This window comes from Acipenser ruthenus, chromosome 12 (genome assembly GCF_902713425.1).
Source record: "Acipenser ruthenus chromosome 12, fAciRut3.2 maternal haplotype, whole genome shotgun sequence".
Lineage (NCBI taxonomy): Eukaryota > Metazoa > Chordata > Actinopteri > Acipenseriformes > Acipenseridae > Acipenser > Acipenser ruthenus.
Genome location: NC_081200.1, coordinates 32934736 through 33006824, shown reverse-complemented (window position 1 = coordinate 33006824; position 72089 = coordinate 32934736). Strand labels below are relative to the sequence as shown.

At 38.3% G+C, this 72089-nt stretch overlaps 1 protein-coding gene across 2 annotated transcripts; it reads left to right on the top strand.

The window, feature by feature from the left end:
* The first annotated feature begins 31690 nt into the window (after positions 1-31690).
* On the top strand, positions 31691-70121 carry LOC117416702 (BMP/retinoic acid-inducible neural-specific protein 3-like). 2 transcript variants are annotated; one of them, XM_059034884.1, is made up of 9 exons: positions 31691-32047; positions 36723-36823; positions 37614-37905; positions 44378-44568; positions 47775-47965; positions 57377-57482; positions 64206-64442; positions 66615-66837; positions 68567-70121. In XM_059034884.1, the coding sequence occupies exons 3-9, from the start codon at positions 37661-37663 to the stop codon at positions 69681-69683; spliced, it is 2310 nt and encodes a 769-aa protein (XP_058890867.1). In that variant the 5' UTR covers positions 31691-32047; positions 36723-36823; positions 37614-37660; the 3' UTR covers positions 69684-70121. The 2 variants fall into 2 exon arrangements, with proteins under 2 accessions (XP_058890867.1, XP_058890866.1); XM_059034883.1 differs by having other exon boundaries at positions 31691-32446.
* Positions 70122-72089: the final 1968 nt, after the last annotated feature.

The following is a 72089-nucleotide window of genomic DNA, read 5'->3' as shown; positions in this document are numbered from 1 at the left end:
GGTATGGTGATCTCTCTCTGGTTGGTACCTGTAATCTACTGCAACTCCCTCAGTAAGCTCCCTACACTGCAGACATACCATGCTTCCCATGGCTCCCCAGTCTACTGGCTGTTTACACTTGAGGCAGGTTGCTCTTATTATTTCCTTTCCATTTAAATTAACCACTGGCTCTCCTGAACTAACCTCAGTATAAACACAACATCTTCCAGGGGAGCAAACTGTACAAACTCTCTTTTTAAATGGACCCTGTCTTAGCTGGCACTTGTCACAACAACAATCTTGGTGTCTTGGAGAAGCTTGTTTATTTTTGGAATTTATCACTCTCAAACCAAATCTTGCGGAATCCCCTGCAGGACAGTTATGGAAAGTCCTGTACTTATCCATCTCAGTCTGCTCACATAAATACACTAATCTGGGCACACCATGGGCCATTTTAATGTCTCTAATATAATATGGACTTTCCTCCATATCTGCCACTTTCCACTCCTCTGTGCTGGAGTCTAGTATAAACAAGATAACAAGATAACATATTCAAAACATGTTGTATAGCGAAAACATTTCTAATCCCTCGAGAATGATTGTTGTTTTTGGAGCAAAATAACTTAAACCAGTATGTTTGAAAGGTCATCCGTTTACTGTGTGTTTTCTTTAATGTGCATATAGTTAATTTTGGTAATTTTTATGTTTTGTTTGCTTTGTATTTCAACTCTCCATATTTTGATATACAGTACATTTGTACAGTTACAGTTTCTATTAGTAAATTGCTATGTTGGTTAATTCAGTTAGCTTTAGTGAATAAACGTTTGGGCAAAATACAAATCTAATACCATAACTGTAAAAAGCAATGTAAATGCTTTGAACTTAATGTACTGTAGAGTGTTGTGAGCGTAAGTGCATTTTGAAAGTACAGTGTGTAGTTTTGAATGTAATGTGTTATGAATGTGACATGAGTGTTTTGAACATATGTTGAAAACACTTCACAGTGGGGTTTTTTGTGAGTGATTTGCATATAAAAAAAATGTAAAACATATTTTCTACTATTTTATTCTAAATTTCTATTTATATTAGTTTTCAGATATATTAGTTTTCATTTCTGATACATTCGTTTTGGGAAAACTTGATTGCATGTAAACGTACTGAACATTTAAAAGAAAATGCATAAAAAGAGTTAGATTTTACCTTGTTCTGTCCTTATATTTTCCTGATGAGTTAGAGTAATTTCCATCACAATTTCAGCGCAAATCAGGGCTCATATCTATCCAGTATTTTTGGATGCCAGCATCAACAGTCCACAAGGCAGAATCGCAGGAAGGTATATTATTATTAATTGTCAGGTTGCTGTTTTGTGACTGTGGCGAAAGGATTTCATCAGAAGCAGCATAATAAGAGCCACTGTGTTCGTCAGAGCCATTATCAGTGTAGGCTAGAGTATAAAGTTACGTTACTGTGCACTCGAAGCAGTTAGTGATGTGGCAGCACTGTTAACGAAGTAACTGCTTATACTAGGCAGTTTTGCAGTAGTTGCAACAATCTCAGCTTTACGTTTGCGCTTCTGAGTGCCGTTTAAATGTTTTTTCATGATTTTGTGCAAATCACTTGTCAACTGTAATTCTTCTTCACTTGCTCTCACCTGTGCCTGCAGCCCGCACGCATGCATGTGCGTCAAGCACTGCCAAGGCTGACAGTGACACAGTGATGCCACGTGCCTGTAAATGCCTAGAGTGCATAAGAAAAACATAAGCCATAATGACAGAATGTTTCTGTGACACTTAAAAAAGTATACATGTGGGTAATTTTACCAAAGTCATTGTATTTATCTTGCTCTTAATTGTATTATTACTTGTACAGTGATTCTTAAAATGTATTTTTGTTTACGACTGCAAGTCGCCCTGGATAAGAGCGTCTGCTAAGAAATAAATAATAATAATAATAATATACACCTTTCAAATAATACATATTTTAAAAAAAATGTATCATCACGTTCTTTAAATAAACATATTTTCTATGTATCGCAATGTGTGGATTAAAAAAAATATTTAGGTCGTTATGGGCCCCTTCTGAGTGTGGGCCCGGTGCTATTGGCGCCATTGTAAATCCGCCACTGGTCACCAGAGGACTAACTACTGTTATATTGTTAAAGGGATATTATTTTCCATATATTAAGAAAATAATTGTAGATCTGCAATTACTTTGATATTATTTTTACTACACATCAATATTATGGTCTTCAAGGTCTATATAAATATATATAATCCTTAAAAAAAATGCAACCTTGTAGATATAATAACCACATACTGGCACTGGACAGACAACTCATTTCAAGCAGGCCTACCAAAGGCTTTCACCTGGGAAAAACATTTGATCACAGTATACTTGGGCTAGAATACAACTTGCAGCCTGAAGGAGAACATCTTCAATTCCCAATTGCAATCCATAGACCCACCCAGCTCTGAAGATTGGCTCTGTTAATTGGCAGAGGGATTTGAAGATGCTGGCAATGGGATTTGAAGCTTTTCCCCTTTGAGCAACAAGTTAGATTCTAGCCCAGATATATTGTGATCAAACACAATGGCCCTCTGAAGGCTGTTGGTAGACCTGCATGAACTGCTTTCTGATGGGTCTCTTCCTCAAGCCTGGGGGACATGATCTGTCCCACATGTCAGTGTCTGATGCGTATATAATTTGAGCTTTACCCACATGGTCCACATAACTCTCAATCAAGCTGAGTTCTTGAGGTCCTGTCTCAGCATCTATTTTTTTTAGCCACTGATAAGCTTAAATGTCAGAGCCTTTATAGCATCAAAACCTCTTCTTTAATGTCACACACACACATTCTCAGTCGTGCTGTGCTCAGATTATGAAATACATCTTGTATATAGCCCACTGTATCACGACAGCCCTTTTATCCATAGTGTGGAGTGGATCAAGAGTCATCTCTAAATCAGATCAAAGTAAATGTCAGATGTGCAACAGAAAATAACCTAACCTGCCTTCCAGTCATGCTTCCTATATGTAAAATAACAACAGGGAGGAAATGAAAGAAGCAGATGCAGCTGCAATCATATCCCTAAATGAAGGGAATAAATTAGTGGAGGCCTAACTTATAATGTCACCTATACTACTACTACTACTACGACTACGACTACTACGACTACTATTAATAATAATAATAATAATAATAATAATAATGGTGGTTTTTCCATTGTAGGTAGGTATACATGTAAACTGTGAGGGGGTGCAAGTGCTACATTATTAAAGTGTAGCACTTCATTTACAGAAGAATAAATCTGAAAGATAAACCATGTTAACTTGATGGCTCAAACTTGAAACATCAAGAGCATTTTGAGCAAGAAACAGTAAATACAGTGGGGGGGGGGGGATTCATACTGGTTTGAGTCTACATTTTATTTACTGACTGTATTACCAATGGGACATTGTTTCTAGATAATTTAGCCCAACTACACATTAACTAACGTGATGCTTGCTAATAATCTGCACGACATGGAGACTGCTGGGACCCTTTTCATTTAAACCAGAACAATAAATGGAGTAGAATCACAGTATATGCAAATGCAGCAAAGATGACACAGAAGTTTGTAGATTTTTATTTGAATATGTTTTACTGTGACAATTGTAAATTGTTATTAATTTATAAATAGTTGTTAAAAGTGACCATTGATTTGATTTACCTTTGATTGATGTTTCAATGTCTTGCTCTCAAAATGCCTAGTATGAAAAATGTATTATTACTGTACTACAAATATACTCATCATCATATGTCATTCCAATATGAGACATATTCTGGTTTAACAATTTAGAAACAGAGTTACTCTTATTTTAGAATTCTCTCTCTCTCTCTCTCCATATATATATCTGAAACAAAAACACATTGGAAATGTCATGTTATGAAAAGTGCCCAGCCATTTAAAGTGGACATATCAAAAATACAAGCCAAGTTTCAAAAAACAATTGGCCAACACTAGGCAAATAGGTACAACTGTCAAAGCGGTGGGGGCCAAGGTTGCCCCAACTGTTTCTACTACCTTATTATTGTTTATTTCTTAGCAGACGCTCTTATCCAGGGCGACTTACAATTGTTACAAGATATCACATAATTTTTACATACAATTACATTATTTTTTACATACAATTACCCATTTATACAGTTGGGTGTTTACTGGAGCAATCTAGGTAAAGTACCTTGCTCAAGGGTACAGCAGCAGTGTCACCCACCAGGGATTGAACCCACAACCCTCCGGTCAAGAATCGAGAGCCCTAACCGCTACTCCACACTGCTGCCCCTACCTTGGCTTTTGTTTTTCAGGCACAATAAAAGCAGATGGAACTTGCATCAAAAACACAAGCCAAGTTAGTACAAACAATTGGGGCAACCTTGACCCCTACCGCTTTTACAGTTGTGCCTGTTTGATATCTCTACTTTAAATGGCTGGGCACTTTTGATAACTTGGCATTTTTTCACATTTCCAATGTGTTTTGGTTTCGGATATCACTTATTTTTTCACTTAATGGATAATAACACACACACATTATGGGAATAGCAAAATTCTTCAACTTATATTGAGGCAATGTATTGCTGTTTGGATAGGGTAAATTTAAATAGTAAGTCTGTTGAAAGGGTTAAAATCTGAATCTGTGTAGGGTAGTGGTTATGTAGTTGGAGTGAAATTGTGACTAGTTTGGGTTCAATATACACGTTAAAGTTATGTGTGCAAAAGTATGTATGTTGTGGTAAAGTGATAATTAGTAGAGCAGGTGAAGTGCAGGTGCAGTAATCCAATAAGAAAAGACAGACAACAAAGTACGGGTGAAATGGTTTCTGTTTTTATTTGTATCCAAATGGTCTGATGACCAAACAGTAAACAGTAGGAGGGCTGGTAATACACAGCGATGTGTATTCCGCAGTGGATAATGATGGGTTGCAGTCCCATAAATAATAACAAACAACAGTCCAGTACATATACACACAAGACACAAACACGGTCACCAGTCCAAAGAAAGTGCTGTAGTGCTCAAGGTGAAGTACAGTTTATTCGTGATACAAAATGCATGGTTGTCCGGGTTTAGTGCTGGCCATGGGCGATAGCTTCGGATCGTGTTAGCCATCTAGTCTAACAAACAAACAAACAGTGCATTTTAGACAGACAGACAAAACAAACAAAACACTCACGGTTGTAATCACAAATACAGGTCCTTTCAGTTCTTAGTGTAACCATCACAAGGAACAGATCACATCACTACATCCCCTTTATATACCGTCAACAATGACCCCTTGGTTAACGAGTACATCCACTCATCCAATCAGTGGATGCCACACCGTTATGTCACTGTTGTGTCGAAACGCGTAGTTCTACTACCTTTTTGTTTGCTCGGTTTAGTAAAAAACATGTTTTAACTAATACAATGAAGAAAATCTTTTTTAAAAGACTACAGTAAATCTTATCCTGATTTTGAGTGTGAGACCAATTGGTCTTTTGGACTTCAATCTATAAATCAAGGTTGGTGGAGCGATTTGAGAAGTGAGCGTGAGCCCAAACAGACTTTCTTTTGTTTTAATATATAAATATTTCTTGCAGGCAAATGTTACATTTTAAAAAAGAAATAAATAATTTAATATAAATGATATAGACGTCACAATAAGTGCGTTCCCTAGTATATTTCCATGTAAACAAGTTAATTGTCATTAAACTCGGATGTCCTGTAATATACATATGCGTGGATAAAACTCCCAGGGTCTTCAAAATTTTTATTTATTTATTTATTTATTTTTTTTTTTTTGCATGTGATGCGTGTGACTAGTCCATTTTAAAATATCAATAAATTGTTTAATATACAGTACATATGCGTGGATAAAAGTGCCCGTGGTCTGAAAAAATCTACAAAAAACATTGGGAGAGAAAGAAGTGGTAAGACATTTTTACCTTACTTTTGGCGACTTATTTCTCTTACTGTATGACAGGTTGTGACAGAGACAGAATGATTCTTGGTGATAAATCTCCCTTCCGACCTGTGAGGGCGCTGTGTAAAGGGAACAGAGTGCCCTGGACTGGATGGCCTGACAATTAATTCCCAGGGTTAGGTGGAAGTCGGCTATCTAGAAAGGGGGCACAGCTGCGGTACATTAAGTAATCGCTCCAGAAGGAACGTGATGTGGCAATCGCGGATTGCAGGAGAAACGGTTGCACTTGCTAACCAAGGGGGCATGACTGAAGGTACAAAAAGGGGATATGTCTAGGTGATCAGTTCCTTTGTAATGGTTAAGCTGAACCGGAAGGCATACTGTGGAATTATCGTGAGTGTTTTGTTTATTTCGTGTCTAAAATCTACTTGTTTGTTGTTATTAGACGGCTAACACGATCCAGAGCTGTCGCTAGAGGCCAGCACCAAACACGGACAACACTGCACCTTGTTCACGAATAAATTGTAAATAACCACAAGCACAATAATATTCACTCTGGACTTGTGAACGTGTGTCTTTGTGTGTGTTCTACTGTGTTTATTATTTACAAATTGTGTCTTATTATTTTGGGAAGCCAACCCATTGTTTATTGCCTGGGATTATTCTTTTAGGTCGCCAGACCAGGATTATAACAATAAAACCTGTTTGGATCTTGAACTTTGTTGTCTGTCTTCTGTTTCACAATCACATCATCACTACACCTGCATACTGTAAACCACTTTGCCACATAGGTATTGACTTTTTTTTTAACATTTCACCTAAGAGTGTTGGGAACCACAAATTAAAAGTGAAACAGTGCTTTTGGCTGATTTACTTTTACTGCGCCAGTACCCTAAAAGCCCATAAACTATCCTTGCTGTATAGAGAGTCTCTGGCAGGTCTCGCTGATAACTTGGCGCGAGGAACTACCGTTCCTCTCAATATATGTTAGCTTTAGACATTATTTAATTGATGTGCAAATTAAAATATGTTACTTAAAATTATTTCCTGATAATAGTTCTCTTTTAATAAATATAAAAACTGACAAGTAAAATATAACATTTAAGACATAACAAACAGCACCAGACATAACTTGATCATCAGTATTGATTATTATTCAAGAACAGTCCTTAAGTAAGACTAAAATGTACTGCTTGCCTGTTTTGTTTCCCAGGTTTTCAATGTGGAATAACTTTTTCTGTTTTCAGTTGTTTAAATGGTTTACTGAGCTGCATTCTTTATGGATAGTTTCAATTTTCAAATTTACAGAGCAAAGCCTTGATGTCTTGCAAACAAATAGGGGACATCAGTGATTTAATCAAAAGCCCTTCATGTGGAAACAACAAGACAAATTTAAAGCTTCAAACCTGAACTGAGTGCAAGAATGCACCCACATTCAAATTGGGCCCAGTGGGCAGATGTACTTGAAGGCTATCATGTAAATTAAACAGCCCACAGAATTGTATTCATAATGGTTCAGGCAGAAGGACTTATTTCTCAATTTAACTGCTTCATTTGTCTTCCTTAGTAGATCTTGGAGGTGCATTGTTTGAAAAAATGTGTTGTATATTAAACGAGGCCCCTAATTTATGTATCATCCTCTGTTTGTTTGTGTCTTGTTAGGTTATGTTTTTTTTCTTTCTGCAATCTAACAATGTACTCTGTGGGAGTAATGCTTTACAGTATAGTATGTTATGTACAGTTAATAAATAAGTACAAATTGCATATGGTTGACAAGCAGTTTTCTTTGGCACCCTTATTAAGACCTAAAACTGATCACCCTGAATAAAACTTAGGCAGCTCTTAATAAATTGTCAGCTTATTGGTAAGGACAACAAGCTGAATATGTTGCCACCTATTTTTGTAACGTGACACTTCCCAAAATGACTAAGATTCTGAAACAAAAGTATTTTTCTGGTTTGCAAATATAGCCTATTTGAAGATTAATGATGTGAGATTTTTTCAATTACAAAAGACTTTCGTCATTCTGAATTTAGGGAAAAAAATGTGCCTTGTATTAATGGCTGCCGGCTGCCTCGAGCACATCTGTACCTTTCCTGGGTCTATTCTGACAATCTTCTGTGCTGGGGAGATTAGGAAGGGCTTTTCAGTGATGCCTTAAGGATTTGAAGGCAACTAGAAGAGGACTGTGAAGTCATAAAGGACCAGTCATGACAAAATAAAAAGTAGTACAACTTGCTCCAATTAATAATTTAGTTGAATGGAATATTTGCTCTTATGAATACTGTTGTAAGGAGAATGTTGATAAAAACAGAGGCTTAGATTCATTCGTGGTTTCACTGGTTTTTTTTTGCCAGATCAACTTTTAAAATCCCTTGCAGCTTATCTTTAGCAGTACTGAAGAGAGAGAAAGTGCTTGCTTTTTCCATCGTGCCTAGATAATCTCAATGCTGGCTTCAGCTCAATCAACTGACAAAAGAAATCACAATTTTTCAGTACCAAATACTGGAGTATTTGCCAATGTAATATGCATATAGAAAGTATATCTCCCTTGTAGTCACAGATTCAAACTTAGCTTACTGAAGGTGAAATGTTCGGTATATCAATGGTGTGTGTGCTATAATCAATACAGTACAGATCCACTCTCTTATAGTCCATGTACCCATAGATGTAATACCATTTTTCTCTAAATGGTTGGTATTAGTAGTGGTGGATGATTTGCATATATAAATAAAATACATATAAACCATGGGACCTGAAAATATTTGTAGTCTATCAACACATTTTCTAAACTAATTGTTGACCTCTTATTTTTTCTATTATGAGGGTGGCAATGACTTTTTCTACTGTAGAAAATTAAAAATAAAAATAAAAAAAACATTATTTGCAACATTCACCCTATGAAATACTTAATTTACTATTTGCTTTAAGACTCATAAGAACCACATGGACTATCAACAGTAGTTCTTAGTGTAATTCTTCTTACTGTGATTACCTTGGTATTATTAAGTCTGTGACTACTGGCTTTGGTAGTACTGTAGTAGTATAGAAGTATCTTGGCAGTACGGTACTAAGTCATATCATTTTCGGGTATTTAGACAAGAAGCACAATCAAATGAGAAATCCTGTTCCAAATGTATTTTCTTCAGCAGTCATTGACAAATCAGTTGACCTGACCTGTGTGACATCAGTGCTGTCCAATACTAGAAATTCAAACAAGGTCCCCACGCACTCAATTGACCTCTTAATTCACAATAACTAGGTTTTGAACCAGCTTTGCAAAATCTAGAACCTGCGTGACTCACCTGAGCGCTGACTGGAAGATGTGCTGACTTGCACAGAATTATGCATGAAAGTTATGTATTGTGCACCAGCTATGAATTAAGGTTAGCAATTGAGCTGAAGGTGCACAAGCTTTAAAATGTTGATGTAAACATGATGCATATACAGTATAGCATGTGTAGGCAGATGCAGCCAGCGTAATGGTTTCTTTGGTTTCACAGATTGATTTCTCATCATGTATTTTACTCGACTGTAGCATGCTAATGTTTTGTTTCTCAGTTAGATAGTAGTCTTGTTTTGAAAATGATCTGAATGTTATGTAAGAATAAAACTGTTACTATAAGTAAAAGGGATTGCAAATATCCTACAAATGAAAGACTTAGGGCCTTGTTAACCCTTTTGCCAATTTTGATGCCAACTGTTAACTTTTTAAGTGCATACTGGTAATTTTGTACTATTGTGGTTTTGTATTGCATAATAATTCTTCTAAGCATCATTTACATTAACAACTCAGACTTAAGCTAAAATCAGATGAAAACCAATACTGTAAATGTGCCTCCATTAAGGTTGCCCGGGGGGAGGGGGGGGGGTTCTTTCGTAATTGTATTTAAATATAGATGCTTCGGAAATTGTATCCGGCGAAGGAGTAAATTACAAAATAAAAAGGTATTACTATCGTCAATGTGCAGACGAAATTTGAGAAAATGTCGAATGTCCCCACAAAGATAGTAACTCCTGAAGAAACGATGTTGTGGGGACGTCCCCCCTTTGTAAAACACGTTTAGAAGAACTAAATATGCCTTATAAAAAAAAAAGGAAAAAAAAGTGACAAAATATTTCATTTATTGTTGACTTTCACCCTGTGTGGAGTTTTGTCTGACTGGAGTTAAAAATAGTAAATAAAATATAGTGAGAGTCAATGTGAAGTACACACACATATAGGAATGCAAACGTGTGTGTGTGTGTGTGTGTGTGTGTAACTCATCTCTACACGTAGGAGAAGGAGGATGTCTCTCAGAGAAAATTAGAGGTAGTCTGTTTTTATTTGTTTCTTTAAAAACCGAATGTACATTTTCTTTAAAACGCAACACAAAAGATCAGTCTATTAATTTTCCTGAAAAACACTGTACAACTATTGTTTTTTTGTTTTTTTTTGTAAATTCAGATTGCATCTATCTGCGGACGCCCATGACTGTATATATTTTTTTAAGATACAGTACTTAATAGAAAATATTTTATTTTACGGTGTAAACAACTGAGTTAGTAGAACACAAACACAATACTAAATCTGCTTTCAATCCAGAACAAATTGTTAACTTGATTTGGCGGTGAAGCATAGCCAGTCATGCCCTCGTGCAAATGAAAATGAATGTTGCTATGAATGCTGTTGTGTTGTGGTTTGTTTAATCAGAGAAACAGAAAACATGTTTTGACTCAGATCCAGACAATGTCATATATTAAGATGTCTATACAACTATAGGGAATGATACTCTCAATATCTTAGTTTGCTACAACATGACGTATGAAGGAAGCTGTTCGACTGATCAGCCATTATGTAACACTATGCAAAAAACTTAAATTATTAGAGCTGGACCAGCTCTCTCAGTCTTAATCCAAACACATCCGATTGTTGTGTTTCTGGACTCCACCTGAGCTTATGTAAATCTCATTCCAAAAACTTCAAACCTTAATTCTAATAGAAGGGGGGGAAATTGTATTCAATTACATTTCCAAGTGACTGAATCCTGTCCTAAAACTAAACTACATTATCCAATTCTTCAGGGAGATGAGGGAATTGCACAATGGTGCCTCTAGGAAGAGCGAGAGAAAGAGAAAAAAAGCATCTGCGTGAAAGTGTTCGTATGAACTTTCAAAAGGAAACTGCGACTTTACCAGAGTACAAACAGTAAACCATGGATAAACATGTGTTAGATTGATTCATTAAAGGGCACAAATAACCCCATGTTAAAGACATTTACCAGGTCTGTATAGACATATGTCAGAGTCAGTTAAAGGACATTGTTTCCTAAATGACCTGCAATTAATACTGTACGCTGACATTATAACTTGACTGCCAGAGACACGGTTCAGAAAAATGTCTGAAAAGTCAATATGATTTAATTTTTCTAAAACGCTATGTCTTCTGCAACCCACGGGGCAGTTCGCATTAAATAGTTTAAGGGCATGAACGTGGTGAGTAAAAATCAATAAGGCTTAACTCCAAGTGTCAGTGCTTGATTAATAAGCTTAAACAATATTCTCAAAGTGAGTCGAAAGGACTATTCTCATTGTGTAATCAGATAAATGTCTAAAATGACATCCTGAATGGAAAGGCTAAACATACTACAGTAAACATGCTGTTTTTACTATGTTTCTACTTCATTATACATTGTAACTAATACCACACTCATTTGAATTCTCTTTTAATTAATCTTTTAATGTAAATCCAGTGATGAATAAAATCTGCTGACTAAGAAACTTTTTTTTTTATCAACACACACTGATCCAATACTCCTTGTTTCTGATTAATTAAAAACCTTTGTTCTCTGCAGGCTCTAAATGCATTACACAGCAAGTTCTAAGACATGTTTCCTGAGAGGAATGAGACCTCATGTCATTCAAATGGGATGTTTCTTTATCCAGCCTTAGGCTGTCATGCACCCAGCATGTGCTAATGAATTTGCTTACATTTAAGAAGACCTAAGGTTGGCAGGCAACAACAGTGACATTTTATTGTCCAGTGTTAGCTGAAAATGTGTCACGTACAAAGGAGTATTAGGGTAGGGTGAGTGGTCATGAATTGCACCAACCAATCAACTTTTGCTACACTTTACATAAAGTGTCTTTGTAATTACACAGATGGTAGTGTAGTTACAATGCAATTCCAAGTGAAAGTTTTAGGAAGTTAACATTTGTTTTGTAATTTGTGTATTTACAGTGTAATTACAATTACATTTGTTATGCCTTATACTGTACTTTTGGAATGAATTATTTGAATCCCTCCAGCAAGTTGTTTTTTGGATGCAACTTGTTTCCTCTGAGAGGGGTTTGTTTTCATAAATATGACAAAAAAACAGGAATTCCAGCTGTCCAGACAAAACCTGGGCAGCTCCCTGACCTTTAGATCCAGGCTCTTGTACAAGCCCTGGTGTTGTCTGTTAGAATTGTGCTGTAATGTGAAGTGACAGGAGCCATTGCAGAACACATTAAGCCTGTTTAAGGAGGTATTAGGGGCAATTTCGTAGATCACGTCTCTGCAATCAATTATTGGGTGAAAACGTAATGGTGTTTCAATTTGACAGCAGCTAGTAAATTCTCGACAGGTCGGATATAAGGTACTTAATTAAGAATTGACTTATTCTGTGATCTAAGTGACTTATGGGGAGGAAAGAATTAAGCTTGACAGGTATTTGAGAGGAGCATCAAACTGTGATGTGGAACTCTGTTCCTCAATAAACAGACCACCAGTTTTCTGCTTCACCTTCAGTAAGAGTTTAAAAGGATTGAACTTTAATATCAAACACATTCTCCCAACACAAGGTAACTAGCGTAGTTATAATTTACAGTTTTTATGGCGTTGGTGGGGAATATGCTCCACAGTGAAATATTGCACACGTTATTAGGCTTTCTATCCTGGTACAGAGCAGGATAAAAACGTTAAATTTAGGACCAGCACATGCCGCCTTCAATCTATTCCAACCTGTGATGCATGTAATTACTTCAGCCATTATCTCTGCAACCAGATGTCTGATGTTGCAGAGTGAGATTGGAGAATGTAAATCAGGAAAGTTCAGTTTTATTGCTGTTTTTGTAGCTCAGTGGACATTGAAGTTGCCTGTTTCTTATGATAAAACATCCAATGAAGAATACAGGTCAAAGATTTCTGACTGCTTTACAATAGGTTGAGCACCTGTGGTGGGGATTGCCTGTATTTGAAGATACTATTTCAAGTCAGAACCCCTTTAGAAATGAAGTGGTTTTAGATATTACTGCAGCAAGTGACATGCTAAAGATATACAGCTATGGCCAAAGGTTTTGTATCACCTAGAATTTTAGGATTGAGACATACTAATAATAAAAAAAAAACTATATGAACATCATTTAGATATTTTATTTGGCATCATATAATCAAAGAAACTACAAAAACTACAGGCACTGTTTTATCGGGATGCCTTGGGAGAAGTATCCCGTAAAAGTGGCTGTCCCAATTAAACAAGAGGCATTTGAGACAACCTTAGTCACACTTTTTGTTTCTAAATTATTATTTCTTTTTTATTCCTCAACAAAATGAATCGCTGTTTTTTTTCTACATGAAATGAAAAGTAATGAAATTAAAGGCGAGGCACACGCGATGTTGACACGCCTATGGCAAGCCGTTTTAACATTTAATCCTCAATTGCTGATATCAGCAATTTTAATACTGATCAGTAATGTTTTCCTGATATCAGCAATTCTTTTTTTTGATGTCAACAACTCTAAATGTTATTTTTTGATATCAAAAATAGAATTGTTGATATCGGAAATACAATTGTGGATATCAAAAATACAACTGTGCATATTAAAAATAGTACCTTTTAACTCCTTCAAGAGCTCAACGTGGTTACACAATGTACGCAAGTCACAGTGTAATCACGTACTCACTGCACTGTGCTACGCAAACCTGTCTTGCTCTGAAAAGCGATCTCCGTTCATCATTTTGAAAATACTGTATTCAGCGGTCCAGATAAGCTGCGTACCTGCCATTTTTACTCATGAAAAAATCCTAAATTTGCACTAAATTTAAATTCAATGCGTAAAAATACGCAAAGCAATTTTCCTGCACAGCATGCCTGCCTCCCCTCCCCTAAAACTTCCACTAACAACTACATCTTCCAGAATACAATGTCTTCCGTTATTACGGAACTGTACACAAGAAAAAAAAAAAAAAACAACAACAAACATGATCCAATCTCTGCCCAGCAGTGCTGTCTTTGCAACCAATCACAGTAAGAATAAGAAACATTCAGAGACACAGGTTGAAGCGTAAACACCCCAGTCCAGCTACAAATCCAACTGGAACCATCGTCAGAGGCAACCGCTAAAAAAAGGTGCCTATAATATTAAACAAACTGTTTTATAACGTAATAATGCATTTCCTTATTTTATTTTTCGATGGCTTTATAATGAAGTTTTAACACGTTGACTGAGTTTAAGAATTTAATGTTAAAATATAATTAATTTGCAGTCAGTGTGAACCTTGTAGAACACATGCTTATATAATATATAGTACATAATATCTATACATATGGACCAGAAAACCGCACCCTCCCCCGATGGCCCTATGCGCCATGATGAAATTGGTGCCCCCTACTACCTTGTAAGTGCCACATACCTTAAAACTAATTGAAATTGGGTTGCAGAGTAGTTCAAAGTAACATTGCAGTAAAATGGAAGGCTCTTTTATAATGTGTATCATTAAAGTGTGCAGTATTTATTGAGATTACTCATGACTTCAAGGTAGTGTTGCATTTTACCTCCTGAAAATACATTTTACTCTCAGTGTTAAAATTAGAGGGTAGGTTACTCCTAGACCCAAGAACCTTCCCCAAGAGTTGTATCCCATTTAAGCAGAAATCCTGATTATCAGTATCTTGATTAGGCAGTGCCGACTGTATAGCAAAAGTGTACCGGAAGCCATAATAGAAGCACAGTATTTCATGATAGATTTTGAAATGTTAGACCGTTTTCAAAAACCTTCAAGACCACTACCCGGAAGAGCACGTGCGTCACACCAGGACATTCACTGTTATAAACAAATCCAGTAGACGGAGGACTGAAGTGAAAGCAATTTTACCAGTTTGGATGTTTTAACATCTTAAATCAAACAGATCAGAAATGTTGGTCTTGTGGTTCATTTATATTGGCTTCACAATGTAAAAAAATAAATAAAAAAAAGCTTGTTAACATTTGCACGTACTTCTTTCTCTTCCGTGGTTTGTTGTAGTCTGTTGATGGTAGAGTAGCACGTGTCAGTTTTAGGTTTTTTAATTTGAATTTGTTTCTTGGCAGTATTTTCACGCCCGCATTTAGTGAAAAGCTTGTGCCAAGCATCCTTATTCAGACGGTGAATTTATTTTGAAGAATATCATTTGATTGTTGCATCTATGCATCCCCTGCTGTAACGTGTTACTGGAATTTGGTTATTAATCAAACAAGAGGTTAAATGATCAATTGTATGTTTCGACTACGCCACCCTCAATAAAGGGAAGGGACCTCCAATTATCTTCCACACAGGTATTTAACCGGGCAGAACATCAGTGACTAATAGGAAGTATACAAAACAACAAGGAGGCAGATTGCAAACAAATTGAGCGTTCATTGTTCAGGTTCACAGTAAAAACAAAACATAGACCCTGAAGTAGTCTGAAAGTTTTAGTTATTGTTACATTTGTTTTTATAATAAGATGTTCAATAGTGATTTACTTGAGGTAACACCAGACTTTACATAATAGTACAGTCAATTACACAGCGTCACACACACACACAACCTGATAACGTTCACTGTCTATGTAGGCTATGCCTTGCTGCAAAGGGTCTTAGTCAGTCGGTTGGCTGACACCCTTTAAACATAAACAAATAAACAAAAAAGAATACAGACTCTACCGTCTTTGTTTCGAGACACAAAGAACAAAAAAAAGGTGCACTCTCCCAGCTCAGGAACTCCGTACAAAACAGCCAGTCTCTCATTTCTTCACTGTAGGCTTTTTAAAAGCTGAGCAATAGATACAGAGTGTGTTGGATCTCCATGGCAACAGATCAGCCACAATTTAACATGCAAAACAAGTACAGTAATACCTGTCAACTTATGAAAAGATGAGAACCAGAGGTCTCCTTTTCGGACTTACTGCACAACTGAACAAATCAATATAATAAGTCTTATATATACAGTAAATAATACTTTATTCTTAACTTGTAGCCTATCAGAATCTGATATAGCCTTCATCATCATCATAAAGTAGCCTAAGATATTTTCTCAGGTCGGACGGGGAAAATAATAATAAATAAATAAAGTTGAAGTTTATGTTAGATTGGCAATCTAAATAATCTGGAGGCAGAAGATCTTACACAGTGTCCCGACGAAATCGAGAGACTTCATAGGAATGCATATGAGAACGTGACATAATGTGATCATTTTATCACATTATTTATTGAAATGATAGGATCACGCCCTTACCCTCTGCACCTATCTTTTCCTGGCAGCCGCTCGAGTCCTGGTGATTTTACTTTTTTTACTAGAAGATGCTGCTGCTGTCCTTCAGGTACCATCCGGATAAATGGATGGTACTGCATCCTTATTTAATTTAACTTTTTTAACAGCACCCATATTGAACATCGTTAAATTAATAAAGCTGTCTTCGGTAAAGTGGGTGCTGCAAATGCAGCTGCTGTTGGGCTTAGCATCCCAATCCCTGGTCCTCCTCACGAACTTCATCCATTGCTGGCATCGTACCTGCTCTTTAGGAAACTCGTGGAGAGATACCAATGGCCTTGCTGTGTTGAAACAACCATATATTACACACCTATTTACTATGGTACCTCTCCCCTGGGTGCGTTGTGTTTTGGCGAGCGGTTTTGGTGAGCGGTAATGCAGGAAAGCTGCGGGCGGGATGACGAGCTTGTCATGGTGTGATGTCACGCATAAATTAGCCGCAGCTTCGAGTGAGCTGGACTTTTCATAGCGGTGTCAACTTCAGAGTTGTTTTTTTATACACTTAAAACCTATGCTTTAAAACTACACAGATACTTTTATTGACCTACCAACACTACTATACAAGTGAATTCTGAAAAAAATGAAAAATCATTGCACTCCACCTTTAAGCACTGCTTAGTACTGTCATTTATATTCAGTAATATGTCTGAAAGGTACTTTTTACACAGAGCCTCTATTGACAACCTAAATTAGTATTTCTAGAAACAATTTCCTGCTAAAACAGGCAACCCTTTGTCATTCTTAAAGTCATCTTTAATAATGACTCTTCTTCTGTGCATTGAATTGTCTATAAATGCTTGTTGTAAGCATTTTTACAGTCTTTGAAGTTATGATTTGTTAAACTGGTATTTATTTTAAATTGAAAAATAATACACACGTCCATTCTTAAAAGCCCATCAGCATACACAACATCTGTACCCGAACGTCCTGCATAAAGCTATTTCCCTCAGAATGGCATGGAGCTCCTCTTCGTGTCATCATCGGAGGTCGAAGATCTATGTGGCTGCAATTGCCACTGATAAATCGGGTACAGTCTGGATTATGTTGTTTTGCCATGCTTTTTCCATGATCAGAAATTATAACTGACAGAAATAATTTTACATGCATTGCAAATTCTTGCTCATTTTAAATTGGAGATTGTAAATGTTCTATTTGTTTGTTCTGGCAGCAGAAGCCAAATCCTTTATTTTCTGTTTCCCAAACAATCAAAGAAATAACTAAATCCTTAGATAAGTTAAAAGATGCATCACACAAGCTGTAAAAAAAAGATTTGGATTTAACATATTGAATGGCAGCCTAGACATCAGGGAATCAACATGCACACCAGAGCACTGAAGTGGTGACCTTAAGGACAACATACTCATGATTATGAGTATCAGCTCTGCCTACCATGCTGAAAGTCTCCAAATCTTAATCAAACAAGAGACTGCAGATCATTCCCCACACACATTCTGCCTTCAGGCCTTGTGATCACAACCGCTCTTCTTTTAGGCAGCCTGCAGCCACTCCAGTACTCTGTGTGAAGGGGGAGGGGGGGGGAGGCATTGAAGTGCATCACCACTCAGTGATGATATTAAAACTTTAATGGCAAAACCATGATTATTTCAAATTAAATAAACCTAGATTTAATTTCAGGTGCTTCTTTTCTGAGAATTTGGTTGGTTCAATAGATTTTAAATAGTTATTTCCTATTAAATCCCATATGAATCCATTATAATTTGTGGTCATTGTTACAGGCGCTAGTTTACTGTTTATGTTGACACAAACTGCTTAAACCTTGATACTGGCATGACACAGACGACTGTCCATCATTGTAACAGGCTTCATTACATCTCCCTAGGAACAGGTGATTTTTATTTCAATGGTGACAATTATTATTATTACAGTTACAATACAACTGGAAACATCTGCCACCATGGACATATAAATCCGAAGTTGTACAATTAATTGGACCATGTGCATCCTATTTAATTATCCCATTACTTATTTTTAAATTAGTCAACTAAAAATGCTCTATTGGACAGCACAGCACATACAATAATGAACAGTAAGTACAATAATCAACAAGAAAATGAATAGTTACTGTACTGTTTGTTAAATGAAACATGTGTTACTTAATGAATACAGCTTCAGTTGTCCCTACTTTTTCACTTCAAATATATGGATTAATGTATCACCATAGACAACTTTTTTGCTAACAGTTTATATTACTGTAATTAGTACTGGCACTCCTGAAACTTGCTTTGTAACTAGCCAGGCGGGTTATTTATTTGACATTCATTGGTTCAATTAGAACTATGTGACTTTTAACAGTGTTTCCGGATGCCAGTCAGAATACATATTTGTTGTATAAGTTTTAGATTCCCCAAGCAATCTATAAATGGTCTGATGTGTTTTTTGTAAAAATAATTTTTAGGTAGTGTTAATAGGAATATGGTTTTATTTTTATTTAACCTTTACCTATACAGAAATATATAAAGAAAACTTAGGGTTATACTGTATATTGAAATGTAGGGTTATTTTTTTAATCATTGTATTTGGTGCACTGGATTTGGAAATTAGTCAGTCAAGGCAAAGAATGATTAACGCCCCGGTCACACCTGGAACGATAACGATTTTCAAAAATCGTTCCAGTTCGTTCCAGTTCAAATGAATCAAGGTGGTCACACCACAACGAGAACGATCGTGGTAAACGATAACAATAGCTATCGTTTTGATCGCTTTCAGAGCGATTTTTTCCTGCTACAACGATAACAATAAATATTCCTCCTGGCCAGTCGGGGATGGATTAAATGTGACATCATCACCTACCTGGTATTATTTTATATATAATTTTAAACATGATAAACAGTAAATACAGGCATTGGAATGATTTACTACAGAGAAGACTGCACTCCACTGTTCCACCGCAGAACATCACGTCGGAAAACTGGTTCAAGTATGCATCAAGGAATCTTTTTTTATATAAATTATTTGATAAACAGCCATTCATGTATAATTATAGCACAAGCACGATGTATGATCCTATATGCTCCATAAAGACATGTCAGGCTGCATATTGTAGTGTTTTTTTTGTTACTTTAAATAATAATAATAATAATAATAATAATAATAATAATAATAATAATAATCATTAGTATAAATAAATATATACATAATTTATGGAGTATCGTCTATCCTCATATTAAATAAGGTGTAATCAACAATACATACCATGTTCTTATTTTATGTTTTACTTTAATGGGAAGTGGTTTTACTCTAACTCCTCCCTAATACTGGGGTTTTCAACTTTTTTTTTAAGCTGTACCGCTTCTGTCGGAAGGTTTCAGCTAAAGTACCCCGTACAATTTTCGCTCACTGAATGGTACCACAGTTGCAATAAAAGGCAAAATAATCTGGTTAACACATTTCTTTATTTAATACAGAATTTTACACAAGTCTGGGACCGACAAATTGCTGAGATAGAAGCCCAAACAATAAGCTTCATTCTTAAAACTTAATTACATTTCTTTGGATGCAAAGAATTAAAAGGCAGTATTTAGGAATCTTTGTAAATATTCACGTTCAATTGGGCAAAGTCATTATAAATAATACAAAATAGTCTCCACTTATTACGTTACTATTTACTTCCCAACTCAGCACAATTGTGTGCCGTCTAAAATGTTTACAGTATGAAAAACATTAACTTCAAGATAAAACTACAATGAATTACTAATTAACAATAGTACACTTTTTATTATTATTAAAGCCAGCATAAAAATTATCCAAAGGGACTCTGTATAACTTTCTGTCGCTTTGCACTTTCTGACTCTTGTGTTTTCCTTTCTATTGTAAGAAATGTATCAAACACCAAAAACATATTCAACAAGCCGCTGTTGCTGTTAATAAAATGCAGCTGCGGTAATAAACAAAAAACGTCAAATTATGAGTATTGTGATGACTATGTATGTTTACCAGAGCATTTATACTTCTAAACGCAGAAACACTGTGCTTCACTGATATACATTGTGGTTTAGAGAATATATAATACTGTTAAAAAGAATTCAAGATCATTATTTTCTCTTACTTTCATTTTTATTTGTGAGTCTTCCTGCGTACCACCTATGACCCGGATGAAAACCCCTGATCTAATACAATAAGAGTATTTCTTAATGTTCCTCATCACTGTCCCTCATCTTGCTGGAAATAAAAGTGGTTGTGAACTAAAAAGTTGATTGGCATTTGCTGTACAATATATCTGAGCCCTTTTTCATTGTGGTGTGACCGCTTCACAAACGATTTATCGTTATCGTTATCGTTCCAGTTGTGACCGGGGCTTAAGGTGCTAATTTACTGCGGTTGTGTTTGTGTAGTGAAGAGCAGAGTGGGCTGACACTCTTAAAGGGTTTCCTCTGGAACAGCTTTAGCTCTTTCAAGTCCAGCTTGAGAAGGCTCATAAAATATATTTCTCTTTTTCTATAGAAGTCACAGTTCTCAGGTGAGTGTGGTTTAAACTGTCAATTAGTGCTGATAAACAGGGCTTCAGGGATGTGGACGAAATGTCTGTATCTATCCTCATTAGAAGTCCCAGCGCTTCATCAGAAAAGTTTGATGGTAGTATACTTTAATTCCTATTCGAATCTCCATCTCCATTACAACCCATAACCCACTAATAAGCATGCAGTACACTTGGCACTTAAATGGAAAGTGTCATTTGTAAGATGCAGTTAATATGCTGGTAAATGATTAGTTTTGTAACATTGCCAAGGGCTTTATCAGACCAAGGTCACGATAGCTTGCACAGTGTCTATCTGTACTACACCAGCACCAAAAACTAGGCTTTAATTGCCAGGGTTACTAAAGAAGTATTAAATTTGCTTGGCTTTTTAAAGAGAAATGAAATAGCATTTTTGGCGATGAAAGCTCCAAAAGTGAAGAAAATAATCAGTGTGTCCATATATATGAAGATTGAAGGGGTTTTTACTCTAATAAAACAAAGCCTGACTGCGAAACCCCAGGAGCAATATGATTTTGAAGAAGAGGCACCTTATATTGGGTTGAACATTCTGACTTTGCCAATTTTCTTTCTTACTAACAGAGAAGGCTCCCTCATCAATCACTGTCAAGGTCACTTCCTCTGGAAAAAGAGCAATTTACCTATTAGGGCATTTGTGGCATCTGAAAGTTTGTAAGGGATGGGGGGATGAGGAGCATAATTGTGGTAACTATTAAAGCAAAATGGCCTATTATGTTCCAGTGTACGATCAAAGCTTGTATTAATTGACATGTAATTATCTTCTAATTACAAATTATTAAATGTAATGAATGAAACAGAATGTGTAAATAAAGATGAACAGTAAGTTACACTTGTTAATGTTAATTAGTGTTTCAATTAGTTCAGCAATTTTGCAGGGAAAACGTTACCAACCGTATCTGATAATATATTGCCCTGATAATGTAATATCATGGGTACAGGTGTGTATCTTAATATTTTAATTATCCTTTTTATACTTGTAAATTACTGTAATAACTACCCGTTATATTAATTATACTGTCATGTGTTAATAAATAGGCAATTTAAATTGTGTTCCCAAATGTACTTTATGTTCTTTAAGAAAAGATCACTTGCTTTTAACATTATGGACAAATTGTGGTCAGTATTAGGGATATAATGCTTGGACATTGCCCATAACATTTCAGACTGGATTTGTAGAAATGATCTATGAGATTCATAATGACATTTTCTATTAAGAAACAAACAGATGAGTTATTGAATATACAGTAGAATCAAACACACACTTAATTTTACTGTTCTTTGTTGTTGATTTAAACCACTACTTTTCCCTCTTCTTCTTCTCAACAGCCCTCTCCTCTGCCAAACACTATTACTATCAATCTATCATTCTGTCCTCTAACAACCCCCGCTGACTTTTCTCCACCTTTTCCTCCTCAAACTCCCACCCCCTCCCCAATCCTCATCCTTTACAGATGATGACTTTGCCTCCTCCTGCTCCAAAGTAGAGGACATTCAGAAGCTATTATCCAGACCATCTTCTCCTCCCCCAACACCAACTGAACACCCCCTGCCCCCCCCTCCTCATTCTCAACTTTCACACCTCTATCTGATTCTTCAATCCAGGTTCCGTCCTGCACACTCCACGGAAACATCCTCTCTGTAAATGACTCTCTCCTCTCTGCTCGGGCTGCCTCCCTCTCCTCTATTCTAATTCTAGTTGGCCTCTCCTCTGCCTTTGACATTGATGATCATGCTATTCTCCTCTCCTCTCTCTCTGATCTGGGGATCTCAGACACTGCTCTTGCCTGGTTTTCCTCCTATCTCTCTAACCATTCCTTCCAGGTTTCCTGGTGTGGCTCTCTCTCATCCCCTCGCCCCCCTCTCTACAGGTCTACCTCAAGGATCTGTCCTAGAACCCCTCCTCTTCTCACTCTACACCCGCTTGTTAGGCACTCTCATCCCCTCGTTTGGCTTCTCCAATCACCTCTACACTGATGATGCCCAGATCTTCCTCTCCTTTCCCTCCTTTGACTCCCACATATCCTCCCGCATCTCAGAATGCCTCTCGGCTATCTCAACTTGGACACATTCTCACCACCTCAAACTCAACCTCTCGAAATTTGACCTCCTTTACTTTCCTTCTGTTTCCTGTCCCTCCTCTGACCTCTATTTTATTATCCCTTGATTCTATCACTCTTTCTCCACCCCCTTCTGCTAAAAACCTAGGTGTTATTCTTGACCCCTCCCTCTCCTTCTCTCAACACATCTCTTCCCTGACATACACTTGCCGCTTCTTTCTTAGCAACATCTACCGAATCCGTCCGGTTCTCACTACTTATTCCACCCAACTCCTGGTCCAAGCTCTTGTACTCTCCAGATTGGACTACTGTAATTCTCTCCTTGCTGGTCTCCCTGCTTCGGCTATCCACCCCCTTCAGCTCATTCAAAATTCTGCTGCTCGTCTTGTTTTCTCCCAACCTCGCTAGTCTCATGCTATCCCTCTGCTTCGCACCCTCCACTGGCTACCTACCTTTGACTTGTTCTTGGCTACCGTTCTCTTTACCACACTGCCCCCTCCTACCTCCAATCCCTTGTGTCTCCCTACATTCCCTCTTGCCCTCTCCACTCCTCCTCAGCTAACTGACTGATCATGCCTTCCCTCTCCATCCTCTCGTGCCCGCTCCTTCTCTTCCCTAGCCCCTCAGTGGGTGGAACCAGTTACCGGTGAACCTCAGTATTGCTCCGTCTCTCACTGCCTTCTGCCGTCTCCGCAAAACCCACCTATTTAGTCTGCACTTCTAGATCTCTTGATCTGCCCCTCCTACTATGCACTGGACTTCCCTGATCTACGCACCATGTTACTGGATCTTCAGCTAATGCACTATCCTTACACTATTGCAATATTATTATGTCTCTGTTAATATAACTTGATGTAATCCTAACTTGATGCATCCTTGTTCATATTGTATTTTAGTGGTATTATTTGCACTTACTGTAAACTATACTGTAATATATATTAAGCTTGCATTGTAACCTTGTATTGATCTATAACCCCTGTAAGTCACCTTGGATAAAGGAGTCTGCCAAATTAATAATAATAATAATAATAATAATAATAATAATAATAATAATAATAATAATAATAATAATAATATCTTTTTGTTTTATACTTTTATTTATAGTTTACAACTGGCATGGGAGTGTTGAAACGCCACAAGAAAACTATGCATGTGATTCTTGTTGATTGATGACTTCCTATAAAAATGCAACTCCAAGCTGCTTTAGAAAAACAGCCCCATGTGACTCTTCAGGGACCTCTCTGCTGGAGTCTAAATATAAGACACGTTGCTTGTGATAAAGGAGAGCTTTCCAAAAACTAAACAGGGAGCCATTAAAATATGTCCCCTAAAATATATATTTTTTATTTCTTTATTGTTGTGTTGTCTTAAAAGGGAAAACTAACTGCTGTTTCTGCCCATTCCTATGGAAGTTATTTTCTCACATAATAATAATTTATTAAACAATCATGTCAGTCATATTCTACACCCACTACAGAATGTATTCATTAGTTATCTAGTGTCTGTCCACCCCCCCCCCCCCCCTGCCCTGTAGCCCCGTGTGGCTATGCATTCCCAGCAGGGTATAATAAGTATTTGTAAGTGGTAAGTTTTATATTTTATAATTATACCAAAAAAAGCATTTTTGCAAAAAAAAGGAAAAAAAAAACAGCAGCTAGGTTATATTTTGCCAAACAGATTGTTTACCCAATCAATCTTCATAAGTCCAGAGCTTCATTACCAGTGTAAATGCTATTGCTATTACTAATAGGTTGTGTCTTACCAGTCCATGAAGCTTGAAGTACACACATTCACTAATAATGATTATATGGTTCTTTCATGTGGGATTAGGTAGCCTTGATTTGAAAACATAACAAATACAGTGCAAGTCTCAGATCATTCACAGGCAGGTCGATTAAATATTACACAAAGAGAGAAAAGCAGACAGGAATACGCTTCCCACCTGGCTCCCTACCAGGAATTCCAGTACCTTTGGTGACTTGAGCTGGATTCAATTAAAAGTAAATTGCATTGTTGCAACATTGAATTGACTGTGAAAAGAATTTCAAGTGTGTTTTTTTTTTAACAGCATTGTCTGAACCAGCATGAGCAGTTGAACAACCAGTGCTGACCATTTTTGGAATTTGTCAAAATATACAGTATATCAAAAAGCTTTCAAGCATGCCACATGTGCCTGCTTCCATACAGGAAGGGTTTGTTTCCTCATTCAGATGCATAATGGGTTCTGTAGAAACCAAGTGCTTTCAAGATTTCTGAATGAGACGTGTGTGGTAGGGAGGTCTTCCATTATTTACCGCAGTCACCTGTCTGAAAAGCAAGCACATTTGACACTTCAAAGAAAGGGGGAATTTAAATACAGTCAAGCTATTTTCATATAACTTCAAAGGAAGTGACTGAGCTTGGTGACAATTAACACCAACATCAACTTTATATAAAATAATGGTTTGCGATTAATATAGAAATACTAAAATAAACTTAGTTCATTTATTAGTAAAAGTTGTGTCTAAGTCTTTCTCGGTCTTAAATTGAAGATTAACATTTACTGTACATCAGACATTGTACATTGTCCTTTAGTAGAGGAGGTGATGTAGTCCAGTTGTTAAAAAAAGGGCTTGTAACCACAAGGTCCCCGGTTCAAATCCCAGCTCAGCCGCTGACTCATTGTGTGACCCTGAGCAGGTCACTTAACCTCCTTGTGCTCTGTCTTTCGGGTGAGACATTGTTGTAAGTGACTCTGCAGCTGATGCATAGTTCACACACCCTAGTCTCTGTATCTCGCCTTGGATAAAGGTGTCTGCTAAATAAATAAATAATAATAATACTAGTAGTAGAAGTACTTGTTTTAAATATAACACAAACTTGTCTTTAATCAGACCATTTTCACAAACTGTGATTTCCAATCATAAACCCATTTAGTATTAATTCTGTTTATAGTAAATTTGTACATTACTAGTCCCATTGAATAGGCTGTACACCATATCACAGCATCACACCACCCTGTCTGGGAATCACTGCAAGCTGGTGAGAAAAGTTGACCTCTGGGAACAGCACGGCAGATAGAACATGGCAGCTGTGTACTGGAGCTGAGGAAATGACTGACTGGAATCAGTGGTAATCCCTGTGGGCTGCACATCACTGCACTCAAAGGAGTACTAAACTTGCTGACAATTTAAAAGCCACTTCTGTTTATGAGCTTTGGTACCACTAGTCACTTTTCCAGATGATTTGAGAGTTGAATTAAATTTTTTAAAAAAGAAATGTTTTAAGTTTGTTCTAGTCTGTAGAAGCATGCGTGTTTCTTTCAGTAAGTGTTCTGAGCTGGAAGAAGACTGTTTTGTGTATACTATGTATACTAATGGTATATATGCTAGTATATAAAGCAGCATTGCCCATTAATACAGGCTCACAGCCAAAATGTATCCCATTCTATGATTATAAATTAATTATAGGCCTGTTATGTTCAAGCTACCTGTCAGTGTTCCTTGTATACTGGGCAGTTTTAAGCAGAGGTCCTGGACAAAGTCACCTTTTATTATAGCAGGGAACTCTCCTTCGGGCTGAATGAAGAAGCAAAGAGGAGACACTTCTCTGATTGCAGTGATAGATTTAATGCTGAATTTCTTTAACATTTATTATTTAAGAAAAGCAAACATATTGGTAAAGTGGCTGCTCAAAATGTTAATATACCCCTTTGGCACCTGTTGTACCCAAGTTTCATGAACGCTTTTGGTTTGGATAGAGAAAGAAGTGAGGAAAAAAATCTCCACTAAATAATTCAAAGAAACATTTCCTGCAGGACAGTTCAAGAGATACAATTAAAAAAGCATTAGTGCAAGGTGACGCTTTGCCAACAGTTGAAATTGTTCGACAGCTTCAGGGAATTGACCTTCTGTGACTCAGTCGTGAGCCTACATTCCTGACTTGGTTTCTCATCTTCACAGCTCCACTGGCGCTTTTTCTACAGGTTCAAAGGCAAAGAGGTTGCCACCTTTTTATTGTGTGAGAAATGCAAGAAAAATGAAGAAATCAGAAGCCTTTGTTGCGTTTGAAAAAAGGACTGTAAAGTGGTCTTTTATGTGCCTGTCTGAAGACTGGGTGAACGCAGTGGCAGAAGGTCAGCTGTAATAACTGACAATGCAATTGGTACAATAAGACGACTTTGCTTCAGGTCAGTACACTTTCCCTTCATCACCTGGAACATGCCCACCTTTGGATTGTGAAAATCCACATGGGAACATTTTTCTTTAATAATATCACACATTATTTTTTGTAAAAAATTTATAAAAGCCTAATTTTAGAAAAGCCAAACATCGCTTTTCACCGTTTAATGCATTATAAAGAGACTGTAATACCCAGCATTGTGTTATGTTGCAACTGTGTTTTCTAGTAATTACAATAAGCTGTGGGTTCATTCCTAGGTTTCTCTGGAGTCCAGTCATTGCTTAGCAGAAAAGAGGCATATGTCATGCCTCTCCAAATGTAATGGAATAAAAAATGAGTGAAAACACAGCCCTGAGATGTATTGCTTCAAAGTAAGCAGTATGCCTCTCTCTGGAAGTAATACATAGATATTTCTTCCTGATCGAATGTCTTTGTGACATGTTTTGTTATGCAGCAATATGAACCATACTATTTAACACTCCAACATGACATAATTTCATGTAACCCATGAAAGCCTTTACAGTGAATCCTAGATTTGACTCAATTCAATACATTCCTAATACAGTGCATTATCAGTTGGGAAATATGTTTGTGCAAAATGGCAAAAATCTGGTGTATTGGGTTCAAATGTAAAATTCCAATACATAATATAAGAAAAGACTGAGCATAGTGTGTCCTTACAGCAAGTTAAACAAACAGTGAGTGATTAAAAGCACATTTTGAATGCTGTGTCCCACCGCAACCTTGTTCAAATGTAACTTTATTTGACGACTGTTTCTATAGTTAAGCTTTCTGTGCCTGACTCCACTTCATCAGAAAGCAGACTTTCCTCACATTCTCCATTGGTCTCAAAACACCAGTCTCTTAAACAAAAATGTAATATATTAAAAAACAAACCAAAAAAAAACACATCTCAGGAGATTAAAAGTACACACACCTCAAGTGTTTGCTGCTAGTTGTGTAACATTATCAATTTAGCACAACTGCTTTGGAACTATGGCCCAATGTAGGTATATATATATATATATATATATATATATATATATATATATATATATATATATATATATATATAATTTATTTATTTCTTAGCAGACACCCTTATCCAGGGCGACTTACAGTCGTAAACAAAAATACATTTCAAGAATCACAGTACAAGTATTAATACAATTAAGAGCAAGATAAAATACAATCACTTCGGTTCTAGCAAGTACAAGTATATGACAAAATATGATTCAATAACGGAGCAGATAACAGTGTCAGTGATAGTTACATCAGAATATAATTAAATACAAAATACTACAGATTAAATGACCCGTGACAGATTACAGTACTCTAAAGTACAGGATTAAATGCAGTAAAATAGGGAGAAGATAAGAGTAAGAAAAGTGCATTTAAGGAAGAGTGATAAGTGTCCAGATGGAAAAGAGGAGTTTCTACAGGTGCTGTCTGAAGAGGTGAGTCTTGAGGAGGTGCTGGAAGGTGGTCAGGGACTGGGCAGTCCTGACATATGTAGGAAGGTCATTCCACCACTGTGGGGCGAGGGTGGAGAAGGAGTGGGCTCTGGAGGCAGTGGAGCGTAGAGGAGGTAGAGCCAGTCTTCTAGTGCAGGAGGAGCGGAGAGGGTGAGTGGGTGTGTAGGGAGAGATGAGGGTCTGGAGGTAGCTGGGTGCAGTCTGGTCAAGGCATCTGTAGGCGAGTACAAGAGTCTTGAACTGGATGCGAGCGGTGATCGGGAGCCAGCGGAGTGAGCGGAGCAGTGGAGTTGCATGGGAGAAGTGAGGCAAAGAGAACACCAGGTGAGCAGCGGAGTTCTGGATGAGCTGGAGCAGACGGGTGGCGGACGCAGGGAGGCCAGCCAGGAGGGAGTTGCAGTAGTCTAGACGGGAGAGTACCAGGGCCTGGACCAGGAGCTGGGTGGCTTAATTGGTGAGGAAGGGTCGGATTCGAATGCTGCTCAGGAAGAATCGGCAAGTGCATGCCGGAGTGGAGATGTGCTGGGAATAAGAGAGGCAGGGGACCAGGGTGACTCCGAGGTTCGTAGCTGAGGAGGAGGGAGAGAGTGTGGTAGTTTCCAGCGGAATGGAGATAGAGAGATCAGAGGAGGGGGAGGAGGAGGAGGGAAAGAAAAGGAGGTCAGATTTATATATACAGTATATATATATATATATATATATATATATATATATATATATATATATATATATATATGCCAGTTTTCTATACCAGTGTCTATAAATTGTAAAGATCTCATATTGAAAATGTCAGCTAGTGTCATCTTCAGTTTCTTTAGAATTTATGACTGAGTGTTTACATTTATGATTAAGGAGCTGAAATTGTATATGGTTGGATGAATATGCTCCATACCAAGTATTCATGCTTTGGGACCATTACTGTGTTGTCACCTCATATCTCTTCTCATATCTTATATTAACATAGAAAAATAAAACATGAATCTTAGTTAAACGACATATTTTTCACACTGGCATTAAAGTATAATACTTTTCTGCAGTTTCAGTACTGATTTTATATCTGATCTCTCGGTCAGCTTTTGCAAGGGCACCCTGGGATAGGTGGGAGTCAAAGAGGAGGAGGACATGAATGCAGTGATCCACCAGATTATGAAAATGCAGCTATAGAATCTAAAAAATGTACTTTCTCTACCCCACTCCTCTTAGCCCACACAGGTTTTATTGTTATTTTCAGTTGTTGTTATAAATCTCATTACTGGTAATAAACCAAGTAGCATGTGTATTTTATTTTTTCTTTGAAATTCCTCTGAAGCTGAACCATCTCAATAGAAGCCTTCTTCACCATATTTGTCTTCGATACTTGATATTCCCAGGCCCATTTGTAAATCCACCCATTCATTTGAAAAATTTTGCCTATATGATGCTCTCTAAAGTAGTGAAAATATAACTCCAAGAACAATTTCCAAGAGCAGTTTATCCCCAAACAGATACAAATACCACATTGAAAGTGGCACCAAAGCTATCAGAGCTGTTAACCCAATGTAAATATGAAGTTCAAACATATTGCCCAGATAGCTTATGTAGCATTTTTGTCAAATGTTATATTGAAAATCACTTGTATTACCAAAATAAATAAATAAATAAAATTGAATCACTACTATAAATGCCTGTGCACTTAGTTTTTTAGGTTTTATTGTGGCATGCATTCTAGTTTTAATTAAATAACTATTTAAAAAAAAAAAAAAATGTAAGGCTGCATACTGGCACTAAATTACCGAAGGGTGAGAGTTTCATGGCTCAATATTCGAGACTGAGATAAAGGCTTCTAAACGCATAAAGAATGTCACATCATTGGAATAAAATAGAAGTAAGAAGCTAATTTTTGTTCCTTCTTTTTTATGATCGGTAATCCATCACTGGTAGCGTTGACATGGAATTACTTGAGAGTTTAGACACAAGATATGTACAAGGTCAATATCATGTATCATCATAGTACTGAATTCATACTTTGTGGGCAATGAAAAATGTTGACATGTGAAAGGAGTTGAAGCTACACTGAATTAGTATAGTTCTAACCCCAGTGGTGGATTACATTTTCAGACAGGTGCTTGAAGTACTGACAAAGCAGCATGTGGATACGTGGATGTTTGTTACCCAGTGCATGCCTTGCCTTTTACACTAGGTATAGATGAAAAGTTCCAGACTTTAGCACTGTCGGCTCTTCTTCTTCTAGCACAAAATTAATTAATCTTTTTAAAGGATTTTGTTTAAAAAACTTGAGTGCTTCCTGAGGCATTTTTGCATCAATACATCACTCAAGCAGATCTGTATTTAAAACTGATGGAGAGTTGCTATGTAGGTCAAGCCAAAATCCTTCGATACAACCTGGATACTCATCCACAAATCGACTGCACAAAATAAATAAAACAATAGCATGTTTGTTTATTACATGTGTAATATTATTATATACCCACTACTTTCACCATGCTTACTGTATTACAGTATAACTACAAATAAAACATTTTGATGTTACATTGTTCCTGTTTCACATCACAGTATTATAAAACTTCAGAGGTATAGGGTATAGACATGTCAGAACTCATATACACACTTCAGACAAGTTCTCACTTCTCACTTCAAGCTCTTCAATCTTGGCTGGCACCAGCTATGAATGTAAACAAAGGACACAAACTGGGGCTTGGGAGCTGCTTTGTAGGATTCCTTGGGATATACAATAATAATGCACATGTAATACACAAATAAGTTATCTTTATTTTATTTTATCTACCGTTATTTTATTATTATTTTAAAAATATTATTATTATTATTATTATTATTATTATTATTATTATTATGGACAGCAAGCCAGACAGGGGAGCTGTAAAACTAAATTATTGTTCAAGTGATCGTGCTTCATGACAGCAGGATGCCAGCACAACACGGGTGATCATTCCTTTTCAATAAGGCACTGTCATCGTGTATCGACCTCTTTCATCCCTGAAGTGAAGAGTTATCTGGATGCAGTTTTTGTCCCTTCCTGTGTTCAAATGCATTTAAAGTTACACAACCAGTCAGAGCCTATGAGGTGTGGAATTAAAATCAACTGATTCGCTGTTTATTCGGAATGAAAGGTTGATTGAAAGGCGTGCGTGTGGGACGGAGGGTGGATCCATACAGCACTGAAGCGATAGTCACAGCCAGTTAGTCAGAAAAGTGGATATCTAGACTGAAGCAAAATGGGAGAAGCGGAAGGCGCATCTCATTTTCAAAATAGCACTAATTAATCCAAAAGACTGAACAGCAGACGAAGTATTGGATTGGCATTACCTTTATCTTGCAAGATTTGCAGTTCACATCTTTTCGAAACTCGTCTCCAGATAGCTACAGTATATGGTGAGAACTACCGAGACACCCCAGACATGCAGTACAAACGTATACATGTTTAAACTTTGCAGTTATAAGTGTTTTTTTTGTTGTTGTTTTGTTTTGCAGTTCCATTTTTTCAGTGCTGCAGTAATAGGAGCGATTATTTTTTAAAAAATCAGATCACGTTCTTTAAAAATGCTTTTGTCCTCTTTCTAGCGGCGAGAAGGCTTTTTTTTCACTTTTTACGTTTTATGAGGAACATTAATCGGAGGACTTGTTGTTTGAAGTGGAAAACACGTTATAGTGAACATTATTTCATGTAAATCCTGATATGCTACTGAAACCGGCTAGTCTCGGAATACTGCATTTTGGAAGCAATTTTTAGTGCCATATGAATCTGTAGATGACTGCGAATTTAGCAAACAGGTATGTGTTCGCTGTACACTCATATTAATTATTCAGTAATTCAGATATATACACTGTATAATTGGTATACGGTACCGAAAAAAAGTGAGAAATAATTGACGGGCAGGGATTGGAAATGTTTTTCTTTTTTGGGGTGTTTTTATGTGTTTAGGAGGCGGAGGCTAAAATAATAGCGGTCTAAAAAGTGATTTGGGAAACACTTAAAACAAAGCAATACTTTTATTTGTCTGTTATTAATGGGTACCAATTTCTTTGGAATCATGTCGATGCTATTCCAATCTCTCTCTCTCTCTCTCTCTCTCTCTCTCTCTCTCTCTCTCTCTCTCTCTCTCTCTTAATTGTGATACTAAATTAAACTATTTAAAAGTTAGATGCTGTTATTCCACACATCAATTTTATTTGTAAAATTTGAATACTTGATTTTAAAAACAGTCCTATTATTGCAGTATAAATTACAGTATATAATTAATAAAGTAGGATGTTTTCTGTGTGGTGTGCAAGACATTTTAGTAATAAATATGATTAAAATTAATTGTACAATTTCAACTTTCAAACTTTATTTGCGTTGCAAAAATGTTTGATTAATTTGTGATATTGTACACTGAAGTTAATATATATATATATATATATATATATATATATATATATATACACACACAGGAATACATTACACTTTTTCATTATTTCAGATAGAATAATATTTATGCATGCATCAACTACAGAAACTGCCCCCCCCCCCCCACACACACACACTTGTACATTGCAATTATGTCGTGAGTGCATGTAGTCAGCAGCTTGTAGATTAATTGCAAGAAATCATGTATGATTTTTTTTTTTTTACAACATTGAACAAAATATTTGTTGATTAACTTATTCTTTATGAATCCATATACATTTTAGTTTTCAATTGCAATATATTTTGTTTCCAATTTATCAATAATTATATACAGCTATCCTTATCCATGCATGCTGCAGTATTGAGGGCTTCATGCTTAGCCATATAGAGGTGTCATTTTTGGCCCAACTCTCAAAGCCAGTGAGAGACAAAAATGGAACAGATGAGATAATAATGCAATGTGGTATTAATACCACCACTGTTATTAATACCACGTTTTATTTATTTAGAATTATATGGGGTGTGACATCTGCTTGCTGCTAGACTTACAGACTAATGTTAGCATTTGCTGAGGAATTTGTTGAACTTGTATTGCCTACCGGTATAAAGGAGCACCAATAACAAAAAATGTAACAGCTTTCTACTGACGAAAGCCCTGTGGAATTATTATTATTATTATTATTATTATTATTATTATTATTATTATTGTAAGAACATTATGTGGTAGTCTGTTGCAGATTTACTACCAGTATTTTGAAAATGTACTCCACTAAACTTTTTTTTTTTTAATATACATTTAGTAGTTGCCAATTAATTTTACCCCGTTTTTCTCCCAATTTGGAATGTCCAATTGTATTTAGGCTCAGCTCTCAGCTAACACCCCTGCGCTGACTCGGGATTGGCAAAGAAGAACACACGCTGTCCTCCGAAGCGTGTGCCGTCAGCCAATCACTTCTTTTCACTCTGCAGGCCCGCCATGCAGCCAACCCAGAGCTACAGTGTCGGAGGACAACGCAGCTCTGGGCTGCTTACAGGCAAGCCTGCAGGCGCCCGGCCAGTCTACAGGGGTTGCTGGTGCGCAGTGAGCTGAGGACACCCTTGCCAACCTAAGCCCTCCCCCCTTGGGCGGCGCTTGGCCAGTTGTGCACCGCCACCTGGGAGTTCCAGCCCACTGTCAGCAGTGGAATAGCCTGGTCTCGAACCAGCGACGTCCAGGCTATAGGGCGCATCCTGCACTCCATGCTGAGCGCCATTACCGGATGCACCACTCGGGAGACCCCCTCTACTAAACATTTTGACTGGATATTTTTCATTTCATTAACTTTATGTGCTAGTAGCGCTATTCGCAGGCTAGGATCAGAATTGATGAAGAAGCTACCCTTCTCTAGGAAACCGTGTATGTATGTGCATAATATGTTTGTAAATATAGAAGCAGTCAAAAATGTTTAACAAATAATGCATGGATAGTGCAAAGCATTCTCTTATGTAATGTTGGTATTTATTTTTTATTTTTTTTAAAATGTTTTATGTCTGGGTTTGTTTTTGTTTCCCTCGATTTATTTTTTATTTTTTATTTTTTTTGGTGGCCAAATAAGGCAGGCTGCAAGTGTGGTTCTTTAACACAACCTAAAGCCAGTTTAATAAAGCTGCACGATATCAGTAGTCAGACAAGGCCAAAGTGGAACACTGACAGAAGCATTTAAATATACCCTCCCATATTTTGTATATTAATTGGGCCATTTTAATTTTGAAGGAGACTTTTTTTTTCTTAAAAGAACACTACCTGCAAACCTAAATTCCCTAACAGGTACTACCAAAATAGCGTGACAAAAAGGTGAGACTTCTTTTTATTTTTGCATGTAAACCAAGCCTTTGATTGTTTGTTTTATTTTTCTTACCAAATCATAAAAAGCCTATATCCCCACACCAAATTGACCCAATTGCAACATAAGAACATGATTAACATAATTTGATGAAAAGCCATTATGGATACACTCTTAGGAGAGAGTCCCTTCCTAACTTTTAACTGATTGAACACACATTGGTATTTATAATATATGGACCTACTTATATAAAACCATTATGGTATGGTAAAATATCCTACATTTTTCTTTTAGAAATATATCCATAAATTATAGTATGTCTTTTAAAAATAAAAAGGCTTTTTTTTTATTTTTCTTACTGGGAAGCCATGGCCTCCCCTGGTTCCTTGTGGTTTTTATATGCAGCATTATCGGTGCAAGTGTTCAGCATGTACACTATACACAATTATACTTGGAATCAATTACCAATAAATATTTTATTGTTTCTTTAATTTCCAATCAAGCTTAAGGAAAGGAAACCATCAATCTCTGGCTGCCCAGTCTGACTTGTGTTCACTTCATTGTGATAATGACCCATTGGAAATCCAATTATCTTCGTTCTTAAGGAGTTTGACAGCAGCTTTTAAATGGCTTAGTATGATGGTTAAATGGTAAAATCCAAAACTGCTTGTGTCTTGAATTATTTTAAATATAGAATTCAAGCATTCAAACTAAACATATATACCTTTTTTTTAATAACATAGGTTATTAATGCATAGTATAGACATAACTCACATCAGCTTTGAGACAAAACATAAATATGATGGTATAGTTACAGTGCATAGGGTGTAATTGGGGATGCCCCCCCCCCCCCCCCGCATTGTTTGTATCTCTGGCTGAACGAGAAGACACAAGGTTGCCAGCAACATATGACTCTCCCTCTGTGCTAGTGCTGTAGAGCAGCATGACATTTTTATCAGCTTTGCTTAATGCCAATAAAGCTAATTTCCATTCGGCACACTTTTACAAGATACTGTAAATGGTTTCATGTGAAAGTCAGAAATGTATCCCTTCCAATCTGATCTGCCTGAATCTTCCTTGCATTGTTTAGCCTTAACCGTAACTTTTTATTTATATATATACACTGTGTTTAAGATGATTGGCTTTTGGCATATAATCACACAACTGCTCTGTGCAAAATCAATTTAAATAAGTTAAAACATGAGGATTTAGAGCCTGTGAGCAATTGAGAATGGTCTGTGAATCTTCTGTACAATTATTTGGATGTAAGTGTTCCAACATGACATACAATTGATTACCTCAAGCTATTCACTACAAATCTATGGCCTTCTCCGGTCACAATTTTACCAGTGTAAGCAGCATTTTTTTTTTTAGAAACAGTCTTGACATTGCAGTATTAAAATCAATATTTCTACCCATCGTGTTCTTGAAATGTCTGTCCTCCTCTTACTCCCCACTTGCTCACGTGTAGAACTAAAAAAAAAAAGCGTTTCTTGCTCTTTAAGGTTGATTGTCTTTTGTATCATCATTTTCAGATGTGTGTAACTGTGGTTTGCATTACAGAGTGGCAGCAGTAAAGCTTTTCATTTTACATGTGCAAATTATCACCAATTGTAATTTCTCATGATGGTAAGGTGAACTAAAACAACAGGGTCCGATCCAGAAACCGATCTTCTAAATGTTAATGGATCATCTCAGCACGAATACACTTGTAGTAGTAATGTAGTGCTGTGTTTTAAATGTACTCTCATTTGGTGCCAGTGTCACATTCTAAAAAACAAACAAACAAACAAAAAACACCTGTAAAAGGTTCTTATTGAGTGTTCTTTTGATTCAGGCGTCAAGTCAGTCGTGGGTCCTGTTATAATCCATGAAGGCCTGTGGTTTCTGGAAGTCGTGTCTGGTTGGGACTGGTTGGAAGGCAGAATTATAAAACTGGTAAGAATGCCTTTTATTTTTATTGTGTATCTCAGCTGAATGTGTGACTCTCAGACAAAACAAAACAGATTAATATCTGGCTTAGAAATGCTACTCACTAAAGAAGCTGCATTTGGCGAGTTGAGTCTGTAGGCAGGCCTTTTGGACTATACAAATGCACTATCAAATGTTCTTGAAGACAGGGAAGCTTTTGGTGACAGCAGAACTATACAAGAGATATTCAGCTTGCCACTGATATAGCGTAGTCAATCAGCTAGAGCCCCTTTCACACTGGCACTCCTACCCGGGTCCGGATCCTGGTTTAGGCTACCCGGGTTACAGGGTTGACCCCGGTCCCAGCAACCCACCTAAGGATGTGGGTCAACATGCTTTGACCCGGGATGAGCGAGACAAAATGCATGACAGCCATTCGTAAGCCGACGACATAACAAACATTTCTGTTTAGCCATATTTCTGTTGCTAGAGACGCAGCATCGATAAAGAAACATTTGCTCTAATCAACATTTGGGCCAACGGTTCATTCCAGAGAAGCTTGGTTGGAAGCGTCTGTAACAAGCTGCTTCCGGGGCATTGATACGTGCATTGTGTACTTGCATCTGTCACCCAGGTCAACCCTGCTTTATCAAAAGCAGTGTGAAATTGCCAATGTAAAAGGGGCTAGGTGTCTACTGCAATCTATTAAAAAAGTTGGGTTTGTTCTGGGAAATAGGTTGAAAAAGTGGAAAACACTAGATCCCTATATTTAGTTACTGAAAAACTGCTCTTCCGCTTTGTTTTGGTGCATTCACAGGTCCCCAGGGATTACTAGAACGATGGTTCCAAGTCCACAGCTGAAGCATGTACTGGTACTGGTGCGGCACTGCTGCTGTTAGGTGGCTCTCTCTCATGGTTCTATCAGAGTGGACAGTCTTGAGCCTGCACTGCTGGGTTTTAGCTGTCAGCACCGCATCAGGTCAGCATGAGACCTCCATGCCCATGGACTGGCTCCTGTCTGACAAAGGGCCTTTTTACCGCTCACAAGAGTATACTGAGTTCATAGAGCGGCACCAACAAGGCTTCACCACCAGATACAAGATATACAGGTACGATATATCTGAGGATTACAAAGGAAAGGCCACCTCACACACACACACACACACACGCACACACACGCGCACACACACACTATAATAATTATTGTATTCAATCTACATCATTACACTATGCAACAAATTCAAGGGTAAGGCCATATTTTAAATATCTTTGTTTTACCCAAAAAGAGAACCCAAATTTCAACAAGGCTAGATTGAAGCATAATCAGCTGATGACAACTGTTTCATTAGCGTACATGTGGATCAATGACAAATGTTTGTTTAGTGTATTAACGCCCTGACTAAGGGCTAACTCCAGGGTTGAAATGGAGTTTAGCCTTATTATAATGCAGTACAGTGCTACTGCTGTAGTGTTGCTTTAGGGTTTCTTCTGCCAAGGGAGCTCAGAGCCTAGTAGATATTCACCCAATGATCATTTACACCACAGTAAGGAAATTGTGTATATTATCATCACAAACTGTGTGTGCTGCAAGTACCGTCTATTGAACAGCAATCACCACTAATGACTAGAAAACATCCTAGTGTCACCCTTTAGGCCCGCAGACTTACAAAATGATGTATGATACCAGACACTTACAATCGCAAATTCATTTTTAAAGAGCTAATAATATGGGTTTCTCAGTATGTGTGTGCTGTGTGTGTTTTAATGCATTATATTGGTCTTGGTATTTTTTTTTTTTCATTATGTATTTCTAATTAAGATCGGGTACATGTCTGAGGGAACCAATGTTCCAATTACACAAAGTACATGTACAGAATGTTAGAATGCAGACACAAGTGTTGCATTATGTAAAAAAAAAAAAAAGAAAGAAAGTACAGAAAATGTGTCTGCAAAATTGAACAGGTATGTCTCAAAACAGCTTGACAACAAGGAGAGTGTCACAGAGATCTAATATTGCTGAATGCAATCAACTTGCTCTTTAATCCCATACTCAGCATGAACCTCCAACATAGAAAATGTAATCAGGGAGGACATGTATAATATTGCAAGCAAAATAAAGCATACCAAAATGTTTCTGTCTGCACAGTACTAATATTCTTGAGTTCATATACAGTACATGTGGATGGCACTGTTTGCAGCAAGCTTTAATATCATTAAGGTATTTCTGTTGATCATGAATTCTGGTTCGGAATTTGTAGGTGAAATTAATAAACAATAATTGCATTCTAAGTTTGTAGTAATACTTAATATGGTATTTTACCAAAATTGTCTTTAGACCAAATAATCCAATCTTTCACGGTGTGTAATTGTCAGTGTTGAACAGTAGATCTTGACACGTGGATAATGAAACATATTCAACAGAACACACTGCAAATGATGCCCTGGATATCAATGACACTTTATAATAATAAAGTAAGCTAATCACAGATAGCTAAACATTGTCTGCAATAGAGTTTCTTGAACCAAACTACAAAAGCAACTCCTATTTCTTTTCTTAGACCAGCTTTTCCTTGAGGTCATCCATATGCTAAGCTAGCCTGAAATACGCTATGGTTTAATTTAAGACGATAGCATCAACTTCACTGTTTCCATTACGCTCACAGGAAGCTAAGTACCCTTTATAAAAACAAGAAATGGTTGGAAGCCTGCTGGAAAATTCTGAATCAGTTATATTTTTGTGATGCAAGTGTGTTGTACCGCTTCAAAAGTTCACATAACGAAAATTGGGGTACTGCAGCTTCATAACCCTTTTCTGGGGAGAGTGGGGGATTGGATGGAGTCGTCTGAATCATCCAATCAAACAAGAGCAAAAAAACCTTTGTGCTTCCATTGGATGAAACAGATGCCAGTGTAGCTGCTGATTGGTGCGTGCGTTTTTACCTTTCTTCAGCATTTAATATGTATACTGTAAGCGTTTTAAAAAATACTTTAAAGGTTACGATGTGCAATTTCATGATTTGAATTTGTTTGGATTTAAATTGCAAAGCAAATCTTCTCAGCATACGGCATCAGCCATACCTTTTTTTTTGTATACGTCACTGCTTAACCTTTAAATAGGGTAACACTAGGATGTACAGTACACATGGGTGAAAGAGTCAAAATGGCCTCACCCAGTTCCAATCCTATGATTCATGTAGAAATGCCACAAAAAACATTATGTTTTCGGATGCACTTAATTTTTGTGACCGTTTTAAATTTATTTTTATTTATTTATATTTTTTGTCTTCTCTTGCTGAACTGTAACTTGAGACCGTAGGCGTCTATCCCATAGAGCACAGGGGATGCAAACTGCCGGTATATATTTTTTGCTTCTCTACTTTTTTGCTCAGTATATACACTATTATTTTGTTATGGTTTTGCCTTTAAAAGGTTTGAATTGTAACAAAAAACGGAAAGTCATTCAGAAAAGCAAGAAGTCCGACATTGATAAAAGAAGAAGGGAAAAAAACCACAATAAAACGCACCCTACACGAACATTAGTTTGACCCATAGTCCAAACTGCACTATTTACTATAGCTGACGTTAGCAGCAGCATGTCTGCAACAGAAGATGCTGGGTAGTTTGGAGGCTACAAAAAATGATTCATTAAATAATATAGGCTTGGTATTTGTTACTTCAGTTTGTTTTTATTCTGTATTAATTACATTATATTCATTTAAAAAAAGGCAAGAGAACCAGGTGTTTTTTTAAACAAAGGCCTGCTTTTACTTTAGTGAACTTGGCTAGAAATGTTTTTGGTTTTTTTATTATTAAAAACGTGTCGCTGTTTATTGAAATTCATATTAAGCTTTTTGTGCTCATTCAATCAACCCAAGTATTAATGTGTGCTCAGTAAGTACGCATTGAACATTTTATGCTGAAACACCTGCCCAATTTTGTAGGTTTGCAATTACTAAAACTGTTTGCTTGGTTTCTTAGAGCTTCTTAATTGTAAAAACAAAATCAATGCATTTGCCTCTCTACGCTCGGCAGTTAGTCCTTCCGTTTGCCGCCCACTTTTTAACAAAGTTAGGCACCTATGATTGAGACACAAAATTCTTGGACAATTGCTTCTGACATTGATGAAAACACTGAATTGTTGAACTGCTTTTAGAATGAAGCTAGGTAGGAAAGCTGACACAACTAGGTTTAATTTACTATAGCTTAGCTCTCGGAGACTTCAGTTTGTATACATTATATTATAAATCTGTCAGCTTAACAGTGAAGATACGAGGAAGTAGACAAAATTTCATTTTTTAAACAGATTTTACCTATTTAAAAGATTTTTTACCGATATTAAAGCAGCCAACCTTGGATTCTGCTGTGCTCGGTGACTTTAAAATAATGCCTGATTTTATCTAGTTTAATTTATAAAACTTCCATGTATGACTTCCAATTGAGATATCTCTAGGTGTCATAATTATGAATGAAATCCTTAATTACCCACATTTATCTTGTGGGTGTAAAAAGGACATGTTCCACGTGTTCCGGTGCCAATTATCCTAATATAATGATGGTGAAAGAACAGGCTAGCATTAATTAAAAGGCAGGATTTTATGAGATAAAAGGACACAGAGCATTTATGAACTTGGGGTTTTGATAAATTGTAATACATCTTGTTCTTTAAAAAAGGAAGTACAGACAATCTCTTAGTTGACTGTGCTTTATCTTTTTAGTTGCCATTATTACATTACATTATATTGGTAAAATGTGTTGATTCAAGACTCCACTCCACTACAATTTAAAGAAATACAATCTGAAAATCGGTGACTAAGGTTCTCTTTCTGGTTAAATAAAGTTGAATAAGTACTACTATTGCTTTTGTATGACACTTCTATCACTAAGGTAGAAACAAGGTTGAAGAGCCATTGTTTGACACTTGAATTATTGACAACAGGTGATGTCTACCTGATCCTGGTCTGTGAAATCCTTGAAAGATGTAAAATGCTGGCAGTCCTAGTCGGGCATTGTAAGTGAATAGAAAACTAAATGAAATTGATTCTTTTGGACCTAGGTTAGAAAAATGTGTTGTTGGTGACATCCTTTTAGAATATGGAAAAACCTTTATGACCTTGAAAAGACAACGTGACATTGTCTTGCTTGCTTTCAGTGCCCCAGCTTCAGGTGTGTATATTTCCCTGAGGCTAGCCTTAGGGGCCTGGGGAATATTCTGGGAGTGTTTGAATGGCGTGGAGAACACTGATGTCCTGTAAGGGGGGGAAATGCTCCAAGAATGTTTAAATCCACCTTCGATCTGACATTGATGTTTCACCCTTGAACATTTTGCTATTTGTTGAAAAAGTCTGTGTAAAACCAAAGAGAAATTAATCATCATTGCCAAGACTGCCTACAGGGAGACAGCAGATTGATAATCAATTATATATTAGAGCCACTTATATTGCTATTTAAAAGTAATTTTAATTGCTCCTTTGTATGTGCATTCAAGGGAACTTGATGTAGATTTGCATAAGATTTACAAAAGGTTTTCATGGCAAATGTAAATCTTAAATCAGGGAGAAACAAGAATCACCTTGAAAGGTTATGATGTACTTTACTATTTCCTTTGGTAATATTCCCAGCTGAAGTGCTTACAGAACGCTGTTGTGCTGCCAGGACTCTAAAAGAGCAAATAAACCTGCCTGGTTAGTTTTACATTGACCTCTAGATGTGCAGTATTACCAGTACTCAAGGTGTGTATTGGATCTTCCACAGTGTGTAGATTAGGCTCACAGTTTTATGAGGAGGTAACTTTAAAATGATATGTGAATTATAACTCCACAATTCTTTATAAATGCCATTCCAAGGATGATTGGATGAAATGTGTCCACCCTGAATTTCAGTTTCATCTTGAACATTGGTCTCTGATCCTGTACCCTTTTTCTGGATTGGTTTGATTCCTATCTATCTCATCATCACCAATTTATCTTGCTGGGCGACTGTAACTCTGAAATAGGTACTGTTCAGTTTGGCGTTCCTCAGGGCTCTGTTTTGAGCCCTTTGTTGTTCAGTGTATACATGTTACCTCTTGGAGACTGAGGTTATGTTAATTGGTTCTAAAATGGGTGTAGCGAAGTGTAATCCAATCAATATTATTTTTTTAAATTCCATTTTACCTACCACTAAAAGGAAGAACTTGCATGTTACCCTGGACCCAGAGCTTTCTTTTGATTTCCATATTAATTCTATTAAGATGAAGTTATCAAAATACAGGTAGTGGACAAAAAATGGAAACACCAATGTAAAGTCACTTAATAGGGCGTTGGGCCACTATGGTATCCCGTTCTGTGGAGTTCTCGGAGGACCGTTTTTGATGAAACTGGCTGCTCGCGCACCAGGTTGAAATTTGCAGTCAATTGATCTGCAGTTGCTCACCTGTTTTGCCTTGCACTTCGAATTAATGCACAGCTATCACAATCCTGGAGTATGCGCTTCCGCCCACTGTTGCCCTTTGCTGATGATGTCTTTCCCTCGGAGTTCCATGCCGACATCACCTTAGACAACTAAAACCAAGTATAATCCATTTTTGGACCTGACTGTTGTAAAGTTACAGTGCACTGGCAGTATGGCTTCACATTGTCATGTACTGTAATCTGATTGGATGTTAGACGCTTGCAAAGAGGGGGTTGTGTGTTTTTATTGGTTTGCTTTGGGATACAATGGAGAGGTTTTAGAACTTGTGACTAGTTACATAAAAAGAAAAAAGAAAGTGATATTGGACTAAGATAATTAAAATGTTGGTACTGATGCAAGAACAGGACTTGTTGCATATTCATCAGTGACTGTTACTGGTACTTAACGTATACATTGTTACCAAATGCTTAAATAGAAAATGACTTCAACAAATTGCCCCAGTCACACTCTAAAATCAAACCTGTTTTTGTTCTTTTAAACTCTAAGGTAGTTTTTTTAATGCTTCCTGCTGCTAATCCCACCAAATCACAAGCTTGCCTGTAGCAATGCCTGTAAAGTGTTTCATACAGATAATCGAGCGTGGGAAACTGTCAGTTTGCTATTTTGAACGGTTGTGACTTGAACACTAATCATGTCTTGTTTTGAAGACTCTTAAATTTCAAATTTCACAAAGCCTAATTTGTTTTCCATTCAAATCCTTGATATGGAAATATATAAAAATAATAAAATGTTTGTGATTATGAATTACCGCCGTCTCAGACTCATCCAAATCAATTTTGACTCCTGCTAACGCAGTATTTAGCTGTACGGGGGACGGGTGGATAGGACAGGACGGAACGGGACACACCCTGCGTAGTAGGTATGCATTGGGCAGTATTTACTTGACTGAAAACTACTTGCAGTACTAAAATCTACTTGCATTGCCCTTGAAACTTTTTTTTTTAAAGATGTGTGCCCACAGTGCTTGAAAAATGCTGTCATTAGAGGGATGCTATATTGCAGAAGGGCAATCGTTTTAATAGCCAGGACACTATCAACTGAGTTTGGATATACTGTAAAATTGCTAATTTAAATTCTGTATTTATCTATTGTAGCAATTTTCAGATGTGTGCTTTGTTTGCTGTGTTCCAGGGAGTTTGGTCGATGGAAGGTCAACAGCCTGGCTGTCGAGAGGAGAGATTTCCTCAGCTCCCCCCTGCCTCTCTCCCCTGAATTCATCACCAGCTTACGGCTCTTGGGGCGCAGACCGAGTCTACAGAAAATAACAGAAAACATCATCAAGAAGTATGGGACCCATTTGCTACTGGCAGCCACACTAGGAGGTATGAGCTTCCCATTAAAGTGTAAACCCCATATTTTTATACTCTTAATAAACTTAATATAATACAAGATCAATAGCTTGACCTGAAGAAAGTTCTTAGCAAGTTTTATGACAATTGGACAAGCAGTTCTCTAGACATATGTAAAAATGTACTGTTGCCAATGGCATCTTTTACAAAGGCATCCCCAGTGGTGGAATAAGTCATGGGCCAATGCAATATAGTGTACAGTCTGTATCAAAGTGCAGTTTACAGTAACAAGATAGTCATAGTTGGAAAAAACGATATACGTTTCCAAAGAGCCCCTTTAGGAATGTAAGGATTCTATGACAGCACAGCACCCTCACAGTCATTATCATGTGACGTTTTGGTACTGAATATGCAATTGATCCAGGTTATTCCTCAGGCAGATACAGTAGCTCTCAAAAGTATTCACCCCCCTTTGACTTTTCCACATTTAATTGTGTTACAACATGGAATCAAAATGGATTTAATTAGGAGTTTTTGCCACTGATCAACACAAAAAAGTCCATAATGTCAAAGTGAAAAATAAAATCTACAGTAAAGTCCATTATTAAGAAATGGAGAGAATATGGCACAACTGTGAATCTGTCTAGAATGATTTTCTGTTTTGTATTTGTAATTAATTTAGAACAATTTGTAGATTTTATTTTTCACTTTGACATTATGGACTTTTTTGTGTTGATCAGTAGCAAAAACTCCTACTTAAATCCATTTTGATTCCATGTTGTAACACAATAAAATATGGAAAAGTCCAAGGGGGATGAATACTTTTGAGAGCCACTGTATCAAACTTGTGATCCTTTGGCTGAAAGCTTGTGTTTAACCTATGGTGACACTAGTTATATTTATACCAGTGAACAGATTATCAGTCTTAACTGGTAGTCTTTCAATTTCAAATGTTAGATAATGAGAAAAAATAAAATAAAAAATTGCCTGCTGTTGTGACCAGGTTTTAAGATTTGGACATAGAATTTATTTATAATTTTTTTTTAAGGCATAGAAATTTTCTGCATTATCAGAACCGTCATGAGAAGTAGTTTTACATTATTGATTCATTGTTTGTTGGCTATATTTGGTGCACAAGTGTAACAACATCCTGATGCAGCAAAGAAGTTAAGCCCAAGGGATGTTATCAGACAAGCCAGTCAATTCGAAATTCATTTGACCTTTGTGCCATTGGACTAGATACCATTTAATGGTTATTGTTAAATGCATTCAGGTTATTTGAATAATATTCTGCTTTGTCAGTTAGCATGAAAAAATGTCAAAGACATTTTATGGCAGCTCTTTGCCACCTAGACCACTCATCAGCTCACCAGTACAGTAAAACATGCTAGTAGGGTCAAATTGCCCATTACCCAACAAGTCAACCAGTCTTAAAGGATAAACAGTGTATCTATAATACATATCAAATTAATATCCTTCACCCCTTAGTCAAACATTGTCAATTCAGAGTAGTTTACTGCTTGGAGACTGTGCTTGCATTCCACATTGCCTGACGTGAGGTTTTTATGTTCTTTAAAATGCAAATGTTGTTTAGGATCTTCATCACTGCCAGAACAGCTTTCCTTTTAACCGCAGGGGAGCTGGAGGTAGCACACACTGAAAGGTAGAATGAAAAACACATTTTATGAATGGTCTGCCAAGCATATCAGCCTGAATTGTATTCCTTTGCAGAACAAGTTTTGATCTGTCACAGCACACACACACTTTAATAATCCTTTCCTTTATGCAGCAATAAAAATATATATAAAATAATGGATATTATCAGGCACTGTAAATTTTGACTTTTTCTGTTTGAATTGCAACTTTACCAACTGAAATGTTTAAAAAATGCACAAAACAAAACCCCAAATAAAATATGTATTATTGGAGTAAAGTATGTTTTGCTCAGCATGTTACTGGTGCATCGTCTTTGTTTAAAGTGCATCACGACTTTCATCTGGCATACAAAGTGAAATATTAAAGCATATGAACACAATGATGCTTTTACTTATACAGTAAATTATTATGTGATGTCTACCTGTCATCACCCTTATAAAAGTTTACCGTAGTCAATTTACATGTTAATTTGGCCCCATTCCTATACTCTTCATTTACACATCTTTACCATGGTGAACCATGAATTTACAAAACCCTACAATATTATGCTTGTCTAAGCTTTACACCACCTATCATGTGTTTTATAATTAGCATGTCAATGAAAACAACGAAAGAAAGCCCAGCTTTTCTAGTATTTTCAGATGCTGCTCTAGATGTCTCCCTGTCGATATACATATTGGTGCAGTTTCCTTGAAAAAAACATTATTTTGGTTTTAAAAGCAAATGTTGACCCCTGCAGTGTCCTGTACCTACCTTGCCGGTACCTTAAGCATAGAAACAGCATGCAGTATTGCACCATTACAGAATTAGTATAGAAACGCTGTAGGCAAGAAAGCCGGTCTGTGGCTTTTGCAGGCACTGCAGAGAGAAGTTGTGATAACTGGGTAGTTGTTCACCAATGGACTGCGTTTCTAAAAATGTGCTAAAAAGTGGTCCAGCATGAATGACATTGATTACTAGTTCTGAATCAGTACCACTGACTTGCTGACTGACTCCAATGTGCCACACACATGTATCACAATAACACTGTTTCAAAGCCAATTTGCAAAGGCATGAAGGGTTTTAAGTCAGGGACATCACTACTATTCTTTGAAAATGTTCCATGCCTTTGTACTTTTTTTTTTTGTTTTTTTTTTGTGTTTTTTTTTTACCTCCAATACCTCTTAATGATAATGAAATGTTGAAATGTTTCTGACTTTTTAATAATTTCGCTCATTTTAGTTAAATCCAATACTGCTGTAGAATTCTATTACCCATGGTCTTTCGTTCCCTCATTTCAGAACATGTAATCTCTAGTGGATCCACGATAATTGTTTTCATTTTAAGCTGCCTGGTGGGTTTTTGTAATTTGATCGTAATTTAATACTCTCTTGTATGAACTTGAAATACATGTTTCTTTTACAATAAAAAACAAAAATCAACTTGGATAGGGTTTGGCTGCAACAACAGTGGCTATTGGCCTACTTGAATTAACATTGAAATTCAGCATGCGATTCAGCTAACTTGAGCCACATGTTTCAACACTCCAACACACAGTGAGGCCCAGAGTGCTCCGTATAATCCTGTTTTACTGTTCCTCCTAGGAGAAGAATCACTGACCATTTTTGTGAACAAGAAGGAACTGAGTAAGAAAAGAAATGTGAAAGAAGCCGTCAGCAACAGTTCAGCAGCAACTCTGGAGACGCTGCATCAGCTGGCAGCCTCTTATTTTATTGACAGGGAGAGTACACTAAGAAGACTGCACCATCTCCAGATAGCAACCTCCGCCATCAAGGTACTTTAAGTCTCCTAATCACACTGTCTATATAAACTTACTGAGCTTTCAAGGTTTCTTATAAACTACCTTATACAGCTCATTGTGCTGGGACAACAGACATAAGCATATCTGTTATCATCTTTCTTTTGAAGTAGATACGTTTTTAATTGATATTCAACTTCCTGTTTATTGACGTTCAGTTACATGTTATTGATATTATATAATTAAATGTTGCCAGCATCTATTTCTACCTTTATCATAGTGAACAAATGAAGGTACCATGTTCACAAATATTTACCACCATGCTAAGTTAATCCTTGGTTAAAAGACCTCCTGCATATGTGGTGGGTTGTAACTGCATGGCACCAGTTGTAACAGGCTGGTTGTCACTCCTGGAATGGATTAGCTTTGCGTTGTGTTTTTTTTTAAATAAAGACAGTCTCAGACCGTTCTTGGGTTCTCTGTGTTCCTTTATTTTGCCTGCTTTGTGAACATAAAACATGAAAGGAATGAGTAGTCGCCCCTCACAACACAGCCACCTATACCAATCAGAGAGGAAACCAATCACCTTTCATGCAAAAATAATATTAAAATAAAGAAACTAAACAACAGCCCACGCATATGTGCTAGGCCTCCCACACAATGCACTATTCATGTTCTCAATAATTTCTAGGTCACTGGAAAAGAGTGATTTTATAAATGCTTGTCTAGCTTGCTGTTGTTGTTGAGATTGAACATTGGGGAGATTGAAGTCTGAAAAGTTGAAGGCTGAAGATTTTACTTTGTCTTATGTTTTAGAAACTGTTTTGAGGAGAAAGGGGACAAAAAGCAGTTAAGACAAGACTTCCTGTTTTTTTTTCACGATCACCGAAGACTGTGAACATTTATTCTCCTGTTATGAAACATGGTGTCTGTAATGCTCTGCATTTTGCTTGTTATTAGTGTAATTAAATTGTGACATATAAAAGTGTAACCTGTCCCAAAGGTCTCCCCTGCAATAACTTTGCAATTAAAACCAATCACAGTAACAATTGCTTTTTGGCTTCCAAGGGACCTTGTGACTGCAGGTTATTTATGGAAAATTTAACTTGAATAATAGGCCCTGGTATATCTCTCATCACTGTATAGCCTCTGGCAAGAATGGTGTTCGACAAATTAATTAACTCATTATTACATGAAAAGCTCATCCATTACCATCAGTTATGTTTTGGTTTGTGAGCAGCTTTATAATAAGTTGAGTGAGAATGACTTTTTTAGAACAATGCACGCTGGTGAACATTTCTTTAGAGATTCAGTATTTACGGCCAGGCTTGTCAGTGCTTTTGTTTCTCATCGCCGCTCTGTCTAGGAGTGAAACTTGAATGGAGAAGCCGAGCTGAAAAGAACAGATGACATTTTAGGAGCTCATCATGAAATTCATAATATGCCTGGTATATTGCATTCAATTGTATCCATGATTTTTGATTTCATATTCATGTACTGTACTCTAATTTGAAGTGCAGAGTACCAGAGGGGAGCCTGCTGTGCTGACTGAAAAAACACAGTATAGTGTCAAAGCTGGTCCTACAAGGGCAAATATCAGGCTTGGTACACTTGAAAGAATGTTATATATTGCTCATGCTGATGCAAAGCCCCAGTGTAAAGAACCAGCCTTGGGAATTGTCTGTAAATGTGTTACTTATCAATTGGCGCTGCACTGTTTTATCTCATTTTACAGGCTCCATAGGTTTTCCCGGCTAGCGCTAGCAACATTTTTTCTTTCTATTTCTGTTCAATAATTGCAGTAACAAAGTTGGCACTTGTGAAGGAAGAACAATTGTCGGCACTGGATTAGGAATGTAATACGTTAAACAGTTTAACAGTTAACCGATAAATTCATACCGTTTTTACATAACAGTTACATAACATTTTGCGTTTTAAAAGAAACTATCCAACAAAACATGTGCTATTTACACACAGCCACTGAACTCTGCAACTCCTCTGTCTGTATTTTTTTTATTTGGCAACATATGACGTCGGGTTAGGCATAATTAGACGACTGAATCTATCAAACTAGTCTCAAGTGATTGTATGCGGAGCACAGCACCTGGTGTCAAAATAGAAAAGGGAGGAGTGTAAAGATGGGACTAGCCAAAAAAAAGTTATGTGCAGAATTTTGAGAAAATGAAAGATGACGTAGATGCAAATGTGCAATATTGAGCTTAAGTATGCAAACAGTACTGGCGCCATGATAAATCATCTTTAGCTAAAACATCCCCTGTGTGCAAAGGAGGACAAAAAACAAACGACAATGGCAGCATTGTTGTTTCTGGCACTTCAAGGAAATGTGATACAACCGGAGCTGAAAAACTGTCAAGAGTTACTGTGCTGTATGATAACGGGAAGACATGCTGCCAATAAGTTTCGTTGAGGGTGAAGGATTTCATGCATTAATGGATTTTGTGGAACCTGAATACTGTGTGCCTGTGAGACAAACCATAACCGCAAGACAGGAGAAACGCTATGGCGACTGTGTAAGCGCACTACGGGAAAAATTGCAGGTCACTGATACACTCTGAATTGTTTTGCACATACATTGCAGCTAGCCATAAATTATGGCTTTTCTAGCGGTGTTTCACACTTTCACCACAGCACAGTTGCTGCTAAGATGCTGAAAAAAAACAGGTGTTGCTTCAAGTAAACCAACAATTGCTGCTAAAGCACTGGAATTCAGTGTATGGCATGTTTGAGAGACTCAATGAACAATAGCGGGCTATAACAGCGGTGCTGTCTGATTGCTCATTTACTAAATTATAAGATGCACAAACCCTTGAGCTGCACGACGAACAATGGCAATTAATAGAGGATGTCTTAAATGTCCTTTCTGCTTTGAAATGTGCTACAACAGCCCTGTCGCTGAACAGTCAGCTTCCATTTCAAATATTTATCCAATTTGCAACAGTCTTCTCAAAACTCACCTTAAAGGTGACCCTACTGTTGAAAGTGGAAAAATAGTTGATTTCAAGGCTGCTGTTTGTCGTTCCCTGGAGCACCAAATCTAACCCAATAATCCTGAGATTGTTACTAAGCCTGCACTGATAGCATTTCTGCTGGTTCCATGATGTAAGCACCTGCAATTTCTATTGCCTGACATCCAGATTGCTGTGAAATCTAAGTTTATGCAAGAAAGAGAGGCAGCTCCAAGTGCTGTAGCTGTACCTGAACCAACTGAGCCAGCAGCTAAAAGATCATGCGGAATAGACAAGAATTGTGCCATGTCGATGATTTTAGGTGAGGACTATGTTCTAAAACCGGACGATAATAAAGTTGAAAATGAAGTGGAAAGTTACTTCAGAGAGCCTCCATTGGAGTGGTGGAAGGCCAATGCGCATCACTTTCCTACTCTGAAAAAATGCCAAAAAGTTACCTGTGCATTCCAGGATTCCATGTGCCTGCAGAACTGTGGAGCTGACTCCGCCCACCTCCGCCAGCAGAGGGAGAGTTCCTGCTGGTTCCACCTCCACCACCATGGGAGGACTGTGTGTCGCTCCCACATCCGCCAGCAGAGGGAGAGTTCCTGCTGGTACCACCTCCACCACCAATGGAGGACTGTGTGTCGCTTCCACCACCGCCAGCAGAGGGAGCATGCCTGCTGGTTCTGCATCCATCGCCGCCACCAGCAGAGGGAGCATGCCTGCTGGTTCCGCCTCCATCGCCGCCACCAGCAAGGGGAGCATGCCTGCTGGTTCCACGGCTGCAGCCAGAAGGGGAGGAGCCCCTGCCGCCTTCGCAGCCAGAAGGGGAGGAGCCCCTGCAGCCTTCGCAGCCAGAAGGGGAGGAGGCCCTGCCGCCTTCGCAGCCAGAAGGGGAGGAGGCCCTGCCGCCTTCGCAGCCAGAAGGGGAGGAGGCCCTGCCGCCTTCGCAGCCAGAAGGGGAGGAGCCCCTGCCGCCTTCACAGCCAGAAGGGGAGGAGCCCCTGCCGCCTTCGCAGCCAGAAGGGGAGGAGCCCCTGCCGCCTTCGCAGCCAGAAGGGGAGGAGCCCCTGTCGTCTTCGCCAGGAGCAGAGCAGTAGGAGCTGCCTCTGCCTCCACCACCACCTGAGGGAGAGGAGCAGGAGCTGCCTCTGCCTCCACCATCACCACCTGAGGGAGAGGAGCAGGAGCTGCCTCTGCCTCCACCACCACCTGAGGGAGAGGAGCAGGAGCTGCCTCTTTCTCCACCACCCGAGGGAGAGGAACAGGAGCTGCCTCTCCCTTCACGACAGGACGGACCGGGACAGAAGGCTAGCGGTCCGCAGCTGCCCTTGCACAGGCTGCTAAAAAGGGCAAGGGGGAAAACGGCTGGGTCACCGCGGCTGAGAAGAGGGCCAAACCTAGCCCCACCACTGGTCCTGGCTCCCCTCCTGCAGTCGCCTCCCGATGGTCCGCTGCCGCCGTCGCCTTCTGAGGGACCGCTGCCACCCTGTCGTGCATCACCCGGGGATGCCAGTTCGCCATTGCCCGGGGATGCCAGTTCGCCATCGCCCGGGGATGCCAGTTCGCCATCGCCCGGGGATGCCAGTTCGCCATCGCCCGGGGATGCCAGTTCGCCATCGCCCGGGGATGCCAGTTCGCCATTGGTCGGGGATGCCAGCCTCGCACCACCCAGGGATGCTACACCCGCTCCACTCGGATGCCACGCCTGGATCGCCTGGGGCTGCCTGTTGCTCCGCATCGCCTGGGGCTGCCTGTTGCTCCGCATCGCCTGGGGCTGCCTGTTGCTCCGCATCGCCTGGGGCTGCCTGTTGCCCTGCATCGCCTGGGGCTGCCTTTTGCTTCGCACAGGGTACAGGGTACGAGGGAGAAGTGGAGTTCCCGCTGCCGCCTCCATGGCCAGGGGCTCCCCTCCCAAGTTCGCCTCCCGAGGGTCCGCTGCTGCTGCTGTCGCCTCCCGAGGGTCCGCTGCTGCTGCCGTCGCCTCCCGAGGGTCCGCTGCTGCTGCCGTCGCCTCCCGAGGGTCCGCTGCTGCTGCCATCGCCTGGGGTCGTCGAGGGTCCTGCTTCGCCTGGAGTTGCCGGGCGCCCTGCTTTGTCTGGGGTCGACGGGGATCCTGCTTCGCCTGGGGTCGCTACACTGTGGCCGGAGCCCCATGAAGGGGAGCTGCCGGCCATGAAGAAAGGGGGGGAGGTCAGGAGACCAGCTCCCCCAGCCGCATTTTCGCGGCAGGAAATTGGGTGGCCGGAGCCCCACGGAGGGGAGCTGCCGGCCACGAAGAAGGGGGGGGAGGTTAGGAGTCCAGCTCCCCCCACAGCAGTTTCGCAGCCGGAAATTGGGTGGCCGGAGCCCCATGGAGGGGAACTGCTGGCCGTGAAGAAGGGGGGTGAGGTCAGGAGACCAGCTCCCCCAGCCGCACTTTCGTGGCAGGATAGTGTGTGGCGGGAGCCCCGGAAGAGGGAGCTGCTGGCCACGAAGAATTAGGGGGTGCCGGACCTCCCACCATGGCCACCCCCATGGACACTGTGCTTCCCCCTCTTCCGGGACTTTGAGACTGTGGGGGGAGGTGGCCGTTGGGGCCAAGTGTGCGTTGCACAAGGGGGGGGATATGTAACAGGGCGAGGTGCCCTGTACATTGTTTTGTTTATTTATTTTTAGATCGGGGTCCCCCTCCACCCCTGTGTTATTTTGTATTGTTTGTTTGTTTATTATAATTTCGTATTGTAGTTTATATGACGGCGAGCGCCGCGGGATTCATTATTTATTGTAATTTGTGACGGCGTACCGCCGTGTTATTGTTTTGTTTATTTTTAAAACGTGTCCTGGCAGAGGCGAGATTGGTGCTCATCCTCTGCCAGGAATAATTAAACTCGTGCAGAAGGTGGCCATCTCCCGAATTAATTAAGTGATTAATTTTGTTGCTAATCGGGAGATGGTCACCTGAATTAAAAAGCCTGCAGCTCTCCAGCTCGAGGTGGGAGTTCAGAGGAGGAACGAGAGCGGAGAGAACGTGAGAAAACAATATCGTAAACATTTAAGTATACATTACAGGAACAGTGACAGCGACTGCCCAGCCTGACCTGTATAGTTTATTTATATTTTGTGTTTACCCTTTTAGTTTGCTCTGTGAGCACGTGTTCTTTTTGTAAAAATATTTTATTTATTTTTGTTATTTAAAAATAAAAACGGCAGCCAGACGATTCTTTTGAACTGCAGTGCCTGGTGTCAGTATTTTGTTCCTGCTTCTGTTTGATGTCAGACCACTCAGCCAACCTGTCACAGATGGTAACGTGTGTTTCTTTTTTTTAAAGGTGTTTTATTTTATGTGAAACCAGTGTCCCCTGTAGTGGATCGAGATTAACTATGAAGGAGATACTAGAAACTTAGAAAGGTGTACCGGTACACATATCGTCAATGTGATGCAATTAAAGAGGATTTGTGCTCCAAGATGGCTCTTTTTATGTTTGGTAAACAAATGACAATGCATGACAAAGACTAAATATATGTGGGTATTTATTTAAAGGGTATTTGGTGTGACAGTTGAACGGTAAACCGATAGAAATCAAATAGTTTAAACAGATTTTTTTATTAAACGATATTTACATCCCTGCACTGGATGCTGAGTTACGTAACGTGTGTGTGTATGTGCATGTTCATGTGTCTGTGTGTGCGTGCGTGTGTGCATCTGTGTGTGTGCATGCGTGTGTGTATATGTGAACCATTGTTTATTTATTTCTTAGCAGACGCCCTTATCCAGGGTGACTTACAATTGTTACAAGATATCACATTATTTTTACATACAATTACCCATTTATACAGTTGGGTTTTTACTGAAGCAATCTAGGTAAAGTACCTTTCTCAAGGGTACAGCAGCACTGTCAAACCCACGACCCTCCGGTCAAGAGTCCAGAGCCCTAACCACTACTCCACACTGCTGCCCTACAGTCATACAGTGACCCTACAGTAATATGGAATCCATCAATTGTTACACACAACAGCTACAAACATAGATTTCATTTTTTCTTTCTCTATGTCAGAGATTAATAATCTCTTGTGTTTTGTCACAGAATATAATTCCTTGCATCTCATTGGATGTATAGCCTAAATATTTAAATATCTTTAAATGTGAAGATATCATATTTATCTTATTAATCTTTGCAGTATTAAGATTGGGTGCATAGGGCCGACAGCTCTTGGTAATAATGCGATTAAAATTGCTGCTTATAATACAGATACTTGTCCCAGTGAGTCAAACAGTAATTTCTACATAATTATAATCCATCACCTCAACAATTGCTTTTCGTTTTCTCTGGGGGCTCAGACTGGTTTATTTATGGAAAGTTGGGCGAGAGATGTGAAATACTAATACATATTTCTGTGCTTTTGTCTTAGTCCTGCAGATTAATTAACTAATTATCACTCAGGGATCTATATTAAAAAGTGGTTTCTCCATGTGTAAGCAAATCTGAATCTAATCATTTTTTTCGGATAATTTTACTTGGTGGTGAGCTCTGGTGGATGACTGATTTAATGTGGGCAGGAAGCTTCATTAAACCCTGTAGCAGGTACCACTGTGTACAGCACACAGATCATGTCTTTAACTACATTCTTCTGCTTATTGTTGTTCATTCTTTGCTTTTGTAAGCATTATCCATACCAACTGTTTATTTTAAATTGGTCTGTAAGAAACAGATAAAGGAGAGCCACAGACATGCTTGTTAAAAAAGGTAGAACTTTGGTAATGAAGAAAACATAATAGTTGAAATGCTCAAAGTAATTAGCTGCTGCAAAGGCAATGGATGTCAAGGATCAGAAAATAGCAATCCGAGTTTAGTCTTTCTGAATGCTGGCCTTGTGGTCTTATCTTTTCATCAACACAATTCTGAACTGCATGGTGCACTGCCTGTGGTAAGTTACCCAAGAGGGTTACAATATTAATTTTAGTCTTGAGTCACTACTGATTTGCAATGGGAAATGCAATGAGGGTATACCCATTAGTGTCGTCACGTATTTCAGGACTGTTCAACATCACAACTTGATTCAGGTAACCTGTTTGGTTGTTTTCTTGTTCATGTCATGCATGGTGCATTACTGAATTGTGCATTTTCATCTCTTATCTTGTATGGCCCTACTACAGCTGGGAAAGTAATAGCTACTTCTCAGATCTGTGAAAACTGCCTTTTCTTAATTCAGGGCGTAGCAGATGATTTCACTTCAGACGTTTTCCATTTGGCGTGTCATATGTAACGGTGCCACCTATGTCTTCACAACAGGGACTTTCTGCAAGATTTCTGTTGTATTGAGGTTTCATCTCTGGCTCCTGATGATTGGTTCCCTGGAGCTTACAGATACTGGTCTGGGCTGATCCCATGCTTTCAGACATTCAATTGAGGTTGTTGAAGCCTCTCAAAACTAGAGGATGGAGTCTCTCTGAACAAATCTCATTATGAATATGTGTGTGTTACTGAAATACAATGTAGTAGTATTCATTCATTAGCAGTATTGTTATCATCACATTGGTTTTTTTTTCACTTTTCCATGTGTTTTTACATATTATAGTAATTGTTCAGTTCTCCATTTTCTTTTTTTTTGTCTAGGTTAATGTAGTGCTAATTCATAGTGTGAAAAATACAAATATAACATAATTTACACTATCTCCAAGTACCTGTTAATTACCATAAATTAGCTACACATATTTATTGGTATACTTTGATATTTTATAATGTAAATTTAGTGCAGAATATGTACTGGTCAGGAGTAGTGAGTGAAGAGCCTGAGTCCCATGTTGCTCCTAAAGTATTTAGGATATTTTTTTTAAATAGATTTGTTCCATGCCTTGTCCTTATGGTATACCCTGTTCAACACCTTATTCACATTGCAGTCTTGATGAAGTAGATGGGCCTTATCCTGCCTTTGTATCAGTTACATGAATGTTGACCCATTGAAGCGCACTGGCTTTAGAAATCACTCACGGTTCGTTTGAAATCTCAGAGTTCTGTACTGCTGTATGTATGGAAAAAAAGATGACGACCTGAACCTGTTTCTAATGCAATCTTTCTTAAGCTGTTAAAGGCCTTGGCAGGGTTCCATCCCCATCCTTAATCATAGAACTGAAAGATCAGCACCTGTAACACAGCTCTGCATAAAACACAGTGTCAGAGCTTCCCAGGGGGCAAGTTATCTTCACTTTGAAACAAATCTATCCGGACTTATCCCCAGGCCCGAGAGTATATATTGCAAGCGACTCATTAATGTACAGTAGTGCCTTGTTATGTATATTTTTTTTATCATGACCCTCTTATCAAACCACTCCACTTGTAAACACAGATTTTTCTGGGTTTGTATTTGGTAGCGCATGGACACATCAGTCATGGAGTTTCACAAAAGTAAAAAAAAAAATAATAATAATCTGTTTTTCCTTTTGTTTTTCTTTTGCCGTTTTATGTTTGGCTGTAACAATTTCAATACTGTTTCCTAGGTAACAGAAACCAGAACCGGCCCTCTGGGATGCAGTAACTACGACAACCTGGACTCTGTCAGTTCTGTTTTGGTTCAAAGTCCTGAAAACAAAATCCATTTACAAGGTATGGTGGTAGGGGGGATGCATTAAAGAGAGTTCGCTCTCAGCTGTTAAATGAAATAATATTCAGTTTCCTTCTGTCTCTACTTACTGAGCGGGACACGACTGGAACGTCGGCTGAGCTTTGCACACTTACTCATTTAAAAATTCAGTAGCAATTTGCCTTGCAGCCCATTGTTTCAGATTAAAGTCTTAAGACCTTATATCAAGCCTTACATTTATATCAAGCCTTACATTTCAAGTGTATGCATCCCACAAGTTTAATTCATCCTGAATACAGAGCACAGTCATTCCTTAAGGCAAAGCAATAGAACAAGTAATGCAGAAGAGTTAAACGCAGTCAATGGATCCAGAGAGGACGAGTAAGGGATAAATATATTTGATTATTACTTTTACGAGCAGGAATAACTGAAATATCCACAGGTTCAGCTCGTCCTTTGGTGTGAAGTTAATTTCCTTAAACATTTAATATTGTAAGGAATTCTGCTTACATCACAACAAATTGGTTTTAGGTTTGAAGGAGATGTATAGCCAAAGGTTTTTATAAATGTGTGGTAGGGGTCAGAGGGTTTTTTCAATAATTCTGCTGACATGGTAACATAAAACATACTCTGCAGTGTTTCCTCCTTGAAAGCCCAACTATTTTTATGCCTCTAGAAGGTAACACAACAAAAGTGGTGAAGGCAATCTTAAACATCGTGAGCATACTGCATAGACAGGGAAATGTAATCAGAAACAGGTAACATCAGAAATTAATATTAATAGAACATTGCATCAATGGAATATGTACAGTTGTTTTAATTGGTTTCCTTTGTACATTATTATGTACATTTTTTTATACATTGTGATATTTTTGTACATTGTGATATTATTACAGTAGCAAAAGAGAAATTCATTATGGTTTTCATGGCGTAAGATAGTAGTCTTGCATCTGACTGCAGATATGAATTGTCTGATCATAAAGCAGAAAAGTCACCAGAACTGGATAGAGACTGGTGTGTTATAATCATAAGAGATGCACGTATTGAGATGAAGGAAAGGGAGACATACAAGTTTGTCACCTGTAGCAGAAATAATATGCATGTATATGTCATTCATTTAAGAAGTGTCAGTTGCATTACCACCCAGGTATAAAGGGTACCTATAAGCAATGAAATTGAGCCTGCATATTAGACCATTAAGGAAAGTGCTGTAGCTCCAGACTTTAACCTTTTAGCCATAACATATTTCTGTTGAAATGGGATTGATTTTCTGAATTTGCACATATTACTAATTCAGAACATTACAAACAAAAAAAACCTTTTCATTGCTGCCCGAACACTATTGTTCTCAGCTAGAAATTGGAAAATGCAGTATGTAAATTAGGATGAGGACACATTTAACATGTGGTGCTGCATTGAACAATAGGGTACAGCTCCAGTGCGTAGTAGAAAAAGCAAGCTAGGCTATTATAGAATTATTGTGGACTATTATTAAGCACTGTAGAAATTAAGGCACGCTACAGTATATCAGAGCCCACATCGACTACATTCTTGAACGTTAGTGTGTTTTTGAGCACATGTGCACATTTTGTAGCTGTTGTCCATGGAATGTATTCTGATAAAGTTGTTAATGGTACAATTGTTAAAGGATGTAATGAGTCCACTGAAGTTTTTTTTAAAAAAGATGGCACATTTGACTAAACATTTTATTAACCATCTGTGAAATTATTTTATAATTTAACTGAAAGAATACATATTGTATTTACATATTATTGTTCCCAAACTATTAAGTCATTGCATGAGATACAGTGCCTTGCATAAGTATTCACCCCCCTTGGACTTTTCCACATTTTGTAGTGTTACAACCTGGAATTAAATGGATTTAATTTGGATTTTTTGTCACTGATCTACACAAAATAGTCCATAATGTCGAAGTGGGGAAAAAATCTTCATATTTTTCAAAATTATTTACAAATAAAAAACTGAAAAGTCTTGATTGCATAAGTGTTCACCCCCTTTGTTGTGACATCCCTAAATAAGCTCTGGTGCAACCAATTGCCTTCAGAAGTCACATAATTAGTTGAATGGAGTCCACCTGTGTGCAATTAAAGTGTCACATGATCTCAGATTAAATACACCTGTTTCTGGAAGGCCCCAGAGTTTGTTAGAGAGCATATCTAAACAAACAGCATCATGAAGACCAAGGAGCTATCAAAACAAGTCCGGGATAAAGTTCTGGAGAAGCACCAATTAGGGTTGGGTTATAAAAAAATATCCCAAACTTTGAACATCCCCCGGAGCACCGTTAAATCCATTATTAAAAAATGTAAAGAATATGGCACAACCGCGACTCTGCCTAGAGAAGGCCGTCCACCAAAACTCAGTGACCAGGTAAGGAGGGCATTAGTCAGAGAAGCAACCAAGAGGCCAATGGTAACTCTGAAGTAGCTGGAGAGATCCACAGCTGAGATGGGAGAAACCGTCCATGGGACAAATATAACACGGACGCTCCACAAAGCTGGGCTTTATGGAAGAGTGGCGAGAAGAAAGCCATTGCTGAAAAAAACCCATATCAAATCCCATTTGGATTTTGCCAAAAGGCATGTGGGAGACACAGCAAACGTGGAAAAAGGTTCTCTGGTCTGATGAGACCAAAATTGAACTTTTTGGCCTTAGCGCAAAACGCTATGTGTGGCGCAAAGCCAACACTGTTCATCACCCTGAGAACACCATCCCCACGGTGAAGCATGGTGGTGGCAGCATCATGTTATGGGGATGCTTTTCATCGGCAGGGACTGGGAAACTGGTCAGGATTGAGGGCAAGATGGATGGAGCCAAATACAGGGAAATTCTAGAGGAAAACCTGTTTCAGTCTGCAAGAGACCTGGGACTGGGGCGGAGGTTCACCTTCCAGCAGGACAATGACCCTAAACACACAGCCAAAGCTACACTGGAGTGGTTTAAAAACAAGAACCTGAATGTCTTAGAATGGCCCAGTCAAAGCCCAGAGCTCAATCCGATTGAGAATCTGTGGCAAGACTTGAAAATTCCTGTTCACCAAAGATCCCCATCCAGCTTGACAGAGCTTGAGCAATTTTGCCAAGAAGAATTGGCAAAAATTGCAGGATCCAGATGTGCAAAGCTGGTAGAAACTTACCCAAAAAGACTCACAGCTGTAATTGCTGCCAAAGGTGCTTCTACCAAGTATTGACTCAGGGGGGTGAATACTTATGCAACCACCAAATGTCTTTTTTTTTGTTTAATTAACTTTTGTGTCACAATAAAAAAATATTTTGCACCTTCAAAGTGTTAAGTATGTTGTGTAAATCAAATGGTAAAAATCCCAATTAAATCCATTTTAATTCCAGGTTGTAACACTACAAAATGTGGAAAAGTCCAAGGGGGGTGAATACTTATGCAAGGCACTGTATGCCTACCCAGATTGTGTATATATAGACCAGCTGTGTACTTAACCTGCTTGACTTCCAGCCACTAGACATTGTCTTGTTACAGTCGAAGGGAGAACTCCCTACTGAGGTTTTTCCTTTGAAATCCTGTGTGGTAACACTTTAAAATAAGTGTCTGTAATTCCAATTGAACTAACACATGATTTCCTACTGATTTCAAATTAAATTCATATTGAATTCAAAAGTCATAAGCATGACTTCATAACATTTCCCTTAATACACATGAAATAATCATGAACAGACACTTATTTTAAAGTGATACCCTCAGTGTAAATACTGTATTACACTCTTTACAAAATGTTCCAGAAGATAGACATTGTATAATGTCATGTTGGAAATAACAATGATTTGTAAAATAGATGTTTGTAGTACTTTTTAAACTTATTAATCCTATTGTAAGCAATTATTTTCATTTTGGAAGTTTTTACTTTTGATAAGTATATAATATGTTATAGAAATATTCCATATTTGAAACTGCTCTGAAGCTTAGTAAAAGGCTTAGTAAACTGAGCATTACACACAAGGTTACTTATTGTATTAAATTAACATTGTACAATATGCACTAAAGAGTCCTGTTTGTTTGTTGTGGCAAGCCCTGGTGATGCAGTAATAAGCACTCCTGCAGTAATGTTTGTTTGCAACTACTGTTTGTTGGCACCACCCTCCTGTCTTGAGAGCTCTCCTTCCTCAGCCCCCCCTCCAAACCACAACACATGGTCAAGGCTTTTGTTTTTTACGAAGATAAATACAGCTTTCTGTTTTATTAAGAATCACTCCCACTGCTCAGCTGCTCATCAGTCTCTGGTAGCACAAACCACACCTGCACATAATGAAGATGCAAAGCAAACTGCTTTTACACACAGTTCCTGTGACTACAATTGAATCTGCCATTTCACTCTTTTCATTTTATCGCATCACTGCTCATCAGTCTCAGGTGGTTCACCTCACATCTTCTCTTTGCATAATCAAGAGTGGAGTCAGTGTGGCTGCTCCCATCTAACTCACTTAGCAGGCCTTGGAATGCCTAATGGAAAGTCTCCTTGCTGCTGCCAGAGAAGCTGACTTCCTCATCAACATTACTGAGTGATCTACTGCCACTACAGCTTGCTGCCTTCGGGCTAATTGATCGTGAAACACAATGGAGGCATTGATACATGAGGACAGACTAACTGTCTAACATTCGTCCATGTTTGTATGCCACATACTTAATTACACAGCAGAGGGATATGATCATATCTCAATTGCAGAGTAATAGTTATTCTTTTTCAAGAGAGTTCAGTGTAACATCTTTAACTGCACAGGGCAGTTAACACGCTGTAATGTGTTTTTAGGGTTAGAACAGGAAGAACTAATTTGAGCTCCTTGAGAAAAATGCTTAACATTTTCACATTTTACTGCAAAATATGTGTTCCTTAAAATCTGTTCACAATGGCACCCGTTCAAGGGCCAGTCCATTACATGCCACCTGCCTCTGTCGTATTGCTTTTCATCCCAATTGTCCATTCATTGCAGAGTGCTGCAATATCGTGTACTCCCAGCTGTTTCCCAGGTCACTAACAGTCTGTCTGTGGCAGCCTGGATCTTTTTTATTTAAGGTCTGAATAACTCCATGCACATACTTTTATAGATTTTTTTTTTTATCACCTTCAAATTATAATGCATTATTTCAGAGTCCTGCTGGCTTGCTCTCTCATTGCTGCTTTATCTATGCTATACACATCCAGTATTATAGCCAGAGCTCTCCTATTCTATTGCCACTTTCACTGGTTCTGATCCGATTTGTTGGTAGAGCACAAGTTTTTATTGTTGACCTATAAAGTCTACGTGACCTAGTCTTACCCTATATACCAGATTACCATTTGTGCCCTGTAGAAGTGGATCTATTGTGTGTGTGTTCTTTTTGCAGTTTATTTTTTGGGATCAGCTTTTTTATCAGCTCCTTAGTCTTGCTCCCTCTCTATTAGTGTTGTATGATGAATTCACAATAATTTCACTAAACAATTGGAAACAGTCCTGAAAATCTTGCTGGTTAATAGGACATCCAACTGTACAGTATGCCCTCATGTAGCTATTGAGATATTAACATAAACAGATGCAATATTACAGGAAGTCATTTATAATGGTTTCTTCTGCAATATAACACAGCAGGGGTCAAAATAATTTCCTTATCAGTATTTCTGAATGGGACAAATGAGACTCGTTACTTCAAGAAAGGAGTGTTGGAAAAATTCTGCGTTAACACAGAGCCCCATAAGCGAATGCCTAGTGAAAGAGCAGTATTTCAAAAGATTGATGCTTAGAATGAAGAGATAAAAATAGTCCTATCCAAATATAAGATACAACACTGTCTCAGATTACCCTGACAACATGTTCTCACAGAAACACTGATGAGAGCTGCAGAAAGAACCACATACTGTCATTTGTAAAAGAGGCGGTAAAGAGATTCAAATATTGTAGCGATAATGTATTTTACAAGCAAAAGCAGCAAGCCTGTGACACTGGGAGTGTATGTCCCAGAGTTTCTGTTATTAAAGCAAAGCCCACTATTTTAAACTGCTTGTTCCTGTGAAGTATTGTGATAAGGTGTATAGTAATTGACTGCAGAATCACATTTAAAAAATATGATAAAACTTATACTATCCATCAGGAGCTTAAGAGTATATATTACTGAAACATTTTAAAGAACTGGTTTAAAATCTAATGGAATTGAACTTTTAATTTGTGCATTGACCATACAAATATAGTGTTTTCAGGTGATACTATAGTATTTTTTTTATCTGTGTTTGCTGCACACTGTGAGTATAAGAGCCTGTCTGCCTTCCTTTGTGCATTCTCCTGGTTCAGTGCTGGAAAATCTGCCTACTGATATTTGACTGATTGACCCCACAGTTTCTTACAGTTTAAATTGACTATTGAGATTCACTTGTTTAAATTTGGTTTCTCCAATATAAATGATTGATTGCATCACATTTTCATATTGATGCTTCTTAAATGCTGCTTATAAGTCAGATCTGTGGTGCACTGTATTTTAATGTCCTCCATTATACTGATTTGTTGCCATAGTTCAGATGTAAGCTAGTCTTACACATGTGCCTGACTTAACACTTATGTAAAGTGATTTAAAAGATTATATAAAATGGTATCTCAATCTCCATTATTATTATTATTATTATTATTATTATTATTATTATTATTATTATTATTATTATTATTATTATTATTATTATATGCAATTAATTATTTTTATGTAATAATATAGTGTCTGTTTTTTATGGAAAGGTCTGCAGGTTATCCTACCAAATTACTTGCATGACCGCTTTGTCAGAGCAGCCTTGGGATACATCACCTGCAACTCAGAGGGAGATTTTATCTGTAAGGACAATGACTGCTGGTGCCAGTGTACCTCCAGCTTCCCAGAATGCAACTGCCCTTCCACAGATATCCAGGCCATAGAAGAGAAGCTGCTTCAGGTCATGGAGGCATGGGCCAACTACAATCTGGAGTTTCAGGATTCAGGTGAGCCCCCCCTAGTGCATGTGTGAAACACATCCCATTCAATCCTCTGTAGCATTGTGGACAGCATGTACAGTGATAACATACAGACGTGCTCAAATTTGTTGGTACCCCTTCACAAAAGACGAAGAATGCACAATTTTCTCTGAAATAACTTGAAACTGACAAAAGTAATTGGCATCCACCATTGTTTATTCCATATTTAATAGAAATCAGACTTTGCTTTTGATTTTTTATTCAACATAATATTGTAAATAATAAAACAAATGAAAATGGCATGGACAAAAATGATGGGACCGCTAACCTAATATTTTGTTGCACAACCTTTAGAGGCAATCACTGCAATCAAACGTTTTCTGTAGCTCTCAATGAGACTTCTGCACCTGTTAACAGTTAGTTTGGCCCACTCTTCATGAGCAAACTGCTCCAGCTGTCTCAGGTTTGATGGGTGCCTTCTCCAGACTGCAAGTTTCAGCTCTTTCCATAGATGTTCGATAGGATTCAGATCAGGACTCATAGAAGGCCACTTCAGAATAGTCCAATGTTTTGTTCTTATCCATTCTTGGGTGCTTTTAGCTGTGTGTTTTGGGTCATTATCCTGTTGGAGGACCCATGACCTGCGACTGAGACAGAGCTTTCTGACACTGGGCAGTACGTTTCGCTCCAGAATGCCTTGATAGTCTTGAGATTCATTGTGCCCTGCACAGATTCAAGGCACCCTGTGCCAGGCGCAGCAAAGCAGCCCCAAAACATAACCGAGCCTCCTCCATGTTTCACTGTAGGTATGGTGTTCTTTTCTTTGAAAGCTTCATTTTTTCATCTGTGAACATAGAGCTGATGTGACTTGCCAAAAAGCTCCAGTTTTGACTCATCTGTCCAAAGGACATTCTCCCAGAAGGATTGTGGCTTGTCAATATGCATTTTAGCAAATTCCAGTCTGGCTTTTTATGTTTTTCTTTCAAAAGTGGAGTCCTCTTGGGTCTTCTTCCATGGAGCCCACTTTCGCTCAAAAAGCGACGGATGGTGCGATCAGAAACTGACGTACCTTCACCTTGGAGTTCAGCTTGTATCTCTTTGGCAGTTATCCTTGGTTCTTTTTCTACCATTCGCACTATCCTTCTGTTCAATCTGGGGTCGATTTTCCTCTTGCGGCCGCGCCCAGGGAGGTTGGCTACAGTTCCATGGACCTTAAACTTCTTAATAATATTTGCAACTGTTGTCACAGGAACATCAAGCTGCTTGGAGATGGTCTTGTAGCCTTTACCTTGACCATGCTTGTCTATTATTTTCTTTCTGATCTCCTCAGACAACTCTCTCCTTTGCTTTCTCTGGTCCATGTTCAGTGTGGTGCACACAATGATACCAAACAGCACAGTGACTACTTTTCTCCATTTAAATAGGCTGAATGACTGATTACAAGATTGGAGACATGTGTGATACTAATTAAAGAAACTAATTAGTTTGAAATATCACTATAATCCAATTATTTATTATCTTTTCTAAGGGGTACCAACAAATGTGTCTAGGCCATTTTAGAATATCTTTGTAGAATAAACAATAATTCATCTCTTTTCACAGCTTCTTTGCTTTATTCTATGACATACCAAAGGCATGCAAGTATACATGATAAAATAGCTTTTAATTTCATCACTTTTCAGGAGGAATGAAGCATTGTTTCAATGAGCTGTAAGGGTACCAACAAATTTGAGCACGTCTGTATTTGCGTATATTTGACTAGTCCTTTAAGCATACCGGTATTCATCTTACTGCATACAAATGTGAATTTACAGTAGTTTTTAAATATAAATGGGTGATAACCAAAAAGTACACCCAGACCATCTTGTATTACAATTTGTAATACTCAAATGTGTGGTATAATTCTTTTGGTCATTATATCATAAGATGGAAGCAACATTTTACTAGGAGAACAGAATTAGATTGTCTGGCATTACCTTGGTTTTATGAAGTCATGAATCATATAGATACCACTGAACTGGGTATCCATGGACAATCAGCCCACCAGCTCCTCCACTTCCACCTTTCAACAGGCTCATCTTGAAGGAGGAAGGTCTGTGTGGCCTAGCGACCATTCAAAAGCTCTGATACAACGTACCTGATTTTAGATAAGAATGATAAAAACATTTCTAGCATTTCAAGCATGATATGTCCTTTTAGATGAGTTCAAGTCCTTTGTGAAGACGCTTCCACTTGACCATCTACTGAACACATCCACCATATTCCACCTGTGGACCAAGGACTCCAATCTGCAGCGCCTGTACGAGCAGCTAGAGGGCAGCATGAGACAGCTCCACGACAAGGCCCAGAAGCTGATCCAGAAGCTGTTTAACCTCAGCAAACGCTGTGAGAAGCAGCCTCAGTACAGGCTGCCCCGTGAAAGGTGGGTACAAGAATGGCATTATGAAGGCGAATGTATGTATAAAATGGGTTTAAAGCTCAAATATAGTATTGCGGTTTGCTATATTTGTTTAGGAAGTTTAGAAAGTAAACTGGCTCTCAGACACATTCCAGTTCATAGAGATTAAAACAATGTACGGAGTGTACTTGCAGTATAAGGGAGCCCATCTGTTTATTGTGAATGTATATGTTACAGTTCATGTGTAAAATCGGTAAATCTATAGAATGTGTAGATTTCTCAGCTCAATCTATAAAATAACCGGTATATGTGAAGATTTATCAGCTCAGTGGTCAATGTATAAAGTTACTAAGAAGATGGTAGTTTATGCTACAGCTTCGCTTGTCTTCTGTAAGGGTTTACTTTAAATGTTGAACTGCTGATCTACCAGTTGTTTTCTACAAGCTGGTGGATTCTGCATAATTTCAATAAATAGAGATTTGGTGAAGAGTTTTTCATAAATAGCATAATCCAGTTTTTCATAAATGGCAAATGCCTTCATCAGTGTTGTTGTTGACTTGACTTTTCTTACCTCAGAAGTTTTAAACCAATATGCAGTCTAATTTCTATCTAATAAGTTTCTGTAATATGTTTCTGTATTTTCTCTGCAGTATAATTTCAGATGTCCTTCTGAGTTTGTCATTTTATGGGCTATAGTCAGGTTTCCATGGGATAACCTAATAGCAATAGAACAAATCTATTTTCACATGAGTAGATCACCTTATCTTACTGTGCAATTTGTTGTCCTCTAACAATATGGAATGGATAGGGGTTATCGTTATTAAATCTAGTACCCTATTTTAAGCTTTAAATGAATATTTTATTTAAATTGGCTTAATAGATGTATACATGTATATTTTACTGTCAGTCTTTAATAAAGATCACAAAACAATGACCTTCTTCCTCCAACACCAGCACTAGTACTTCATATTGTTATTATGATTACTACTAATGTACATGATGCCTTTGTGCAAACCTTTTTTTAGAAATATACATTTCCATGGAGTGTCTTTATTTCTATGAGTGATAGTGGCATTGGAACTCTGCTTTAGAAAGAGGTAATACAGGCACTTTTCAGAATCCTGCAGAGCGGTCCGAAAAGGCACACTTGAAAAGCAGCAGGCGTCTTTTTTTCAAATTCTGCAATTGTCATTTAATCTTCCTGAGTTGTATCCTTTCCATCCTTACTATTCAGAAATGGAAAGTCTGGAATGAATAAATATATCTCACCATGGTTGCTTTGAAAACAAAATGACTACAGATTTGATTTTTTTTTTTTCTAAAGCTTGTGCTTGCAGAAAAAAGGCATCAAGAACTTACTGTGACTGAATCTGCATGAATTAGACTTCTTCTGGTTGTTTTTTGACTGGAAAAAGTTTAGTAGTTCAGGTTAGTAGTGCTGGTGTTGGAGGAAGGAGGTCATTGTTTTGTGTTTTTCTAAATATGCTTAATGTCACAAGATCTAAGGTTAACCAATCCATGCAAGCTGAGTAAAGTTCGTCATATCATCAAAGGCCTAATTTGTATCTGCCTTAATCCATCCTCGATGGCACTGATTTTGATAAGTAAAATGAGAACCAGCATGCAAGGTGGCCTTTAGATTAGCAGGCTAAGAGCCAATTTATTGTGTTAATCCAATAAAAATATTTCCTCCACGGACTGCATGAATTTATTTAAACCTCAAAATGATCTTGGCTTTCTGTTTCTTCCACAGACCTATAGCCTACTGGTTGAAGCAGATTCAATCCCTTCTGTACTGCAGTGAAAACAACCTATCAGGCACTTTCAACGAGGAAATCTATAACTGCACATGCCCAATGGAGCAGGACACCTGCCAGCGGGCGCTCCCATGCCAGGTGGGGGGCAGCACCAACTGTTTGACCTGTGCCCAGGACAGTCCTGTCCACTGCAGTAGCTGCAATGCAGGTTACGTGCTGAGTCAGGGCACCTGCCGTCCAGAGGTGGCCGACTCCCTGGAGCACTATCTGGGCCTGGAAACTGACTTCCAGGACCTGGAGTTGAAGTACCTTCTGCAGAAGCATGACAGCCGCATTGAGGTGCACGCCATCTTCATCAGCAATGACATGCGCCTCAACAGCTGGTTTGACCCTTCCTGGCGCAAGCGCATGCTCCTCACCCTAAAAAGCAACAAATACAGGTCCAACCTGATCCACATGCTGCTGGGGCTGACAGTGCAGATCTGCCTGACCAGGAACAGCACCCTGGAGCCTGTTCTCTCCATCTACATTAACCCGTTTGGGGGCAGCCACTCGGAGAGCTGGCTCTTGCCTGTTCATGAGAACAGTTTCCCAGATTGGGAAAGGACTACACTGGAGGGGGTCCCACAATGCACCAACTGGACCATGACATTGGGCAACAAGCGGAAGAGCTTCTTTGAAACGGTCCACATCTACCTGAGGAGCCGGATCAAGGCCACTGACTCTCGAGGTAACGAGACCACATACTACGAGCCCCTGGAACTTGTCGATCCCTCTAGGAACCTGGGATACATGAAGGTCAATGGTGTCCAGGCCTATGGCTACAGCATGCACTTTGATGGTGAGGCAATCCAGGACCTGATCCTGCAGCTGGACTACCCCTACACACAGGGCTCCCAGCACTCAGCTCTTCTCCAGCTAGTGGAGATCCGAGACCGTGTGAACATGCTCTCCCCGCCTGGCAAGCAGCACCTGGATCTCTTCTCCTGCCTGCTGCGGCACCGACTCAAGCTGTCAGCCAGCGAGGTGGTGAGGATCCGAGACTCCCTGCAGGCATTCACTGCCAAACTCCCCCATAATGTGGAATACGAGACAGACAAACTGTGCAGTTAGCTAGCTCAGCTTTTAAAAACATTTTCAGTGTGTGTGTGTAGAACTTGGAGGGGGAGATGAATAATAGGACATGGCAAACTTTGCTTTTTGAATGTGAGTCAGTATTTAAAATATTGTACAATTTAGGAAACTGGCCTTTTTCATTTGTAAAGGGATTTGGTGTTGCTATTGTTCTTCTGTACATTTCTAGTAAAACAGCACTTAATGACGTTTGACATGTTAAAGTTGTCTGTGTAAAAAATGTAAGTGCTGAGAAAAGGGGAAATGAGTATATACCATATTTGATTGTGTACTATAGAGGTCTGGAGAAAGGTTGGATTACATTTCAAAACAAACACTGTAATACCACAACGTTAGGATACCTCTCACAAAGTTTGGCAAATAGCATTGCCATGTTCTATACGTACTCTTCTGCTTAGCAAATGCCTGTCATTTCAACAAACTGCATTCAGAACAACCAGTTCATGGAAGTTCTTGGAATATGTTTGGTGCTGTGTCCTCATATTTTAGTGCTTTAGTGTTCTGACTCTCTAAATCTGAATTAAAGTTCAGATACTAGCTCTGCTAAATACTGGGGAAAATAAAAATAAAACTGTGAACAATTAAATTGAATTAGATGCTTTATTGTTTGTTTGTTTCTTAGTGTAGTAGTGGGTTGGTAAATAACTGAAGGGCACCAACTGTTTGAAGAAGTAAAATGTAAAAAATACAGAATGTTTATTTGCATATTTTTTAAAAAGCACAAAATGTGCCAATTTTCTGTACACTAGCATAGTAACAACAACTTGTTAACGCGAGTTTTAGTGCAATCCAAATGTCACTTTGTGCTATTTGAACAGATTCAGAGCTGTATGTTTTTGGGGTTAGACACACTCTATTTTCTATGTCAATTTTTATGGTTATTATTGCGAGTTAAAACTTAGGAACATCCAGAAAAGAAAAAAAAAACAAAACAATAAAAAAGAAACTCTCTCAAATATTTTGTGTTCCCGTTTTGTTTTCCAGACCTTGAAGGTACAATGACAGACTATGTCATGGTTCTGTATTGACAGCTTTGATATGTTTATAAAAGCAAATCACCTTTTCAGGATGAAATGAAATAACTCTTTTTTTTCAATCTACCAAGGTTTAAACCTATCAAGCATTCTTCATTTTCTCCCGCCGTTTTACTTATAGAAATGCTTTGGGTCACACCTGAGTGTCTTGACATCATCACTAAAGTTCTATGCTGGGTAATAGCAGTGCTTTTTCATGATCTACGTATAATAACAGGTCAAGGTGCAGGGACTGCTGTTCATAAACACTACCACCATAGTTTGCTGCGCATCCTTTAACATACAGTCATCCACACCAACAAGTTTTGTGCCAATTTAATTTTCAGTTCAAGTTGGATTTATTGATTTCCACCAATGAACATGGATAAAACTACCAGGACTCAATTTACTTAGGTTTATGGCTGAATCTGAACCAAATGTTAGAGCTTGTCCTGAGCCAAGGCATTTGCACTGTGGCTGTTTAGCTCATTATGAGATGCTAAATGTGCAAAATCAATCACCAGAGATGGGACAGTGGTCAGTGCCATCTTCTCCAAAGAGGAGAACATTAGTGGAGGGATTGGAAGAGTATAAAAAGGAACCTCAGCCAAAATAAAGTCAGGAAAGCTTAATGAAGCATGTTTGTTTAGCCCAAGTTTCCCTGAAATGAAGGGAGATTGATGGATCAGTGTGCAGCACATTTTGATTTGAGTTGTGGTGAAGAACTCTTTTTGGGGATACTGTGGAGCTAATCTATCTGTACCAATACAATGCATGGTGCAAAGCAATATGGTAGAGCTGTCTCCTTTAAATTAGATGTAAAACTGCCCAGGCCAAGTTCCTCCAAGAAGCTTTTTTTATTTTTTTATTACAGCACTAAAAGCAAGCATAATTTAAGGGACATTTAACTAGAGTGCCCTTAACATTTGTGCTCCAAACTTCTCATCTGGACATGATCCCATTGCAGCATGTGCAAGTATGCTTGGAAGGCTGCCTGTGTGAATATCTGAAATGATAATAATAATAAAAAAAATGCTTCACCTATTGTTTTACAAGCATTGAGTTCAGCTGGCAAATCTAAATTTACTTAGAGATGCACGGAAATGTTATGTTCAGCAATTCTTCCGGGCTGGAATCAATAGTAAACGGATTATTCACCTTTCATAAGCAACAGTTGATTCACCAAATTGCACTGCTAAGAGGAAAAGGGAAGACTAAGACCAGTTAGAATCGCTGGCACACTCCACAGAATACGACAATTTCTAAAGACCTTAACTAGTAATAAACTCTTGCTTCCTCAAATCAATATTCAATAATAACGTGAAGAATCTGGCTTAGCTCTATTCTAGGCAGCCTAGCATTACATTATTTT

Coding starts and splice junctions, on each gene's coding strand:
- LOC117416702 (XM_059034884.1), top strand. CDS start 37,661: ATGTACTGGTACTGGTGCGGCACTGCTGCTGTTAGGTGGCTCTCTCTC. Junction 37,906..44,377: donor ACCAGATACAAGATATACAG/GTACGATATATC, acceptor GCTGTGTTCCAG/GGAGTTTGGTCGATGGAAGG. Junction 64,443..66,614: donor TCTGGAGTTTCAGGATTCAG/GTGAGCCCCCCC, acceptor ATGTCCTTTTAG/ATGAGTTCAAGTCCTTTGTG.